Source organism: Rhipicephalus sanguineus, chromosome 3, assembly GCF_013339695.2.
Source record: "Rhipicephalus sanguineus isolate Rsan-2018 chromosome 3, BIME_Rsan_1.4, whole genome shotgun sequence".
NCBI classification, from domain to species: domain Eukaryota; kingdom Metazoa; phylum Arthropoda; class Arachnida; order Ixodida; family Ixodidae; genus Rhipicephalus; species Rhipicephalus sanguineus.
In genome coordinates, this window is record NC_051178.1 from 189,846,602 (window position 1) to 189,918,690 (window position 72,089).

Here is a 72,089-nt window from a genome sequence, read left to right on the forward strand (position 1 = left end):
TGGCACAAAACACTAAGTACTGACACTGAACACTGAACCCTCACACTGAACACTGACACTGAACACTGAATGCTCTTGACGTTCTCAGGTTACGCGTACCTAACCTGTGATTGGTTGGGTTTGATATTCTCATCACATGGCGCCGTGTTCAAGCTTGCGAGTCTGGGGGAGGCGCAGTGCCTGTGCGAGGCATTGGCTCACAGGCCGCCGGCTGGCGCACTGTTCTACTGCGCTCTGCAAGTCGCCTTGTTCACCTCTGTGCTCTGCTTTTTTATATTATGTTACATTCTCCTAAAGCTTCCTGAAATCCGGCGCCCGAGGCAGGAAACTTCTGGCTTACCTGGTAAGGCTGCATCCGCCTGGCACCATCACCTCCTTCCTACCTTCGTCTTTGTGGGAGGTGTTCCGCAACAGCGTTGCCTAGACGACTCGCGCGACACTGGAACGTTTCCGACAAGTTCCGGCGCAGACCAGGGCACAATATTTCGCCATATATATAAGCGCTGTCGTTCCCAGCTGCGGCCTGCCGTTAGTTAACGTTAGCAAACGTTGCTAACGGTAACAAACGACTAGATGAAGCTGTCCGCTCCGATAGACTCGGACAAAAACTATGATTTTGTAACTATGTTGTCCTCGTTCTATATAGCGTACTATTTACGACTAGCAGACATCTTCGTAAACCTAATCCTGTTAACAACGTCATACGATTCCTCTCTTTTTTTTCTCTTTCTTTTATCCCTATTGTCGTCTCATCTCGGAAGTGTTGCAGCCTTCACGCTGCAACGGGAAAATATTGCGCCGCAGAGAATAACGTGCTTATTATCTGAAAAACACACACGTGGGCGTACTAGTTTATGCTTGCCCATCCCTCATTTGCCGCTAAGAGAAAGCTGGTAGGCAACTGCGCCCGTAGACTCCTAAACGACGCGATATATTCTGTTAGAGGTCAGAACCTTCGTCCAGGTCAGCTCGTTTCCGCTTTCTTTCTAGGGGATTACCAAAGGCGGCCGCAGGAAATCGTACGAACGGAATAATACGAACCGCCGCATAACAAAAAAAGAGAACATTAATGACGCCCCGTTATGCTTTGGGAATGACTAAGGTCGCATATTGTTGGGGCTGAATCTATAAGAGCGCCACTCGCTAGCATCGTATAAACGATAAGAAGGGGAAACTCATAGCTACCCGTTTGTAGCGCGAAGCCACAAGTAAACTCATACGGATGTCTCAGAGAGAAAGCTTCTTAGTTGCCGAAAAATTCGCCCTGGTCCGGGGATCGAACCCGGAACCAACGCCATTCCGGGGCGGTCGCTTTACCCATTGAGCTATCCAGGAAGCTAGCAATGCGAAGCGCGCGGGCGAATTCATCGACGATTACAAGTGTCCATTGTGTCCTAGCTATGTGCTTCGAGACGCCATTTGTCTCGTGACGTAGAGATCGCGCAAGCGATGTTAACAGCTTTTGCAATTTGGACTCGCTATCGGACGGACGCGTGTCGTTCGCACGGAGAAACAATACCGGAATTTAAGGAGCGCCAACGCGCACAGACGCCCGACTTGGCGCGAAGACGTGAAGCCGCTGCCGCAGAACGTGCAGCCGCAACCGCTGGCTTAGCTGGCTTTCATTGTCATAGTAGTCGAAGGGTTCTGAATTGTTTCTTAATCACTGATTAGGGATACAATATGATGAAGCAGCTAGCAAAAGAATGAAGCGTGGTTGTGAGAAACGAGATTTGATAGTTTATCGATTTCTATAAGTCAAATGTTCTCGGATACAACGTCTTGTTCGTGCCAAGCTGAACTTGACTGACCAATCGAATGTTGGTTGGTGAATCTCAGCAAAACTTAAAAAAAAGGGAGATTGTTGAAGTGCGTATGTATACAGAAGCCCGAGCTAACTTTGATTACTTGTTTTCTTCTACAGAGGCGATATATCTTCTTTTTTTCTCCTCTTTCCCATTCACTTACGGTGGGGCATGCTACCGCTGCCGAGAGATCTCGCGTCAAGCATATCTCTTGCGATTCCCGACTTTGCCACGTGTCCCGACTTTTCATTCAGCTCGGTGGCTCGCGGCTCACCAGTCCTTTGTAAATGAGGCTCTCTTAGCATCCATCCATTCTAAACGTTGGTCCTGGAAGTCATAATCATCATCATCAGCCTGTTTTAGTCCACTGCAGGATGAAGGCCTCTCCGAATGATCTAGTCTACTCTATCCTGTGTGAGGTGATTCCGTTTTATCCTTGCGAACTTCTTAATTTCCGTCACTCCACATAACTGTCTGCCTTCTTCGACTGCGTTTCCCATCTCTTGGAAGTAGGTAAAGAAAAATTACGGGGGATGCTTAGAACTTTCCAAGAGTAGCAAGGCGAAATCTTAGATGGACCGATACCGATGTGAAATGAAGCCTCTCTCTCTCTCTCTCGTTCTGCCTCATAAATAAATTGCGGCAGCTACGCACTAGCGGTACGAATACTGAGGAAACAGAGGAGCTAGGGGCGCTCCCCTCCTCTCCTTTCCCTCCCCCTCACACTCACTTCCCTTTCACATCCCTTGCTGCACTAGACTATACAATATTCTGTAGTGGGACTGACAGGCGGGCCGTCCTCTTCTCTTGTGTGCCTTGTCAATTTTGTGCGCTGCGCAAAGATAGACTATTCGCCGCGAGATCAGGCTGCAGGTGGCAGCACTGTCGCCGCGCTAGAGTGGATACGCGGTTGTCGGCGCGTATACAAACGCACACAACAGCGCTTCGTTGTGAGCGATTTCACCCGATTTCCGGCAAATAAAATGCGTTGACTGCAGCTTTCTGGTAATGTGTGCGCTCTTCATTCCCGAATTAATGCACGAAGCACGCCGAACGTCACTATTACTTGTGAGAGAAGCGCATTCTGCCAACGAACGGGTTGCTCGCCTTCGGCAACAGTCGTCGTTTTCGCAATGGATGACGTTTTCTTATTGGTTGATTTGTACATGTTTAGCTTGTGTTCCACCTACTACGCACTGCTCTAGCGCGACTGAATTTATTTACTTGTTGTTCATCTGGATACCCCCAACAAAAAGAAAGCCCGTATTCCTGCCCGATGAGTTCAATTAGCACTATGTGCACTGCGTGCTCAAATATTCATCCGCATTTCTTATTCAGTTCTCCATGAAATGTAGGACATTTGATAGGTTTACTGAAGAAATGTACGTGGCTGACAGCGCTTTAGCGCTACGGAGACGTTTAACACGCACACGCTTGTTTTAACGTGACAGCGTTAAAGAGCTCGTATCGCAGAAATTCCGCCGTTGGCGTCGGTGTCGGCGCCGTTGGTTGTGAGCGAAAAATCATCATCTTGTCCGTGACCGAAAAATCGAAAAAGCTGCAAATAAAATAAATAATAAAAATGTTGGCTCCGAGTGAGAATCGAACCCAGGCCGTCTGCGTGGCAAGCAGGTGTTGTACCACCCAGCGACGCCTCTGCTTGGAGCTGCACTGAAAGTAACTTTCATGCTTCCCAAAAATACGCGTCCTGTATACAGGTGTCACAGTACGAGATGTAATATCGCAGTAATATTGCGTGGTACAAGCGTACATTGCCATCGGGCGTCACACCATGTCAATATCACAACGACTTGGTGGTTTAAAGACAGCCACCCATTACAAAAGGCACACACATTACTGCGCGTATTCCCTTAAGACCACGTAGTGGGTGCATCGCAACTTCGAAAACGTTTCCCGGGCATAATTGCTCCTGGTTGAAAGCGTGCTACCCATTACATAAGGCATACACCGTAGTGCGCGCATTCTCTTAAACACTCCTGGTGTTCGAAGTGAGCACTATAGGGCAGGATATCGCTATCGCGTTCAACTCTTAAAGGCGAAGCTTAAGTGTCCCCCAATTTTTTATTCCAGTAACAGTACACAAAGGTGACTGTACAGCACGGAAGTTTCTTAGATTGATTACTTGCACGACAGTAATGGAACAAAGGCCCGGTTATTTCACGGGACCAAAATACATTTTTTCATGCGAATAATGTCCGCTGCCTTGCATCAATCTACTAAAAAACGCAACACAAACGCTCAAGGTAATGTAAAGAAAAAAAGATGTGGCTTCGCGTGAAATAACTACGACATAAATGTAAAGTACGCCGTTTGGATTAACTTTGACCGTCAGGGCTCTTTAACGCGTACCTTAATCTAAGTAAACGGGTGTCTTTGTATACATTTCGCCACAAGTTATAATTGCGCAAGGCAACTCAGTTTTGTGATTTCCGGGTCATTCCCTTTTCTGTTCTTTTTGGAGGACAATTTAAGTACCGACGTGTCAGACGTGACTTGGCAGAAATATTTCTCTGTAGTGGGACCAGGACCGTACACAACTAAAGCTCGTCGAGTAACCTATAAACGACAGTCCCGAAGTTATACACCTAAGTACAACGCGCAGGTGCATGAGAGCCTTTCTTTTTTACCACCGAGCCGCTAAAAGGCTATATTCACATGAGATTTAATACTTCTCATCTTTAGGACAACACCAAGTGCACTTTGCAATGCGCTTGGACCACAGAGCGGCACCTGCACTGATATGACTCTCGTGAACGGAGGGTACGACGACCACACACTGCACTCTGGACAAGTGCACTCTCTGATCTTATTACAGTACATATACAGCCGATCAAGGCCAAATGCTTCTTTACATCGTGTTAGGCATACGTACGAGCGGTTAAAGTTGCAGTAACGCAACGGAACAAACCGCCTTTTGAGGACCTGCATCACGTACGCGCACATGCAAACACAAAGTGGCTAGCAGACGACGCATGGAGCAATCCACACTAAGCGCGGTTCAGTCAGAAGCCGCCAGGCGGCGACTCCGCTCGATCTCGCGGCCAATAGAACACTGCAGTGATTTTTCCTTTTCCCTCCACCTTTCCCTCCTCCTCACATTCGCATCGCTCCTCCTCCCCCGCACTTCCCACCCCTTGCTACGCCTTGCTAAGCACATCATACATGGTCATGCTATGTTTCACCCTCTTCCCTCCTCCTCTCCCTTCTTCTTAACCTCACTTTCCTTTCCATCCCCCTTGCTATAATATGCTAAACAAGGCTATGCTATGCGTTACTCTCTTCCTTCTTCTTTTCCCTTCTAGTGACCCTCACATCTCTCCTCCTTACCCTCATTTCCTTTCCCGCCCCCTTGCTATACTACACCATATACGGTATATGCTATGCTATGTTATGCTTCCTTTCTATCTCTTTCTTTGGCACTTTCTCTCTCTCTCTCTATTTTTTCTATTTGTTTCGATGTGTCCCTTTCTCTGTGTTTCGTTCTCTCTCTTTCTCGTTGTCTTTCTCTCTATCCTTTAGGGGCGAAGCTCCTAAAGCCGTGGGTCTGTCCTTCATCTGTGACCGGTTTGTAACCACCTAGTTGGGGCCACCTCTAGCTCGTGAGAAGCGCGCGTTCTGGTATGCAGTAGAAGAAGACGACGTTGACGAGTGAGACTCTCGTGCGTGTTCTCCTGTGTGGCATTCTTTCTTCTTTACTGCGTGCGTTCTGGTATGCAGTAGAAGAAGACGACGACGTTTCAGAAGTAACGCGCCATGTGGCTCCCTCTTGGCACGCTCTCTATTTAGCTCGGAGTCGCCAAATGGAATACAAGGCTGCGGAACGGAGGGCACGAAAGGCGGCGGCAGCGCGCGCCACCAGTACAAGAACCGCTCTCACTTCATTTCACGGACCATAAAGCCGTCATAATGAAGTGACCTCGCAATCCATCCAACAATGAAGAAATGAAAGAACAAACGAAGAAACGAAAGAACAAACGAACAAAATAAAAGAACAAAATAAAAGTTCATTTGTATATACGTACACAGTCTCACGTCTTTCTTAATGATGTAATGGGCGAACTTTCACGGGAGGGTTACGGTTTTACCGATGATCTCCCTCTCTCGAGCTTCGCCCACTTATCATCATTCATTCCGTGGATATGGCGTGATTTTTTTTCTCTCGCCCATAGCAACGCAATCATATGGTTCCCATACTATGCTTGTTCTGCTAGGGTGCCTGGATAGCCGTGGGGTGACGCCGCTCGCCCTCGGACCGTGGCCATGATGGTTCTAATCCCACTTGCCAAGAAATTTCATTTTGATTTATTTATTTCTGCTCCTCCTCCTCTCCACTTCTCTTCTCCTCTCCTCCTACTGTCATTCCTCCAACGCATTGCTGTGCCAAATGGTTGCTAGGCAACGCAGTGAAGTCACAGCTCGGCGCGGTGGTTTCAGCGTTACACCTGACGGATATGTCCCAGACTAAGCTGCTCCGCTGTTAAAAACTGCATTTTCCGTTCATACCTGTCGTATTTCAAGTTGAAACATCGAACGTTTGCTTTATAATATTTTCCTGCCATGCAGGAAAAACGCACAAAGGAGTAATAGCGCGAAAATATACAAACAGTTTCCTCAATGTAAAGTGGTGCGTCCCACTTGTTATTCTACCCTCCCTGTAAGAACCCTCAACAGAGGATTAACAGTATTAATAAATAAATGATAGCGCTTAAAAATGTGGAAGCAGCCATAATCCTTGACTTACGTGTCTGGTAGTGGTACTCGCACGTCAGCGTTCATCAGTCCTGGTGCACTCATTGGGTCAGCTTTGTGTTTCGCGCTGCCGAAGCCGATCTCAGAGCCCACACAGAAAGAATCGTGTGGTTGAGATCGGCTCCGCCAGGTGCCGCAACGATCCCAGCTGCTCACAAAAAAGCGTTTGCTCTTTAAATCAACTCATTCAATTTGTTCTCACTGATTATCGTGAGAGTTTGCCGTTATCTTAAGTAAAGTTACGCCCCGACATCACATGTATCCAATATAACTCAAGCTGAAGCAGAACCATCGATTTCGTGTCAGTTTCATTTTTTTAAAACACATAATCTTAATATTCGGAAAACCGCAAGTAAGTGCTTGACCGGGAGCGCTTAACCGGGAGTGCCTGACCGAGAGTCGCTCGTTACTCGTGACACTAAAATGTCGGTTTATGTGAGGGCGTATAAACTGCAGCTTGTGGATCTTGATAAATACCACAGTGGAGTGGCATATTTTTATGTGTGTGAGCACGTACTAGTGAAATAGGGTTACACCACCTAACATTACAATGTCTATAGCTCTAAGCAGTTTCATCCTCAATGTTTTTGAGCAGGTGTCAGCGGCAACACATTCCACGACATTAAGACGTTTCGTCGTACTTCTGGCAATGTGGGCATTGATTTGATAGAACAGGTCCGCGAATGGGTGTTTCCTAATAAGTTCTCGGCTGCGACACTCTACACTCGCCCATGGTAGATGATTGAGTGTGACGTGGTGCACTTTTTTTTCCTTCTTTATTTCTCTTCTACTGTCCGAGCCAGTGGACGTAGAGCTCCTTTTATAGGACACAAATGCCAGTCTTTTCTTTTCTTCCTATACTGTACCTTTGCTACGTTTTTTATATATAGCAACGCTACCAGTAATTCTTCGCATTAGCTCTCCGGCATTTTTCTATGACTATCATCGTCTACTTCCGCGGAACGTGTTCAGCGTGTGTGAGCTAGTGCGAGCTCTGTTGCTGTGACGTTCATTCGATTAGGACGAAATCCGCTTCTTTCCGAGCCTACAGAACGGACTAATGAGGTCAGGCAATACGCCGGTACAGGAGGCACGTGTAGCCTATATACAGTATAGTCTGTAGGCGGGGGTTGGTCGGAAAGATTGGGAGAGGAATTTCTGGTGCATCAGACTCGATTAGTCCCGGACGGTGGTGATTACAATACTTGCCCGATTCTTCTATGGCCGCACCGGCTGTCGCCGCTACCAAGAAGGACCGCACCAGGAAGCGGTTCGGGCTTCTCTCTGTACGCTACGCACTTCCGGTTCAGTCCATAGAATGCTTATTGTCGTGATATCGACAACGTTGGCAACGGTGATGTCGCTACCGACTGTATCAGCGATAAGATTTACGATCAATCAGAAGCCGAGTTTTGGAGGGTACTTTTTTCTGATAGTATCGTTTAATCTAGTCTATCTGTTATTATTACAGCCCCATTCTGTCAATTCTATCTAAATCCAACGACGCTATGCGTATGTACGCCATACACGTGGTCATGGTCAATCCACGTCTGTTAGAGTGGGCAGCGGTTTTTTTTCTAACAGGTGCAATATTTGCAGCACCTCCCCATTGGCTGCTTCTTCCTTTCTTTTCACGAGCTATCTGGTATCTATCCTGAGATGTGTGTGTGTGTGTGTGTGTGTGTGTGTGTGTGTGTGTGTGTGTGTGTGTGTGTGTGTGTGTGTGTGTGTGTGTGTGTGTGTGTGTGTGTGTGTGTGTGTGTGTGTGTGTGTGTGTGTGTGTGTGTGCGAGATAAAGAAAGAAACAAGAAAGGACGCGACAGTCAGGAAGATGTCCAAAGCCATCAGTATGAGCAAGCCGGCTGCAAAACGGAACTCGGTGGTTGCTAGGTGGGTGCCTGGGAAAGGGAAGCACAAACATATACACCAAGGAGGAAACATTGGTCGAATACAGAGGCATGCACATCACGCTTGCTTGCAGCCACCGGATGATCTGGGCTTGTTTGCAGAGCGGTCGTCGTTGCTGCGACTGGGAGCCAGTGTTGAAGCGCGTGGGCGGCGTTTGACTGGCTCTGTTAGCGCTCTCGGAAAGTCCAAGCCCGTTTGCGAAAGCCTCAACATGAGGAGTCTGAAGAGTCCGGGTGCAATCTTCCTGCAGGGCACGCTCCACACCGGCGGGCGCCCGCATGACAGGAATCGCGTCGATATGTATACGTACATACATGTGGGCATTCCGCTTGGTGTGTATATACACGAAGGAGAATTTCGCGAAAGGCAAGACTTGGACAGCAGGCCCAGCTGGCTTTTTCGGGTCAATACAGCGACGAGGGACAATCCGCTCGGCTGCCGACTCGCGTGGGCTTTCGTACACTGGCGGCGGAGGGCTTTAGTTGAAGGCAAATTTCTGTTTGTCACACAAAGAAAGAGGAAAAAGAGAAATACAAACAGAATATCCGAAATCTACGCACAACTTCCGAACGCCGACTTCCGCGACGCGTACAGGAGTGAAGATGCGTGAGACACATATCCATATGCGCCCGCTTTTTTATGTAGTAGCTGGTTCCAGCGGACGTAGTATAGTTCTGTTCTGCGGCATATCTTGCCCATCAGCGTGAATACATTTATATTATTATTATTATTATTATTATTATTATTATTATTATTATCATTATTATTATTATTATTATTATTATTGGTGTTGTTATCGTTGTTGTTGGCTAAACAGTTATCTTCTAAAACATTATTGCATTTCGCTTATTGCTAACTATTAACGCGATAGCGTTAAAGAGCTCGTTTCGCAGAAATTCTGGTGTCAGTGTCGTTGGTTGTCAGCGAAAAATCAGCTTTGTCTGTGAGCGAAAAATCGAAATAGATGGTGCATCATCCCTTTTCCTTTCTCGGTCTCCTTGATAAGAAAACGAGGTATAAACTTGGTGCGTGCTGTTCCCTCACTGTTCGCTCTTCGAATTTTCCTACTGTGCAGCGCGTAGCGACGCGGCAGTGTTCCGGAAACTGACGCATCATGCTTGCGCCCACGTTTGCTAGACACCGCATGTATTACCGTTGTTTTAAGCTTGCTGGAGAACAATATCGTGCGTTTAACTTTCCATTCCCACTGCGGTGGCTCTTTCAGCCGTCTGCGCAGCCGAATTCGCTGCATACGATTATGGTCGGAGCCCGAAATGTATTCAGAATAAAGAGCTTGTGTTGATGCTAGTTGGAACATCTAGTGGAATAAGCACCGCTGCACAGTAGTAAAATTAGAAGAGCGAACAGTGAGGTAACATGACGCACCATGTTGATACCTCGCTTTCTTATCAAGGAGATCAAGAAAGGGAGAGGGATGCATCCCCCCCCCCCCCATCCACGCATGCGCTCGACGCCTTCGTGCGCAGAAGGCGTGATTGCGATAGCAACGCCCCGATAGCAGCGAGCTGCTCCTCGGCAGGGTGTTGCGGTCTGGGAGCTTTTCACCACCCCTGTACGTGACTAAGATAACCAATTATTTTAACAATGTATACCTGCTTTTTCGGAGCTTGTAGCTTGCTGCGTCTGCTTGGTCGGTTTCTCAACCTTAAGGCGGAGTTCAGCAGTAGGTGCTTTTTTTTTTTTTTCACCAGGATCAGCCCCCTTCGCTTGCCCAGTCGAATAGGCGCTCCGCGATCCGGCAAAAGTATGTTCACATATGCGACAACATGTCGTCTTGTGGCAAATATTTTAATGCCGTTACTTTGACCCCGTGTATTCGCTGAACTATTTCGGCACCGACGCATGCGCTTCACATGTGGCTATGTGCGTTACGGTCGTGTTGCAAGGCATTGCGCAGTGTTTTGAACCGAAATGATGCTGCCGAACTTTAGCAGAGTCGATTGTCGCATGGTTCATTAGTGAATATACCTGGAATGTTCGCTAGGGGCAATTCACTACTCTCCCATAGCCGAGTACACAGTTCTATAAATCGCGAAATTTTTCTTTCTAAGTATTAACTGATGTGTTGATTTCAGAACGTAGTACTTTAAATAGTTCACCTTTTGTTGTAAGCACAGAACTACAATATTTTTGTGAGGGGTCACGTAGCGGGCGGCTCACCTTTCTCGCATGTTAGAGTACATGTAGTATTCTGAATCGTGAACACCCCCCCCCCCTTTTTTTTTAAACACAGAGCAGTAGATTAAGTACCGGTTCAGTCAGTCATATAGAGTGTCGGCGTTGCTGCAAACAGCGCTCCCACAGTAGAGTTCATAGTACCCGAACCGATCACCTTGTGTTCAAAGCACAGTACTCTGCTTTCCCGTAGGAGAGTACGTAGAAGATTGATCTGTGCCTTATTGCTAGGGGCAGCTTACCGGTCACCTATGGTGCATAGCCCTTTGAATGATCAAAACATTTTTAACAGCGGCGCTGTTTAAGCTCGGAGAAAGTCCACCAGCCGTGTACAACGTTATCATCAGCACGAACAAGCACGCGTCCTCTTCGTGCCCTTCTTCGCTCCCAGAACACGTGCGCGATTAATCCGGCGTAGGATGCAATAACTCCCATGGGTGAGAGCACGAGCACAGAGAGAGAAAGAAAGAAAGATAGAAAGAGAGGTAGAATGAAAGAGAAAGAGAGAAATAGAGAGAAAGAAAGTGAAGAAAGACAAAAAAAGATAGAAGGACACAGAAAGAAAATAGACAGAGAGAGAAAGACATAGAAATCAGCCGACACACAAAAGAGATAGAAAAAACAGAGAGCAAGGCACAAAAAGAAAGAAACAACGAAAGAGAGAGAACAAAAATAGAGAGAGTGAGAGTGAAATAAAGGGAAGAAAGAGCAGAAAAGATAGAAAAAGCGAGAAATTCAAAGAAATTGATAGAGAGATAGAGAAAGAAGGAAATAGAAAGAAACAGAGACAGAAAGGAGTTAGAAAAAACAGATAGAAAGAAAAAGAAGAATAAAGAAAGAGAGAAATAAAGAAAAAAAAGGAAGGCCGCCCAGCTCTGCCCTTCCCTCAGGCTTGGCACCACTATAGTGCAAAGCTGCCTTGATTTTTTTCACCACACACAGTATACTCAGGGGCCGAATTGCGAAAAGTTCTTTTTTGGTAAGTGCGCTTTCCCATTGGCCATCTGACTTCGCTGAGGGTGTGTACTGAATCGCGATTGACTTAAATATTCTCTTACTGCAATTTTTAGCTCAAGAAGTTGTTGTGATTGCGGGTCCTGAATCGTTTACCTGCGTCTTTTTTAAACACTAGAGTGTGTTTTTAGTATTCCATGTGTTACTTCTATACGATGATTTCACATATTTGTGTCCTTCGAGTTGCGTTGGAATATCTGTCGACACTTAAAGACCATAATTTTCTTCGTTCGTGGGGGACGGCCACCTTTGGCCTTGGGCGGCGGGTCAGATGGAACTAACTTGTTTCACTTTTTTAGTGCACAAACGAACAAGGACAAAAAGCGACGCGGGCACAGCGCAGTTCGTTTGTGCGCTAAATAATTACCAACATGCCCACTCATACCCCACGCATGCCCACGCATGAATTACCAACATGCCTACGCATACGCTCTTTGAAATGGAACTAACTACCACGGTAACATCGCGCTTGTTCTTATCACATGCTAGCCGCCTGTGTTTGGCCGTCATTAGCGGTTACGTAACCAAACCAGCAGTCCCTGTGCTGGCGTGATGAGTGATAAGTGGGATCGAGATTGCGCATACCTGCTGTAAACGTCGGTGCGACAGTAAAAGAAACGCGACCTGTTTTCCCAACAACTGCTTTCGCTATAGGGTTATCTGTTGGAGAAATGTTCAGCCAGTCATGAGGCTTGGCATATCATTAGGAGACGCCTGCTAACTAATGTCAACGTACGCCTACAGAGCTTTGTGAATTCAGCCTTTAGTTGGTCTATAGTGTGTATCAGCCCAATACTTTCTATCGTGGAAGCTTTGCGTCGAGTGGACGGTGTAGCAGCTCTCTGGAGAAAGAACTCATCACCTATAAATCAAACAAAGAGAGGGGCTCATAAAGACTACCTTTAGCTTTAACGCCACACACAAAAAAAGGGGAGGCCATTGATTGAGCGTCCAAGAAAGACAGACAGGAAGCTTATTGAGTTAAACGCATCCGTTAGGGGGTTTAGGAGAGACGCAAAAAGGGTTCATTGTCATCGACTAGGGGAACTTCGGATGAGCCCACTTCCGTAGCCACAGCGGGAGAGGTCGCCCCCATTCAGTGCGCTATGCATCCCGTTAATGAGACCCTCTAAACAAAGACAAAGGTCGCGGCGCTGCGCTTTCATTGTCTCTGGTCACGTATCGTCACCATTCTTTTCTTGGTCCCGGATGAACTTGGCGCCAGCTACAACGCCGTATCGATAGCCTGTCAGCGAAATCCACCGCCAAATCCTCCCACGGTACGCGGACACAGAGTGGGCTCAAAGCGTCGTTTCGCAAGCCAAGAACGATGGGCTCAGTTTTCGCCCGGTAAACACTTCGGAGGCCTAACCGCGCTTTACCACTGACAGTTCTATTTACCCATTTGTATAAATGTCTGCGATTACGGGTTACGCCTTTATCGTTTTCTCTACACTGTAATAATAATAAAAAAAGAGTCGTTCGACTCTTTGAAGAGCGCAGCTGTTATTGAGCTCGGAGAAACTCCGTTAGTCGCGAACAAAAATTATCGTCCTCACGAACCGGCACGCGCTCTCTTCGTTCTCTTTTTCATCTTCTGCTTCACTCCCAGAACACGTGCACCCATTTGCCCGGCGTGGGATGGAATAACTCTGAAGGGCGAGAGAACGAGTACAGAGAGGGAAAGAAGGAGAGAGAGAAAGAGATAGAAGGAAAGAGAGAAATAGAGAGAAATAAAGGGAAGAAAGGCAGAAAAGATAGAAAGACAGAGAAAGAAATAGACCGAGAGAGAAAGACAGAAACTGGCACAAAAAGAAAGAAAAGAAGACTGAGAGAGACAGAAAGAGATGGAAAGAAAGAGGGAGCGAAACATAGAGAGAGAGAGAGAAAGAAAGAAATGCAAATAAAGAGAGACAAAAAGAGGGGTAGAAAAAGCACAGAGAAAAGAGAAAGAAAAAGAAAGAGTGGAAGAAAGAAAGAGAAAAATAAAGAGAAACAAAGAAGGCCGCCCAGCACCGCGCTTCCTTCAGGGTCGGCACCATTAGTGGGAAGCGGCCTTAATTTTTCACTTATTTTTTTTTGTGTGTGAATCTTGACTTTCCGCGTGTACGACTCTCTTTAAAGATTAACTTGGAGTCACTCAAAGACCACTATACTCTCGTCACAGAGCCGTGGGACCCAGAACAGAGTTAACGTGTCCCTTTAAAGAGGGTCATATACCTGGCAAGGCAGGAATCACCGAAAGGAGTAACACGTATCTTATTTTCTGTTTTCTTAGAGTGTGCGTTGTAGCGGTTGAGATCTAGCTAGGACATCATTCCTGCCTTCCATAAATTGAGGGCGCCGCGCTCTGAAGACAATCGCGAGAACGCACCGCAGAAATCTTTTTTAGATGCGAAGCATCTCTTGCTCGGGGGTATGTCCCGCGGCCTGCTTGTCCGCACTCACACTACCCGCACCCTTTACTCTCTCTCAGCAATAATGTGATGGCGTCGGGCAACGAGATTCTGCAGACGCGTGATGAATCAACGCGTTGTATCCTAGTCAGAACGCTCTGGCACGCGCCAGCGCGCTCGGGCCTGTGTAAGGGGCTGGGTAAGACGCTGTGGCCTCTCCCCCTTACACTCTCTCAGCAATCACGGATCTTTAAGTCGACCCATGCGCTGCTTCGCATCCCCACATGGTTCCCTTTAGTGGGAGATGGTGTAATTTTTAGTAGAAGTTCAGGGGAAGATGAAAGCTTCAAATAAATGAAAAATTCGTGAACACAGGGTGCTCCAGCGACACACGGCTCCAGCCTCTTGTGCACGAATTTTTCATACTTTTTCGTAATAATAAAAGTAAATACATATGAACCGCTCACCAAAAGTGAAAATGTATGTGGCAGAATCGTCTACAGCGATTCTCCCGTTAGGCCTAGGAGTGCTCGAAATAGGAAGCGACCTCGAAAACTCAGCTGAGTTGGCCATAATACTTTTTCGTCGAAGCCGTCTGATGGTAAGCGAAGTCATTTTAAATATGCAAAAAATGAAGTGAATCCCTCAACATCAACGCTAAATTCTGTTCGAAGCGGGCGTCCGAAACCAACGTACTGTTTCATGTGCACAAGTTTAACCATGCAAGTACGGTAACGCTAAATCTGGACAATAGCGTGAGTGCGGTAAACGCTATGGGTCGCTTAGCGTATTGCGCATGCGCATTTCAAACGCCTGATTCCCTTAAGCCCCTCATTCCGCCAATGCCGCCAAACTAAAATTGACTACTTCTTGTAGCACTTGATAAGCGCTTCCTCTTGGGTGTGCTGGTATTCTGACGCGTTTTTCTTTTTTTTGCAAACACAGTGTGACGTCCTCGTGCGCAATTTCTGTGGTGTCTCCATGTCTTCATGCATCGAAGCTATACGTAAGCCTCGAAAGTGCAGACAAAATGATTTTTTCGTGCCTACATGAAGTGGCACGAACAAAAATATTTTGATAATTTGCACGCCTCGTCACAGGATGTGTGCAAGGTATCAAAATATTTCAATGAAGCAAGAGCCAGCCACGCAGCCTGCATCGGAGCTGTGAATATGGTTCACAGTCTTAAAATTATAAGGAGTTGTAGAACAAATGGTACATCGCGTAAGCATCGTTCCGACAGACAACTTGTCCGCCGTTTGTCTTTGTTTTTCGCTTTCAAATAACCCGACTTCACGTTGCACTACCGAATGTACCAGAGTGTTTGAATTTTCACGCTGTATCAGTGAGGCTCGCCCCAAGTAAAATAGCTATAATTGGCTCGTCGGTTACCAATCTTCTCTTCACAACCCTTATCTAGCGCAAGTATGATATTTGACGAGCTGTATGTTCTAAATCCCGCTAAAAGGGCGCAGATCAAAACATGTACACTAATACAGGGTGGCGTGGAGTCACACGCACATTTTTCAGCTAGTTATATATTATTTACGGAAGCAGGAAGAAGAGAAGTAAAGATGTCTATGAATGCGACCATGTATGCTCTTTATTTACTACCGATTACAACGTTATGTTTTTAAAGACTACAATAAATAAGGTGGCCTCCGCTAACAACAGTGCATTATTGCCAACGTTCCTTGAAGTTGTATGCATACGCCTCCTTAGGTCCTCACCACTAGCTGCAATTTCGTCATTAATGGCTTGCTTGAGTTATTGAATACTCATGACATGCATCTGGAACACACGATATTTTAGGAATCCTCGCACCAAGAAAGTCAATTGCACATTACGCCTGAGTGAGAAATAACATTTCCGAACGCTTTACGAAGTAAGCTTCGCCTTGACATACCGCGGCGGCGCACGTCGTAAAATGGCGCCTCCCTCCCCCCCCAACCTTTCCCCCGCCCGCCAGCCACTACAAGCTATTGGGGCGGCGCACTCTTCACATTTGTCAAACTGCGCTACGTTTACAATGTACACAGGGTTAGAAAAGACGCACGGAACGAGGACGACACCACAAGAGCGCAATGTGGCGTCCTCGTCCTCGTTCCGTGCGTCCTTTATAACCTATGAATGAAAGGAGGTAATTTTGGGGGCTCGTGTGTTTGTTTGACACAATCCTATGAAAACTAGCAGAGAATGAAGCCAAGGAAGCTATAGGGGACGTTAATTGTACTGTTTTAAGTGTATTGTAGTAATTGCGATATAGGTGTGAAGAAAGTAAGGCGGACGAAAAGACGACTTGCCGCCGGCAGGTACAGAACGTGCATAGCTACGAACCGCCGTCATGGCTACGAGTGGCGCTGACTAACGCTTCCAGGTTTGCGTGCACATAAATGCACCATAAGGTGCACGAGGGGACGAGCGCCGCCATCGCTGAATTGGTAGAGCATCGGACGCGTAATCTGAAGGTTGCAGGTTCGGTCCCTGCCGGCGGCAAGCTGTCTTTTCGTCCGCTTTGCTTTCTTCACATCTGTATCACAATTATTACAATACACTTAAAACAGTGCAATTAACGCCTCCTATACCTTCCTTGGCTTCATTGTCTGCTTGTTTTCATTAGTGTTGTTTCTAACCTAGTGTGCGTTGTAACTGTTTCGCAGTTCGACGAACATGCAAAACAAACTAGCCCATTACCTCGCCTTGCTTAAAGGGACACTAAAGAGAAACAGTGAACCAATTTATATCGATAAATTGTGCTCTGAGAACTCTAATGTCGTTAATTTCGCCATCATAGGTTTACTAATAGAGGATAAAATGAAGTTCAAAGTCTCACTTTTAAAATTCACGCCAAAATCTCCCCGCGTGACGTCACGGATTTCAATGCGTATTTATCGTACTTTGGCGCCATTGGCTCAACAAAATTACCCCAAACATGGTACGTTAAGTCTATGGCCCCCTCAAAGGACAATGTACATCGTTTTTATTGATTAGAAACTACGTAGTCCCCAGTAGGTGCCGTCAAAACATGTTACGTCACGGCGAATGGTGCGGAAACTTCAAGGTGGCGTCGCCACCCACATTTTGTTTTTGCGCGTTTTCTCGCTTACTATACGTATTCTCGTAGCAAGCGTGATGTTTTCGGTATCGTAAAAGAGTACTTTACTAACATGAGAAAAATCTTCTTGCTCTTTAGTGTCCGTTGAAGGCGCTATTCACATTTGAAATGTATATGTTCGCTCCGCGCCGCCCTGTATAACGTTCCGTATGTCCACTCCCGTAGTGGATGTCTCCTTCGTTTCTGCGTCTTAATGGCTGCGTTAGTCTAGTGGGCAATTACGTCTTACATCACTTCACAGTTCCTCGTACTGCCACCATCCATCCAGGCGCCTGCTGTAACTGCGCTGCAGTCGATCGGCGCAGACTGAACGTATCCCCTTCTTAGCTGCTCTTCGGAAACGATTCAAAAGCACACTTAGAGCTTTCCCGCTGCTGAGCAAGATCGATCGCGGAAGAGAGTAGCTTTAAACGCTGAGAGGACCATTAGGCGAAGAAAATGGAGTGCCCCGGTGTCCTTCAATAAAGCCTTGCCGGGCGGGGCCACTGTCGCGCACGGCTACTTGCCGCCTCATTAATTTCCCAATTAAGCCTTGACCTTCCATCCGCAAGGCTCGCGGAGTGTCTGACCAAAACGGCGTGTAGCAAGGTGGTTAAAAGTGCAGGAGAGCAGTTCCCTTTGCGTGCCTTAAACGTTTCTTTTTTTCAGTCACGTAAGCGGTAGGCAAATCATTTGCACCATAAGTCAAACTAAAACCTTGCATCATTGGAATTATATAGGTGATTAAAGGTTACCCCCCTACTAAGCATTCCTTTCTCCTCGAATTCTTAGCCGAGATGTCGAGGGTTAGATCTGTTTTCAACATCGTGTAGTGCGCTTCCGGGCCCTCAAAATCAGCATCCCCTGCTGGCTGGCCGTCGATCTCAAGCGAAAGCAGTTCAAGCAACCTGCGTTGGGAGCATTCCGTTTCACTAGTGTTTCGACTCTCGTTGTGTAATGCGCCTGGAGATTGAGCAGGGGTGGCGTCAGTTACGCGAAGAGATGGTTTCGATCCATATAGCCATAAGCTTTCAGAATCCTGCTCTCCAAGCTGACGATCGTATCAGCAACCGCAACCACGACAGTCGACGTATTCTCCTGAAGATGGCGAGGGCTTTAGCAGTTACGTTGTCGACGAAAATATTTACCAGCAGCGAAGTATAATACACTCGGTAACTCCAGTAATAGCTACGTACGTAGCCTGCGCGTTCCGCCTATACGTTTTGTCTTGGTCTGATTTGGCTGTGCGCCCCCATGCAACTGCCGCCGCGCAACCGGCCGCTCTATAAGGCCGGTTGTGCGGCGCTCTAGCCTGCGCACGTTTTCTGCTCCGGTAGCCGGATAATCCGCCAACACTAGCAAGTTTGAGGACTGTAACTAAAGCTTTCTTATTATGCCATTCGGCAAGCGTAAATAAGGAAGTTGTGGTGTTAATACTCCTGCATGAAGTGACGGCCGCAAATGCGCGGATACTGGCGTTGTTTGGATGCCCACAGTACCGATTCGCTTCATGCACTTCGGTTGTCTTCCACTAGTACACGATGTCTATCAGCTTGAGATGTCGCCACTTACTACATTTACAGCTCCCAACGCAGCAAGAGGTAATCATAGTGCTTCAGAAAAGAAACCTGGAGATCAGCACTCACTGCCCAGCCGACGCAAGTATATTGCAGACGTTGTAACTCAAGCAGACAATTAATACTGAGCTGTGCGCCGGAAGTTTTTGCGGGTAGTGGTAAATGGTAATTTTATATTTTCTTTGTCTTACTGCTTTTAAACACGACAAATTGCATTGCGTTTGGTTATCACAAACACTTGTTCACAATAAAGTTAGAAAAATTACCCGTGATATCAAGAAGACAGCCAATCAAATCGGTCGGCTGAGCGACGTTCCTTACCTTTGCCACGTCCCAATGTCAGGGTCAGCCGAAAACACGTTCTGGCGGCGTTTCTGAGGTGTGTAGCAATTCGTGTATTTAAAACTTTATATTAATGCTTACTTACTTTACGAATGCAGCTTAGATCGGTCTGTTTATGATCCAAGAGACTTACGTTACCGCCTCAGTTGGTTTCTACACAGTCGTCAAAACCGTTTCACGGTCCCTTTAAGTTTAAAATGTTAAAAGGGACTCTGAAGTAGTTCTTGACGCGATGAAAAGGCACCTACTCAATGATATGAAAACATGAAACACTCTATGTGGTTAATGAGAACTAACAGACAATAATGCCAAGGAAAGTATAGGAGATGTTATTTGTAATAATTGGGAAATAAGTGTGAAGAAAGTAAAGTGGACGAAAAGATAACTTGCCGCCGGCAGGGACCGAACCTGCGACCTTCGAATAACGCGTCCGATGCTCTACCAACTTAGCTACCGCGGCGGCCATCCCCCCGTCCACTTTATGGATATATATGTGCATTTAAACATAGGAGTGTTAGTAAGCGCCGATCGCAGCCATGGCGGCGAGTGTGTAACACTCTTTTTCTGCCTTTTTGGCGTCACGTAGCACGTGATCTTTTTTGCGAGCTGGCAGCTGACCAATAATCCCTCGCATACTATCTGAGGACTTCAAGTCTGCCAGAACGAGACCCTTGCTATGAATGAAGGAAAGAAGATGGCTTTTAAGGGCTCGTTTGTCTTTCTTAGACACAATAATAATGACACCTAACAGACAATAATGCCAAGGAAAGTATAGGAGATGTTATTTGTAATAATTGGGATATAGGTGTGAAGAAAGTAAAGTGGACGAAAAGATAACTTGCCGCCGGCAGGGACCGATCCTGCAAACTTCGAATACCGCGTCCGATGCTCTACTACTGAGCTACGGCGGCGGTGATCCCCCCGTCCACTTTATCGCAGGTTCGGTCCCTGCCGGCGGCAAGTTATCTTTTCGTCCACTTTACTTTCTTCACACCTATATCCCAATTATTACAAATAACATCTCCTGTACTTTCCTTGGCATTATTGTCTGTTAGTTCTCATTAATACTGTGTCTAACAAAGACAAACGAGCCCTTAAAAGCCATCTTCTTTCCTTCAGTCTATGTGGTTGTATTGCAGGTATTCAATTTTGAAAGCTGATTTGTGGATTGTTAGCGTGTCTGCGGGTAGGTCGGGTTAGTCCTGCTGAATGTGCAGCTTTTACTTTGTACTGTAACCGATGATCCTACATGAGGTCTTATACTGTTTGTTGCAGTACAAATTTTAAAGATGCCTAATTATGGTAAAATAAAGCTAGTTGAGCCTGCACGAGTGTAAACAATTGTGTTAGCTGACTGACCATGTTACGACGAAGTGTTATTAGGATGTGTTGAAAGAGCCGCCTTACATATCGTGAATATCCTGCCCTGAAAAAAAAAAAAAAGAAAGAACTATGGCAGCTTCGCAGTAGTGGTGCCAAGCCTGAAGGAAGAGCGCAGCTCGGTGGCCTTCCTGGTTTCTCTTTACGTTTTGTTTTATTTCTTTCTTCTCTGTCTTTCTGTTTCTCTCTGTTTCTTGTATCTCTTTTCTGTATCTGTTTCTTTCTATTTCTTTCTTTCTCCCTCTATCTATTTACCGTTCATTCTCGCTGTTTCTGTATTCCTTTCTCTTTCTTCCCTTTCTCTCTCTCTCTCTATTGATCCCTTCCTCTTTCTCTCTCTCTTTTTCTCTCGCTATGTTTTCGTTTTTCTGTCTTTTTATCTTTTTATGTCTTTATTCCCTTTATTTCTCTCTATTTTTCTCTTCCTCTTTCTTTACATCGCTTTCTTGCTCTCTGTCCTTCTCTCTATTTTCTATCTCTTTCTTTCTGTCTCTCTTTTCGCGTGTTCGTTTTCGTTTGACACTCGCGCCTGCTGTACACGGTAGTGGGGCTTGCACAGTTCCTGTGGCGTGCCTTTTCTGAGGTGTTTTGTACGACGAAGCTCAAGTTACGGACAGCTTAAACAACTGCGCTGTTAAAACAAAAATAAAGGGAGAAGTTGAGTTAGAGAGTGAGAACCCAGGGAGTATGCATGGCGATGCAATGTGGAAGGAAATATTTTACAATGGTTTAGAATTAATAATCCTTATGCGTGCCAAAGCTTTCTGCACCTAGCGTGGTTTCGCCCTGCCATCAGGATCGGAGGCACCTCACCTTGTTTTGCCCTGCCTCCGTGATCAGCCCACCTTTGATCAAGCTACGATGTCATCTGATGACGGTGTAGGCCTATGCCACGGGAGTGAAGGAACGAGTCGGCTGAACCAGAATCGACGCCAGCAGGGAACGCGAGCCGTGGCTTCGCGTGCCACTGCGAAGCACCGTCATTATTTTCTTCTCTTGAGGTCGCGCGCTCTCCGATTCTGTTCGCCGCCCAAAGGAGGGCGCTACAACGGCATTATGTGGCGTTACGTCACATGAAGTCACGCCAGAATTTGTGACATCATGATCACGCCACATAATTTTGCGATATGTGACGTCATGATGACGTCGTATGGTGACGTTATCGCGTCATGATGATTTTTTGCACCACTCGTCCCCGACGCCGCGGGACGCGAGACGCCGACGGTGAAATTTTGTGTTTAGGGAGGCATATAAGGCTTTCGCCTTAAAAACGCTTTCTGCGTACTTATACTGTTCTTACTTTCTATCACTTCCATATTTATGCGATCTCATGCGGGCACTGTACGAAATTACAGCTTTACTCTTATACTCATACACCATAATTTTAGTAATATTACACCACAGAAGGTAAACGTCTGTAATCGTGTTGTTGAATTAGTTCTGCGTAATACGCAGGGCAACTTTCACATCAAGGTGACGACGTCTCTTATTATACGAATGGAATCCTTCGAAAACGAGCCACAACGATTTCTGTCACGCGCCGGTGCCTCTCGGATTTACAAATTTCTCTCGGGGCGTTGCTTCCAACGAAAGACGAATAATTCTACCGAGAAGACTGCGTTTCCACGACTCCACTTATGACACGACGGTATGCGAAAGCCGCTCGAGGATTAACCGAGACGAGGGCGCAGCAAGGATGACGCAAGATGCCAGAAAATACATGCGCTCGTTGTAGCACCTCGCTGCGTTCCGTAACTGTGTGAGAGGCAATGCGCTCCGCCTTTTTCCTTCACGCCGGGTCGCGTATGGGAACGTGATAAGCTTAGCGTGAACGGATCTTCCTTCGTTACCCCTTGGCGCATTCATCGAGAAAAACGTGAACGTGCCGTAGAAGATTCCTTGCTTTCTTGCGTAAGCGTAACACTACAGCTCGAGCGTGGGTAGAGTGCTGCGTGGGCGTTATTGAGCAGGTAAGTCTGTTCTTTGTTTGATACAGCCATCAGTCACGCGAACGGCACTTTTCACGTCGTTTCTTTTCTGCAAGGCTTAAGCAATGGGTGGATTAAAGGGATTGATGAGGATTGTTAAAGATTTGTTCATCCGAAGGATAACGCGGTCGCTAAGAATAGATTTTTAAACTAGGAACAAATGAAATAACGAGTATACGCCAAGAGAGATAAGCTTGTCTGTATGGAGCAGAAGCTCATAGAAAAATATTTCGTTGCAACCGTTTTCTCTCGGTGCAGCTTGGTGCTCGTCTTCTCTCACGTGCTGTAGTGCAGTTCCGTTTCACACATAACATGGCTGCACGCCCACCAAGAAAATGGCTTAACGCGAAACTCCATACTTGAGCACTGGACCAAACCAGATGGGTAAATCAGGCATACGTGGGATTCAGAAACGAATTTCCGCACGCCCCATAAACTGAAGCGAAACATAACGATTCGCCGGGTTTTTCTGGGTGTCGCATTCACGAAACTTTGAACACACATTGTTGCCTGCAGTCACAGTGGTTCCCATTCAGTTACAAAGTTACACCTATCAAGTTACACCAAAGTTACACCTCAAAGTTACACCTATCATTTTCCTTTCCATCGCTCGCTGCGTCGTCCTCAAATTAAGTTGAACCGTCTTTGTAAGTCTCCAGGCTTCTGCTCCGTAGGTAAGTACCGCTAAGATGCAGCTGTTATATACCTTACTCTTGAGAGATAGTGGTAGACTACCATTCATGATTTGATAGTGCTTGCCGAATGAGCCCCATCCCATCCTTATTCTTCTAGTTATTTCACTCTCATGGTTCGACTCCGCGGAATACAACCAACCCCTATACATAGCCTTTATAGGTTACGAGAAGGCATTTGATTCGGTGGAGACATCAGCAGTCATGCAGGCACTGCGGAATCAGGGCATTGACGAAGCCTATATAAACATAATGGAAGAAATCTACAGCGGATCCACAGCCACTATAGTCCTCCATAAAGAAAGCGGCAGAATCCCAATAAAGAAGGGCGTACGGCAGGGAGATACGATCTCTCCAATGCTATTCACCACGTGTTTACAGGAGGTTTTCAGGGCGCTAGATTGACAAGAATTAGGGATAAGAGTTAATGGAGAGTATCTCAGTAACCTGCGATTCGCTGATGACATCGCATTGATGAGTAACGCGGGAGACGAATTACAGCTCATGATTACTGAACTGGATACGGGAAGTAGAAGAATAGGTCTGAAAATTAATATGTATAAAACTAAAGTAATGTGTAACAATCTTGGCAGAGAACAGCGCTTTGCGATAGGTGGCGAGACACTGGAAGTTGTAAAGGAGTACGTCTACTTAGGACAGGTAGTAAACACGGTTACTTTCACTCAAAACTCTACGGATAGTCTCTGTGGTTATGAAGGCAGCAGTACATGTCACGTACTTTTTCTAATATCTCAAACAAGAAACAGTCCAAAAGAACGAACAGAATTTTTATTGGGCAAAGTACTTTTTTATTTCTTCTTGGCCATGTTTTTTTTTATTTCTGTTTTGCTGTTTAACTCAAGTACAAGGCATATAATGATGTAGCGATGAGAGTAAAAATTTCGAGTATGTTCCCTTCCAGGATTATTCTGCCTCATTTCGTTAAATGTGTGCGGTCAGAAGCGACCGATTCAGTAATACCAACAGAAAGAAATTGTCAGCCAGCGGTTCGTAGCATGAAGGCACTCAGGTAATTCCCATGAAATTTAGAGAAATTATTAAAGCTTTTCAACTATGGCAAATTTCCTCCATTTCCGTGCTTCGAATGCCGTTTAATACAATTTTCTCTCCATTAATGAGCCTTGCGCTACCCTGTGGGCTCCTGTATAACTCGTCTTCCATGCCGTAATACGCCAACGTTTCCTGGAAACAATTCCTTTTCCCCGGCGTTGAATGAAGTAACATTCAGTCCATTAGGGAGGGTGATGACAAACAAGCGAGAAAAAAAGGCGTGCTCTTTCGCAAGTACATCAGAATAAGAAATTATATAGCTTTAGCATGGTGATACCAACTGTTATCGTCACCATTTCGGCTATCTGCCACCGTTGGTTAACACTTAGTGATCGTGGGTCACTTCGTCAAGATGATTGAGCGATTTGGACGAGCTGTCATGCGCAAGCTTCAGACGGCAGCAGTAACGATGTGTTATACCGTCGAGCTAGAAAGCTCTGTTATGCAAACTGTATGTAAACCTCACGTGGTGTGCGTGGTATGTTGCTCCGATTTTTCAACTGTGGTAGCTGTAATAGCCCTGCCGTTCATACCAGACTTCCTACCGAAGTCATCATTTCTGTATTCTCCTTGTGAGGGACCTACTCAGTTTTGCTATCGCAGGGTAATTGCAGTGATGCTCGTGATACAGGATCAAGTCAACATCACCTACTTTAAGTCATGTGACTATATGCCGCTTATAGTCCGTTTTGCGCAAGTGGCCGGAAACGCTGCAGAACGAACTCAAGTATTAAAGTCATAAGTTTGAACACCGGATGTATTGCAGCACGGTTGCGATTCAGTTGAGGCACTTGTTGAAGAATGTACTACTTCATATGTGCACTTGCAAGAACTTGAAGAAGCAAGTTTATGTTTTTTTTTACTTATTTCTTTACGGGATGATGTGTACTGCATTTTCTTGTGGTGAGGCTGCTGGTCTCTGGAACACTGCCACTCCACTCGTTTGCTGGTACGAACGCTCAGATTTCTGATGTCATCTGTGTACTCAATGCGCCATATTTCGTGGCATAGAAGTGTGAAACATAATTGCACATCCAAATAGCGATGCGCTGCCGGTGTTTTTCCCACGTGATGCACTATTTTGTCGCCGTGGATACGAACTGCGAGACAAGGCTTTTTGTAGCCTTCGCAGCGTTACGTGCTATCCATGAAATCTAGTACAGGAAGGGCAAACAACATAGAAACGATCGAAAAAGAATACCGGTGACGTTCTACACGTGCAACCATCTTCAAAACCCTTGCTTGAAACGATAGCGTATGACATTCCTAATGCCATGATTTTACATGCATGAAGAGGTATATGGAACCTGCCCATATATACTACATGTGTGGCAGAGGGTACTGCCTCCTCCCAGGTAAAGCACTTTTACCTCGGACCAACGTTTAGGATGTTGTGAAGAAACGCAAGAACATTATGCTGTCGGTGTTCGCGACGCATGGTTAGGTGACTACGTCCCATTCGTGGACTTCTCGGGATCGGCCGCGGAGCGCTATCTGGACAGAGTCTTCTCTGAGCACGATGCGGAGTCATAATTAGCCGTCGTTACTGTCCGTGAGTGCCTGCTCGAGTAGTTGACGGTCAGGTTGACCATCTGTTGGCTGCCGCCACGGTGCCTCGATGCGCCCCTGCGACCAAAGCAGGGCAGACCCTTGAGGAGAGTGCCCACGAAACCGTGCGAGTCTCGAAGCTGCCTCTTCTCGAAGTAGAGGAAGATGTACGGGTTGATGGCGCTGTTGGAGGCCGAGATGACGCCGAACAACGCTACCAGGTTGGCGTCTAGGATGCCGGGGTGTCCCAGAGCAAGGATGACCTCCTGGATCATGTACGGCACGTTGGTCACCAGGAAAGCACCGAACACCACCGCCGTCAACTTGAGCGTCTTGACCTGCGTGATGAATGCGCGGTGAGAATAAGCACGATAGTGGCCCAGAGAGTGAGAGAGAGAGAGAGAGGGGGGGAGACAGGGAAAAGAAAACAGGCAGGTTAGCCAACGAAGATCTGCTGTTCACTACCCTGTACTTGGGAAGGAAGGACGATGATATTAAACAAGGAAAGAGAAGAGGAGTCTACAAACGCCCCACAAATTCATTATGACAATGTCGATGTCAGTCTAACACGCACTAACAAACCACATCACGACCATTTAGTTTGGGCATCCTTAAGCTTGCAAGTTGAACGCTCCCGCCTCCCACTGCTCACTGGCCGCCGTTATAGTGTCATAGGGCACATGACAACCGACACCCCAAAACACTACTTCCATTTATACGTATCACAGGCGTACAGCATCGATGTAATTAAAAGGCTCTCAACAGTATGAATTAAGTCAGGTTTTCACCGCAGTAAAACAGGACGACAATATTCGATACTTCAGCTGTTAGGTGATATTGACATGTCCTTTCCAGTGAACCTTTAGACATGACCGTTTGGAACAATGAATGCCATGATGACGACGTCGTGTTCGTTCTTTGATATTGATACAGGACGCAGTGGTGATGTTTTTGACGGCACAATTATGTTATGCGTATGCGTTGGTCTTCTGTCTATATCTGCCAGTGCCGCCTCTCTAACTGTGGAAAAATTGAATTGGCCACCTCTGATTTCGACTGGACGTACAAGTACGGCATTTTCAGCATGAACAACAAGGAGCGTTATAGCCCTCCCGATGCCACTAGCACCCCAAGTGATCAGTATTATAAATGACTGCAGTGCAACCACGGTAACGGAAGGAGTCATCGGTATTGCAATTACGTTCTTTGCGAGCATTAGGCACACAGTCTGAAACAAAATTGCGTGCCGTAATAGTAATGACTGCATTACGTAATTGCATGCAGAAGCTTGAGCCTGTGACAAATTGGAAAACGCCGGCGAAACGCCTATTGGCCGCGAGATCGAGCGGAGTCGCCACCTGGCGGCTTCTGGCTGAACCGCGCCTAGTGTGGATTGCTCCATGCGTCGTCTGCTAGCCACGTTGTGTTCGCATGTGCACGTACGTCATGCAGGTCCTCAAAAGGCAGTTTGTTCCGTTGCGTTAGTGCAACTTTAACCGCTCGTACGTATGCCTAACAGGATGTAAAGAAACATTTGGCCTTGATTGGCTGTATATGTACTGTTATAAGATCAGTGAGTGCACTTGTCGAGAGTGCTGTGTGTGGTCGTCGTACCCTCCGTTCACGAGAGTCATATCAGTGTAGGTGCCGCTCTGTGGCTCAAGCGCATTGCAAAGTGCACTTGGCGTTGTCCTAAAGGTGAGAAGTATTAAATCTCATGTTAATATAGCCTTTTAGAGGCTCGGTGGTAAAAAAAAAAAGCTCTCATGCACTTGCGCGTTGTGGTTAGGTGTGTAACTTCGGGACTGTCGTTTATAGGTTACGCGACGAACTTTAGTTGTGTACAGTCCTGGTCCCACTACAGGTAATATTTCTGTCAAGTCACGTCTGACACTTCGGTACTTAAATTGTCCCCTAAACAGAACAGAAAATCGAAGGTCACGGAAATCGCAAAACTGAGTTTCCTTGCGCAATTATAACTTGCGGCGAAATGTATACAAGGACACCCGTGTACTTAGATCAAGGTACGCGTTAAAGAGCCCTGATGGTCAAAATTAACCCAAACGGCGTACTTTACAATTAGGTCGTAGTAATTTCACGCGAAGCCACATCTTTTTTTCTTTGTATTATCTTAGCGTTTGCGTTGCGTTTTTATAGTAGATTGACGGAAGGCAGCGGACATTATTCGCATGAAAAAACGTACTTTGGTCCCGTGAAATAACCGGGCTTTTTGTTCCATTACTGTCGTGCAAGTAATCTATCTAAGAAAGCTCCGTGCTGTAGAGTTACCTTTGTGTACTGTTACTGGAATAAAAACAAGCGTGTGCGTATTAAACGTCTCAGTAGCGCTTAAGCGCTCTCAGCCACGTAGCTTTCCTCAGTAAACCTATCAACTGTCCCACATTTCATGGAGAACTGAATGAGAAATTTGGATGAATATTTGAGCACGCAGTGCACATAGTGCTATTTGAACTCATCGTGTAGGAATACTGGCTTTCTTTTTATTGGGGGTTATCAAGACGAACAAAAAGTAAATACTTAATTCAGTCGCACTACAGCAGTGCGTACTAAGTGGAACACAAGCTAAACATGTACAAATAAAACAACAAGAAAATGTCATCCATTGCGAAAACGCCGACTGTTGCCGAAGGCAAGCAACCCGTTCGTTGGCAGAATGCGCTTCTCTCAGAAGTAATAGTAACGTTCGGCGCGCTTCGTGCATTAATTCGGAAATGAAGAGCGCACATTTACCAGAAAGCTGCAGTCAAGGCATTTTGTTTGCCGGAAATCGGGTCAAGTCGCTCACAACGAAGCGCTGTTGTGTTTGTTTGTATACGCGCCGACAACCGCCTATCCACACTAGCGCGGGACGGTGCTGCCACCTGTAGCCCGATCTCGCGGCGAATAGGTGTGACGACGCCGCTACCACTGGGTGAGAAATTAAGAAAAATTGCATCGCATTTTTCCCTCCTAGATTGCTATGCTCTATCATTTTTTAGACTTCAGCGCTGAACTGTTGTCACTTCCCCTTGAGCACTTTCAAATAAGCAGCAATAATTTCAAAGAAAAACCTCACGAACACTATCCTAACAGTGCCTGTTTTAATCTACTTACTGCGATAGCTACGATCGTTTGGAGTGGTCCATCGGATGAACAATTAAAAATTGCTTAGTTTGGAAAATTTACGCACTCTTTACCGCGTTCCCATTGAGCCTAGAGCCTTTTTTTGTACATGACGCTTTCTTGCGATATGGAAATTTTCGATAATACGTTAAGCGATTTAATTTGCTGGAAAGTGTTGTCGTCTCATGTCGTTGCCGGCCCATGTTCCAGCTCATACTTCCGTTCATCGTTAAATAAAGGGAGTCGAGGAAGGACGTTTTCCAGAATGTGGTTTCACACTACACGCTGCTGTTTGCAGTGATGGCCGGAGAACGCCATTAACTTCAAGGTAATAATTGTTAAGCAAACTGAGGCTACTCCCCATGCAAATTTGTGCGCGCTCGTCTGTAACGTGAAAGTAGAAAGGCCCATTTCGGAGACAGTATCAGCGATCTGGCAAGGAGATGACAACAGAAGTCTCACAAAGAATTTCATTTATGGCCGTAGTGCTTAAATTGTAGACTCTTGGTGACCGTAGGGCATTGACGCCTCTGGCCACTGCGTATGATCGATTTGCTACCCTTTACGCATAGCCAACATGGAGCACCACATTCTACACTGACTCGCTTTCTATCCTCATCAGAAGAACAAAAGTGTTTTTTTGCATCCCAATCTACAAGCTTTGCACAACGACCCGAACATATCTTCATCACTTTCCCAGATTAGCCCACATTGGAGTCGATAACAGCTTGGCGCGCATGGGTTACTGTTTTCTTACTTATCCTCCTTATCTCTCTGTTTCCCAAATAGGCGTCCTCCGTCCTTAAAGACTGAATAGACAGTTTAGTTGCGGCAACAAGTCACTTGGCGTTCGCCTCAGCGAAGTGTCATGGCCCTGCTGCAGTAGGACGTAATAATAATAATAATAATATCTGGGGTTTAACGTCCCAAAACCACTATATGATTATGGGAGACGCCGTAGTGGAGGGCTCCGGAAATTTCGACCACCTGGGGTTCTTTAACGTGCACCTAAATCTAAATACACGGGCCTCAAACATTTTCGCCTCCACCGAAAATGCAGCCGCCGCAGCCGGGATTCGATCCCGCGACCTTCGGGTCAGCAGTCGAGCGCCATAACCACTAGACCACCGTGGCGGGGCTGCTGCAGTAGGACGTAGAACACTGTGAGAAACCGGAGACGGTGAGACTGCGCAGTGCTCACACAGAAGCAACAGGCGGAGAGGTGTCTACAGAAGAAGCGCGTATACAGCTTCGCTGGTAATCCATCCCCATGCGAATATTCCTTGGGACATGGGCTGTCGCTGGAGCCATCGTTTCTACAAGCGGACTTGTCTTGTTCAAGGCTTCAAGATTACATCTTCATCTGAGCTTGCACCTTATTTGGATCCCCATGTAAATGTTGCAGAGTCACGAATTTTAGCGCGATAGCGTTAAAAAGCCCGTGTCGCAGCAATCGTGGTGTCGGCGTCGGCGGCGTTGGCTCTGAGCGAAAGATCGGCGCTGTCCGTGAGCAACGAGTAATATTTGATGCATATAATAAAAACTGGGGGTTGGAGCCGGAATCGAGCCGAGGAATTTTGCATGGCAGGCAGGTGTGCTACCACAGAGCCACCCCTGTTCCTGAAAGTGTTTGGAAAGAGGAAAGTGTTTGGAAAGAAAAGTTGGGTGAACGCACGTAATATAACGTGGCAGAAGTGCAGATTCGCACAGGGCGTCAAACCATGTGAATTGTGCAACGAGTTGGTGGATTAAAGGCCCACGCTTCACGAAGCGCTCAGGCGTAATTGATCATCATCATCATCATCAGCCACAGCATCATCAAAGTGCTCAGCTGCGTCAGTGCGCGTATCGTCTTGCAGACGCGTAGTGGGTACTTCGTTATTTCACGATATGATGAAATATGGCGTGGTGGGCACTTCGCAACTGTACTTGCAGTGGACATTTTGAAAGAGTTGAAGACGACAAATGTTAGTCGCACAGACGTTCTTTTCCTCGCGGGGTGGTTGAGGTGGCCGCCGAGAATTAAAGCGCGGCAAGCGAATGACAAGACGATGCGAACGGGGCTCGACTGCGCTATCGCGTTCCACTCTTGGAGGTGATCGAAGCTCAAGCCTCCTTAAAATTTATCCCCGCTCTTCTCGTTGCATCTTCTTCTTGTTATTTTTTAAAAAATAAGTAAGCATTGTAGGGCTACTTCCCACCCTAAAGAACACCGTGCATCCGCAAGCTATATCGCTGCTGTCCACAGGCTTTCATTGGGTCTTACGTTGGGTATATATTGCCACGCGTGCTTATTTGCTTATTCCTTTATTTTTGACGTGATCAAGTTTCACCCACAAAAACTGTTAGCACCACTCGTCGTAGGCTGGGCCGCAATGTGTAGAAACTTCGCGATTGTTTCAGGCTGTTCAGCTAAGCGTAGGCGCAGAACACAAGTAACCGAGTTTATTCTAGATCCAACGCGAGCACCAAAGATAACGCTGGAACGTTCGATAAGGCATATGTAAAAGCCGCCGCATTTCACAGATGAGCGGATCACCGACGGCTGACAAATCTGATCGCCGCTATCAGTGTACAGCGTGTATTGCTTTACGGTGACTTTTCTGGGCATAAGTTCGCTCAGCGAAGAGTTTCGTCCTTAATATCCCGGCCGCCGCCTTCTTCGCCGTCAGGACCACGTTACAATATAACAAGCCTGCTTTACTGCAAAAGGAATGCAGGACTACACAGTTGCTGCTTCAAGTAACCATACCATGGAAGCTATAGTGTAGCACAAAGGATGACTAATATTGTTTTGTGTCGCCTAAGTGAAGAGTAATGTCGTCTAGTCTGGGATAATGTAGGTGACAGTGCTTTTAGGGGCACTCACTACGGCGCCTTTTCAACGAATGTGCTATACTGAAGGCGCAACCGTTATCAAACACGTGTGGAATCAGAACGGTAGGTTCGGCGCACGTAACATACGGTTCGACCACCTCCCGCACGTGTAGACATAACTCTCTTTCTCATTCATTCATTCATTCATACATTACTATGACTATCAGTTTCTTCGGTGGAAGCTAATCCGTGCTTGGTGAGGTATTCGTAGCAGGCAAATAAACAGCACGATTCCGGACATTTTCGTTACCTTGCAGTCGTTTAGTGAATGGATGAAAAGTAAGCATCGTTTCTTTTGTTCCTGTATTTTCTAATGTGTAGGTTCTTAGTAAAGCTATTTGTATAGGCAGCAAAACTCGTCAATATAACTAGATCGAGCACGGAGGCTTTAAAGAATGACTTAGGCTAGATGCGCTTTGGTAAACCAGGCTTCATTAAAAGTTGACTGAAGGGTATGACTTTCGCATTCTCGCCGGGAAGGAGGGCCGACATAGTAGCTCTCCCATACTCGTCTGTATAATACCACAAAGAGAGAGAGAGAGATGATGGATTTTGCCTTCGAGTCGTCTTATGCGAATTCATAATGGATCCTTGTGAGTTTCTTAGTTGCTCAAAGAAACACAAAAAGAACAAGTTCGTGAGGGTTGAATTGATCCACTATGCTACTTACTTTGTTGTTTACTGAATATCATTAACGCTAATTAATTACTAGTTAAGGAATAGAACCCCCATGGTATAAGTCTGAACGAGATGGAAATTCAGTCCATGATGAAGGCATAGGTAAAAAAAGAAATCGTCGAACAAAGGGTGTCGCTGGAATGGTGTGGAACGTGCAATGCCTCCATAAACTAGCACTTATTGCGTTCATATATTGAGTGATAAAGGCAGCGCTGCTAAATTCCGAGGACAGAAAACAGGGACGACACAGACGAAGTGCTCCAACTAGCCCCTACACTAGCTCTTCTGCATATATTGACGTTTAGTGCTAAGGAACGACGCAGGATTGCCGAAAACACAAGGACACAGCACTATAGGCTTCCCAAGCAACGCTTAGCGGCGCTGCTGCTCTTGACAGGCAGCGCCATCTCTGGCAGAAAAAGAGAAACTGGGGCGTGATCAGCGAGCGTTTTCCCTTCTCGCCACCGCGTTGCCGCTCGCTTCCGTGCACGTGCAGAGCTCTCGCGGTGCACTTGCGGCGTCTCACAATGTACCGCGTGCAGTGCGGCTTCAAAAGGATCTTCAAGCTTGACTGGCACTTCCGCAAAGCGAACTTGATAAAATGAGGAAGGCTCGTCAATCACGTTAACGGTGAAGAGCAGACGATCGACGACAACCACGCCAGACTCAAAGCGAAATGCATTTCCCAAGCCGCGATTACACCGTGTAGGACGTATACCTCGAGGTAAGTCTCATTCTGTCACGTTAAAGATGAATAATGGTCCACATGCACTCCGAAATGAAGCCGTACACGCTATCGATGTTCTGCGGCGTGGACTACGAATCATATGATTGTTGTTTTGATATGGCATGCTTACAGTAGCAGCCGTGTACTTTCGTGAACAAACGTTTGCGGCGTGCGAAAAAAAGATTATACGGCCATGGCACTGCTTCCTGAGAAGGTTAGAGTCAAGTCCTCCGTGCCGCTGGAGAATCACCCGCCGATTAAGACGCGAGGCAGATAGCTGAGCTTCAACCACTGTGAAGCAAGATGAACTGCTCGCCTCGTTTTTTCGGCTCTCGCGTCATGCTTGCAGTCACTTTTTATGATACCGACTTGACAGGCGTATAAAACCTGTTGCGTGAACGCGGCTAGAAAATCGCACAAAGTCAGAAGGTGGTTAATTCAAGGTTGCAATTGCAAAGCATGTATGAAGTGCCAGTTATATTTAGCGGCTTAAATATATATCACCCCAATATAGTGACAAAAACAAAGCAAACCTGCAGAACGATGTCAAAGCTTGCTGAAAATGCACAGGCGTCCGTTCCGGCGTGATAACGCAGCCTTCCCGACGCGTGAAATGCAGGCGCCGAACTTCTGACAATGTGCGGAGTTCAGTTGAATTCAACCAACCGCGCAACGCTAACGGTATAACGCGAATGTGAACGTTCAACAACGACGGGTAGGTCTCACGAGCACGGGGAATCAAAACACAAAGTTGCTTCACCTACAACCGTAACTGGACTTTAACAATGCGAGAAGACAGCGAGTAATCATTACTGTAGTCGCTGCGTGCATGCGCCCCGTTACTTACCGATTCAGGTAGTCGGAACGAACGAAAGCGATGAACTCAGACAGCCAAAATAGAAGGCGAGACAGCGCTGTCAGCTATCCACGCTTGCCGCCTTTATTTCTCGTGCGACACGCCCGGGAACCGATACAGTTTAACACGTGAATCGTGTGCCTTGTCTGCACTGTTGTGGCTGGCCACTAAACCGCAATACTTCGGACCACGCTTGCGCTTCCGCGGGGTCGCTTCTGCCATCGTGGAAATGCACAGCTTCGCACAGCAAGCCTCTCGGTTCAACGTGCCGAGCTGACGGCCCCACAGTTACCCGCACTGCGAGAAGAACGCGAGCGCACGTGCGCTACCGCTACCGTGAAAGGGGCTGAGTCGGCCGCGCGACGGTTCAGAGTTTTCCGACAGAGCCGCAGCGCGGCTGGCGCGGCGCTGTCGTCGCGCCGCAAACTTGAGCTTGGGTTCCCTATAGCGTACACGTCTTTTCCGTATTCATCGGTCCGTACTGCGGTATACTGCGGTAAATCGCGAGCTATGCAGTACCAACGAGCCCACCAGTCTGTTTTGTGGAACTTGTTGAGTGAAGTACTTCAGAACTGAACAAGAAACGCGAAAAAAAAAATGACGCAAGTGAAACGCGATGTTAAATAAAATCTGCAAAGACATTCCGATATGTAATGCAAATAAAGGATAAGTTACAGGTTCTGGTTTTTCGAACCACATGCTCTTTTCTACAGACCGAAGGAATGTCAATTGGCTGAGATGTTTCATTCGGCATGGCATCGTTTTTTGGGTGATAAACAATACCACCGACTCTTACAACAAGCTTCATTGCCCTTTCATCAATATGGTTCGTGCCAAGGAATGATCGTGTCCAAAGAAAAAAAAATTGGCCGCTTATCTGCGTGCTTCGCTGCAAATGTCTAAAGACGATAGAAGAGGCGCTGCGTGAGATATGGACGCCATCTGGCAATACGTCGGGAAACATGAGTGCTGTGTTGCGGGCTGGTAGTCCCGGCGCAGCAGCAGGCGAAGACCGGCAGTGACCAACGCGACCGGCGGGGACGCCAGCCAGCCCGAACGCGCGGTTTGGTGCGAAGCGCCGAAGCAGAAGAAACGTCCGCACTCAACGAGTACTCTCCACACACTCTTTTATTTACACGTCACCTGGGTAAAACAGGAATGCCCGAGCGGCGCCCCATGGCATTCGTACAGTGCAATACTGAACCGAAACCGAAACACAACAATGAGTTCGTGCAGAGGGCACGGAGGAACCCAGGTAGCACAAAACGGATAATTGGCGTTTTATAAACGTTTATCCGAGACGATAAAAACGTTTAGAAAACGTCACGGAATAGAAGCTAAAGGTCTAGAAAACGTTTTATATCTCGTCTAATGTCCGGCTAGAATCCGTTTTTAAGACAATCTAGAAAACGTTTTAAATACGATCTAAAAAACGTTTTTAAGACGTTCTAGAAAACGTTTTGAAAACGTCGCAAAAAATCCCATTTTTAAAACAGATAAAAATATCCCATTCCATCGTCTTTGAAAAGACGTTTTCTAAACGTTTTTAAGACGATCTAGAAAACGTTTTAAAAACGTCGCAAAAAATCCTATTTTAAAAATAAAAAGATCCCATTGCATCGTCTTTGAAAAGACGCTTTCTAAAGGTTTTTAAGACGTCATGCAGGATCTCTTTTCTTTTAGCTGTTTTGTTTTTGCGCATGCAATTATAATAGTGCACGTTTTTAGGAAGGCCCCTCTGTTATAGTAATTACAGTTACTTTATTCCGTAATTACTATAACAGAGTGAGAGCTCAGTAGATTCACAGACAAAAGTGGTAATGTCATAATTTATTATGTAAAACAGCAACGATTCCTGTACAGCATAGAAACATAAAAACCACGAAATGAGCTATAGCATGCGACTATATAATATTATTCAGAAGCGGCAAAAGAATGCAAAATATCGCGGTAATTAAAATGCAGCTATATAGTATCCAACCTTCAAGAACACTTTTTGTTGCACGATTCATCATTCGCAAAATTGTTGTCAAACAACTAACAGTGCATTATGACAAAATTTAGGATCTGGCACAGCCATTCTGCAATATGTAAGCGTCGACTCATTAGCTTTACTTAATCAAACGCAAAGATGAAGTGAAGAGAAGCTGTCGAAAAGGGAATGTCGCTGAAGCGAACGACTCGACAAGGGGACTAGTTTCCGTCAGGCAGGGGCGTAGCCAGAAATTTTTTTCGGGGTGGGGGAGGGGGGGGGGTTCAACCATGCTTTATGTTCGTGCGTGCGTTTGTATGTGTGCGTGTATATAAACGCGAGCAAAATTGAAAATTTTCGGGGGGGGGGGGTTGAACCTCCCGTCAGTGCCCTGACGAAGACAAGCATTCACGATGAAACGTTTCCTCAGCGCTTCATCTTCCGCTGAACTTTTTTCTTGTAGGAAGGAGAGAGAGAGATAAGGAAGGAACAGAGGATAGGTAGGGAGCTTAACTAGCGTCCAGTTTGCTACCCTACTCATGGGAGGAGAATGAGGGAGTAAAAATAGAGAGAAAGAGACATATTTCACAACACACACCCAAAGGAGTGTATCACAGGTGGTCACTCAATTTGGTGCCTTGAAGTACTGCAGGAGGGCTCGTGTGGTTTTCTGGGCTGATGTGCTATGAAGACAGACTCCCAAGATCTTTCCTACGAGAAAAGGACGACCGTCAAGTCTCCTGAAGGCACACTGGAGAGTCCGGCGATGTGTTTGAAATAGCATACAGCGGCACAAATGATGATCGATAGTCTCTATGCAGTTGCAGTTATCGCACATTGATGAATCTGCCCTACCAATCCGATAGGTGAATCAGTTAGAAGACGCTACACCGAGCCAAAGCCAACACAGCAGCACAACAAAAAGGCGTGGACAGTAGAAGTGGACAGGACAGAACTTGCTCCTGTCCACTTCTACTGTCCACGTTTTTTTTTCAGTGTGCTTCAACCTAATTTTCCAAACATGAACGTAAACCAACAGGCCCCACTCGCCATCTTGCTCCAACACGGCATTCTAAGCAGGAAAGGAGGCATGCATCAAGCACCTGTTGTGTGTCTCCCTTCGTTTCAAAACAATCGTTCAGTAGTGCTACTTAAGACCACAGTTAGTGGAAATCGACTCCAATGTGTTGAAATCACTAATAACAAAACAAAACTGCAAAATAATATTTGGCCCACCCAGCCAAGAATGCGCAATGAAAAAAGAACGTAAATTGCTTGCAAAATCACTGTTGCTGAAATGTATTGCTCACAAAATGAAACTTTTAGGAACGTTCTTACAACATGCCTCTGTTGGAACATTTCTCACTGAAAAAAATGTTGGAAAAAAGCTCTGGCATCATTACAGAAGTAAGATAGACGTTGGGAGCAAAAGGCGCCATTTTAGACGTTAGCTAAAAATATTTGTGGATGCAGCATACGTGTTTCAAACGGCGCCCACTAAAGAAGTAACGGTTTCAGGCTTCGAAATGCAGCGTACAAAACTTATCACAGAAATTATGGCCTGACATCCCTAGAGAGCACACAGTTAAGCTTAAATGTGCCATGGCTAGCAGAAAATATGAACACTGTAAATTACAGCGACATATAACAAAAAGTACAACTAAACCAACTGTAGCACGAAAACAAAATGTATGAACAGAAAACTAATCGAAACGACCACAAAAATTACAATGAATGAGCAACTTACTAAAATGAATGAATAAAAATTAGGAATATGAAAAGTCCAGCCTGATAAAAAAAAACATCTTTCTTTTATCATGCCCAGTATTAGAAAATGTCAGGCTAAAAGAACAAATTAGTATTATGATAAGACACATCAGCTAAAGAAATTGGGACTCTTCCCCATTTTTTACTCAATAAGCACACAGCTGTAAACTCAGGATTGTCAGAAGCAGATCAGGGTATTGCACTTAGTACATCACATTGCTCAGTGTCAAAATATCACAATGTGTGGCAAGTCAGTCTGAACACATGGCTTCATGACAGGTACTTGATGGAAATCACTAGGCACATCCGGAAGTCTGCAAAGAACACTACAAATAGCATACACACGAAAGTTGTTGTACCATTAGCAGCATGGGGCAGCGTTCCACGTAAAATATATTTTAGCACAATAGCCCTAGTGCGGTTTCTTGAAGATGCCGACAAACAAAGACGCTCAAAAAAGTTAACTGCTTTACAAACTGTGACCTTTTGTTTTTGAAAGTTTCCAAGGAAAAGAGGAAAATGTCAATCTCTTGACATCTATCTTTTTTTCATACTAAAACCTGTCAGTCAGCCCACCAAAAAGAAGAAAGTAATAATTTAGTTGGTGTAGCCTTTGTTTCTAAACATCTAGGGCAAGTACCATCTGCAATAAATGGGAGAAAAGATCATTTCATTATTTGTTATTATACCTATAGGGCGGTGTGAAAAGTTGAAAAATCGATAACACCGTACGGCGACAGAGAGCGAGCCTGCTATATTTAAAGAGGCACAAAAGACGCGCAAGAGAACCTCTTGGTTCTGCTAATAGCTGCAGGCTTTACCGAGAAAGGAGGAGGTTAACAGAGTAGGGGAAACATAAATCACAAGTCCGAAAACGCATCGAGATAGTCAAGGCTGCACTCAGAAAAAATGCCGAATTCCTCCCCGTGAAACGCGTCTTTGACTATCATGCCCTCAGAAATTCGCAACTAACGGAAAAGCATGACCAGCCTCTCGTTACATGCAGCTAGTACTGTGGAAAAAACTATGAACCACTACGCTGTCGCTGCAAAGATTCACTCATCCACAAACTTCAGTGACACAATAAAACAGGTGACACATGCCGCAACTTCCAACAATGCAGTTTTAAAATTGGGTGCGCGAATCTTTGCGTTCGTTCATCGCCATTGCGCATGCATTATACGCTACGTACGCAACAAACGCTATCTGCGTATCCCATTGTAAAACTGGCTACTCCGCATGCGTCGTACGCCATCCTCTTGCGTACTCACGTTAAGTGGCGGAAATAGCATATGCGCCCAACGAACGCTATCTAATTTCCGTACCCTATTCTAAAACTGCTTCTTACGCGGCACACGTAGCTTAAGCTAATGCGTATCTTGAAACTACCTCATCAAGCGGCCAAGAAAAGACAGTCATTTTACTGAAATTAGGTTAACAAATATAAATATGGTTTTCGCTCATGTTCGTTCGAGCATGAACGGAAACCATGACGCGCATTTACGTTTAGACAGCTTTATCATGGATGCTGAATAAATTCCAAAGTAACGTACTGCTGAAACATGTCGCAATGCAGCCCGTGATGCAATGGAACACGCTTTTCATTTGCCATAGTTCTCAAATACTGAGCGTAAATGCAGTAAAAATGAACTTACCTTCAAAAATGACAGAAGCCTGTGGTTTACAGTATCCGCAAATCCACGGAAAGCTAATCGCACAACAAAGTAACCACGCCCGTCCCTCGAGCATAGAAGAAAGGAAGTTGCGAGAGCTTCCCGCGCGCAAGCTGATGAGTGAAGTTTTCCGCAGAAAATTTTACGGGGCTCTAACCGTCAGTCAGCGTAACAGTCGCTCCACGCAGACATACTTGCATTCGGGTCCGCAAGTTTAACACGCAGCGAAGTATAGTTTCTTCACAGCTGCGTTTATAGCCTCCACGAACCACGACACAAGCACGAAATATAGCAAAAGAGTGTATGACCGGTGAGCTCGACCGCCCATGCGAAATCGGCGAGTTTAACTGGCATTGCAGAAGCAACGGCCGCGCGGATGGATACAGTTAGCGCTAAGGCCTTTGTGCGGAAGTTAGACGGTTATCGCTGCGAGTAAATTACAGTAAATTACGTAAAGTTTACTGGTTAACGAACTTTGAAGTCTTCATTATTGCTGATGCAATGTAGACACCATAGGCCTTTATCCTTTTGCGCGTTACTTTCTTTATCGCAATGACAGATGGCGTGCGCAGGCTCGAGTTCAAATTTCAATTCGCGGTGGTTCATGCATGCCCATGCATGCATGGGCCATGTGGCGCGCAGTCCGCTGCTGGGCGACAAAACGTCTTATAAAGTGCGTCTTCTAGACGTCACGAACAAGACGTTTTTAAAACGTCGAAATTGGTTTAGGATTGAACAAACGTCTTGAAATATACGTTCCATACCAAAATGGTCTCAAAAAATGCCTTTTCTAGACGTTATCAAAAACGGATATAATACGGATTTTCTGTGACGTTTTTCAAACGTCGAAATTGGTTTAGAATCGAACAAACGTCTTGAAATATACGTTCCAGACCAAAATGTTCTTAAAAAATACGTTTTCTAGACGTTATCAAAAACGGATATAATACGGATTCTCTGTGACGTTTTTAAAACGTCGAAATTGGTTTAGAATCGAACAAACGTCTTGAAATATACATTGCAAACCAAAATGGTGTTAAAAAATGCGTTTTCAAGACGTTATCAAAAACGGATATAATACGGATTTTCTGTGACGTTTTTAAAACGTAGAAATTGGTTTAGAATCGAAAAAACGTCATGAAATATACGTTTCAGACCAAAATGGTCTTATAAAATGCGTTTTCTAGACGTTATCAAAAACTGATATAATACGGATTTTCTGTGACGTTTTTAAAACGTAGAAATTGGTTTAGAATCCGTTTTATCCCATCTATCCCTTAAAAAAACGTTTTCTAGACCATGTGTGCTACCTGGGAAGGCAAGTTTCAGCGCAGTCGCATTTTCAGCGCAACTTAAGAAACTAGGGTCTCTAGAATTACGTATCTATGTATTTTCTATTAAAGGAACACACCACCTAATACTTATAGTGATGTTGCGCCTCAGATATGCATAATGTTTGCTTTGTGATCAACAATGTACACAAGTATGAATACTTAGTTTCTACAGCGCGACTGGACGCGGACGGAGAAGGAACACGCAAACACACACACAGCGCTGACTTTCAACTGGAATGTTTATTTTTCATATGCACGTGACGCTTATATAGACACACGCGAGCAGATGCACACAAAACAAGAAGCAAAAGCAGGACCCAAACGCGCATGCTCTGCCGCAATCACAACCAGTTGCCACCAACCTAGAGTGACGGATCCAGATATCTCTTTTCCTTATCTCTTAGTGACAAGGATGGCATGCTGACACATGTATCATTCATTTTATCTATTTCATGCGCTTCAATAATTTCTCTAGTCAATCGGTCGCTTGCCCTGTTGAGAATACTAGTTTTATCAAAAATGGGAAAACAGCCACATCTTTGGCAGTGAATGGCAAGGTGTCCGGAAATAACTTTCGTGAAATTGTACTTATGTTCGCGCAACCTTTGATTCACACAACGGCCGGTCTCGCCAATGTACACACGGGAACATGACAGCGGGACGGAATAAATAACGTCTTTAACGCAGGCAACAAACTTCTCGCTATGTTTAGTGGAACACGAAGCATTTTCTTTTTCCCTTTCGGCGTTCACTCGCCTGCAAAGTCCCTGCAGTCGCACGGGCGCGGAAAAAACAACGTCCACACCGGACCTTCTCGCAATCCTTTTCAGGTTGTGAGATACGGTGTGGATGTAGGGCACTACTGCGAGCTTTTTCCTTCGAGTGTCACTCTGATGCTCACTCGGATTAGACCTGTACTTTTTGTTCAGGCGCTCCGCCACCGCTGATAACAGTCTCATGGGGTAACCGGAGTCGCACAGACGCTTGGCCTGGCGCCACAAACATTCCTCAATCTTATGCTCACAAGACTTGGACAAAGAATTGTGGAAACAGGACTGAATCACGGCACATTTGACTAACTTGGAGTGCGCCGATGCAAATGGCAACACCGGCTTGTTACCTCTAGGCTCGTAGCTCCAGCAAACACCTCTTGGATGGCAATACAACCCTATGTCCAAAGATCTTATGAAATTGTCCTTCGGGACTCATGCGTCAGTAAAAGAGGGGACAACACGTCAGTAAAAATGCTCAGGGTTCTAGCGACCCCTGCGTCAAAGTTGTTAGAGTCAAGGCGTGAAACAATTAGGTAGTCGTCTACGAATCTGAAGACGCCAACGACGTCCGTACTGGTCAAACGATCGCGAAGGAGCTTGTTGCGGTGAGCCAGAAATAGGTCGCTCAAACAGGGAGCGATAGAAGACCCAATACATATGCGATTTTTTTGTTTCACAATGTGTTCGTCCCAAGTTGCGTAGGTTGAGTTTACATAAAAGTGAAGGAGCTCTAAAAACTGATCACAGGACAAGCCGAAAGCGTTCTGGAAATTGACACTTCCCAACCTGTCAATGCTATCTGCAACACATGTCATCAATTCCGCCTGGGGAAGTGAATAAAACAAATCTTGTGATTTTGTCGTGTGATTTTGTCCGAAAACGACACATGGCAGAAGTGTTTGGCATTGTTCTTACAGAAGCACTTGAAGATGCTTCCAGTTGACGATCCTTATTTGGTAGTTAAGTCGGAGCAAGTTGTTGAATTCTTTAAGGTTAGGCAGGACCAGAACCTAGCCGTCTTTTCGATCGACGTTAAAGATTTGTTTTATTCACTTCCCCAGGCGGAATTGATGACATGTGTTGCAGATAGCATTGACAGGTTGGGAAGTGTCAATTTCCAGAACGCTTTCGGCTTGTCCTGTGATCAGTTTTTAGAGCTCCTTCACTTTTATGTAAACTCAACCTACGCAACTTGGGACGAACACATTGTGAAACAAAAAAATGGCATATGTATTGGGTCTTCTATCGCTCCCTGTTTGAGCGACCTATTTCTGGCTCACCGCAACAAGCTCCTTCGCGATCGTTTGACCAGTACGGACGTCGTTGGCGTCTTCAGATTCGTAGACGACTACCTAATTGTTTCACGCCTTGACTCTAACAACTTTGACGCAGGGGTCGCTAGAACCCTGAGCATTTTTACTGACGTGTTGTCCCCTCTTTTACTGACGCATGAAGACCCGAAGGACAATTTCATAAGATTTTTGGACATAGGGTTGTATTGCCATCCAAGAGGTGTTTGCTGGAGCTACGAGCCTAGAGGTAACAAGCCGGTGTTGCCATTTGCATCGGCGCACTCCAAGTTAGTCAAATGTGCCGTGATTCAGTCCTGTTTCCACAATTCTTTGTCCAAGTCTTGTGAGCATAAGATTGAGGAAAGTTTGTGGCGCCAGGCCAAGCGTCTGTGCGACTCCGGTTACCCCATGAGACTGTTGTCAGCGGTGGCGGAGCGCCTGAACAAAAAGTACAGGTCTAATCCGAGTGAGCATTAGAGTGACACTCGAAGGAAAAAGCTCGCAGTAGTGCCCTACATCCACACCGTATCTCACAACCTGAAAAGGATTGCGAGAAGGTCCGGTGTGGACGTTGTTTTTTCCGCGCCCGTGCGACTGCAGGGACTTTGCAGGCGAGTGAACGCCGAAAGAGAAAAAGAAAATGCTTCGTGTTCCACTAAACATAGCGAGAAGTTTGTTGCCTGCGTTAAAGACGTTATTTATTCCGTCCCGCTGTCATGTTCCCGTGTGTACATTGGCGAGACCGGCCGTTGTGTGAATCAAAGGTTGCGCGAACATAAGTACAATGTCACGAAAGTTATTTCCGGACACCTTGCCATTCACTGCCAAAGATGTGGCTGTTTTCCCATTTTTGATAAAACTAGTATTCTCAACAGGGCAAGAGACCGATTGACTAGAGAAATTATTGAAGCGCATGAAATAGATAAAATGAATGATACATGTGTCAGCATGCCATCCTTGTCACTAAGAGATAAGGAAAAGAGATATCTGGATCCGTCACTCTAGGTTGGTGGCAACTGGTTGTGATTGCAGCAGAACATGCGCGTTTGGGTCCTGCTTTTGCTTCTTGTTTTGTGTGCATCTGCTCGCGTGTGTCTATATAAGCGTCACGTGCATATGAAAAATAAACATTCCAGTTGAAAGTCAGCGCTGTGTGTGTGTTTGCGTGTTCCTTCTCCGTCCGCGTCCAGTCGCGCTGTAGAAACTAAGCATGAACAACCAACTAGCCCGCCAACGCACTTTAGACAAGTATGAACCTAGTCAGCCGTTCAAGGTGGCTAGCCTTTGGGCAAGTGGTCAACTTTGGCAGGGTGGCTGAATCGAGTGACGTGCCGACAAACAGAAAGACAGAAATACAGACCAAAATTTCTGCGTTTAAGTTCCCCAAGAAAGACTATCGTCTTTAATAAACGTGGCAGCAAACCAACCGGCTACTTGGGTGGTTCCATAATTACCACGTGAGAATATTCGCTATGATGCCGCAGCTGTTGCTGCGATCGGCAACTTCATTGTTATGCGTATAGCTGGGCGCACTGGAAGGGAGGCGGAAAGCTCGACATGAATTTACTTTTATTGCGATAGCAATTATATGGACAGTCTCGGCAGATTTTTGCCGTCGCCGGCCGCCGTCATTCACCGTGTATATATATATATATATATATATATATATATATAAGCCACAAAGAGAAATAATTCAGAAAAACTTTCCGACGCGCGGAATCGAACGGGCGACCTCTCGCTTTCCAGCGAGCGGCGTTAGACGGTTACGCCACGAACAGTACCGTCTTTCAGCCTGCTAACGGCGAGCTATTTATATATACCATTTCCTTCAGCATGCTTTCTTCTTCGCCACATAGATGGCGCGATGTGCGCGGCGCTTTAAAGATCATGGCCCCACTCCTGCGAACGCCGTTGGTCTTCGCCCTACAGGGCGTGGGCGCCTTCGCGCGCTTATCTCGAGGAAAGAAGGGGGCGGCCGGGGAGGGGGGGGGGGTGGAGCGGGCGGTTGTATTGGTTGTATGGCTTGTGCTTTCCCCGCGATGTCCGCGCTGAAGCCACAGAGCGTACGAAGGTCACTTCGCAGCGGCCGCGTTTAGCGCGCTGTTCAAACAGAAATAAGTAACAACTGTGACAGTTCGCGCTCGTCCTGCGTGTACCTGTTCGTTCGTTTCGTGCGTCCTGCTTTATGTTTGTGCAGTGCGCTTCAAGTGCCAAGCTTTGACGCATGATAGTTCGCGCTCGTCCTGTGTGCGTTCTTTTCGTGCGTCTTTTGGGCTCCAGCGACGCGCTGGCAATTTCGAGCTGCTTTCCGTTCTTCACGTTACATTTCAATTTATTGCGATCGCATTCATTGCTTCGCCGTTGCGACGAAACTAATAATAATATCTGGGGTTTAACGTCCCAAAACCACGATATGATTATGAGAGACGCCGTAGTGGAGGGCTCCGGAAATTTCGACCACCTGGGGTTCTTTAACGTGCACCTAAAGCTAAGTACACGAGCCTCAAACATTTTCGCCTCCATCGAAAATGCAGCCGCCGCGGCCGGGATTCGATCCCGCGACCTTCGGGTCAGCAGTCGAGCGCCATAACCACTAGACCACCGTGGCGGGGTTGCGGCGAAACTGTGACTTTTTTCAACATGTCAGTTTTATTTTTTTCAAGAAGCAGATGAAAGCTCACATGTCTCAGTTGAAATGATCACAACAAGCCCTCAAACCGCTCTGCGCATAACTGTAGACTAATTGATTCTTCTTTAGAATCCTCAGCCTTCTTTGGCACCGGAACGCATGTTCGCCTAATCTGCACCATTAGAAGCAGTGATCCACCTTACGATTTAGATCGCTGCTATATAGGCCTACTTTGCATTTGGCTCTTTTGGAAGCGAATAGCGTGGGATAAAAAAAGAAGAAAAAACGCCAGGCCTGCGCTGAAACCGCAGCACAGTCACAGCGAAAGCTGGAAGAGCGGCGTTTCTAGAGCCCGTTAAGCTCTCTTGGGGCTACAATACAAGTACACTAGGAAGGTACCCACTACGCCATAAATCACAATTTTTGTGAAGTTGGGAACCACCTACTAAGCCATTATTCGTCATTCTGCGGAGAAGCGAGCCACGAGCTACACGTCTGTAAGGCATTATGTGCACTTTGTTGACGCGACGACTGATGACGATGAAGAATTATGGCTCAGCCCTTTGTAATGGGTTGGAATCTTTAAAAGGCTCACCAGTTATGTAATTTGCATTGGGTGACGCCCGGTCACTATTTCCCTCTCCCGTCATGCTGTATAACATACGTTGACGTGGGAGAGAGACGGGGGGGGGGGGGGGGTGGCGAATAACTTTACTGAGACCCCGAGGAAATGGATCATGCGCTTATGGGCTTCCTTGGCAACCAATACAAGTGCACTTGCGAGGAACCCACTACGCTATAAGTCATTGTAGTTTTTGAGAAGTAGGGCAGCAGGCACTGTGCCATTTTTCGTCATTCTACGGAGAGCGTTGGTACCTGCTAAACGCATGTAAGGCATTATACGCACTTTGTTGATGCTGTGCCTGATGACGTTGAAAAATTATGGCAGAGGCCTTTGTAAGCGTAATTTTTGGGAAGTTGGGAAGCACCCAGCACGACACTTTCCTTGTTCTGCGGAGAAGCGAGGTACCATATGTAAGCGATTATGTGCAGTTTGTTGATGCGGCGGTTGATGACGATGAATAATATGGTTGCGCCCTTTGTAATGGGTTGGAAGCTTTAAGCGACCCACTAGTTACGTAATGCATATTGTGTGACGTCCGGTCGTTATTTAACTGTCCCACCACGCTTTATAACACACTTTAACCAGAGAAACGTAGAGCGAGCGAGAGAGAGAATTGACTTTATTGAGACCCTGAGGAAATGGATCATGGGAGCCTTATGGGCTTCCTTGGCAACCAACAGAAGTGGACTTGCGAGGAACCCACTACGCTATAAATCATTGTAATTTTTGAGAAGTAGGGCAGTAGGCACTGTGCCATTTTTCGTCATTCTACAGACAGCCGTGGTACCTGCTAAACGCATGTAAGGCATTATGCGCACTTTGTTGATGCTGTGCGTGATGACGATGAAGAATTATGGAAGAGCTCTTTGTAATGGGTTGGAAGCATTCAACAACCTACTCGTTGCGCAATTGGCATTGTGTGACGCCTGGTTACAGAATTCGCGTTGTGCGACGCTTGGTGCTTATTCTACTCTTTTACCACGCTATATTGCATATGCTAATGTGGTTCCTTCCCGACATGAAGCCTGTATAGGACCTTTTTGCAAAGCAGTTTCAAGCACCGGCATGGCTCAGAGGTTGAATACTGGGCTCCCACGCAGAGGGCCCAGGTTCGAACCTCGTTCCATCCTGGAATTTTTTTCTTATTTAGTTTTTTTTCTTATTTCGAGCGATACTGGTTACGGACACCGGCGGCGGCGGCGGCGGCGGCGGCGGCGGCGGCGGCGGCGGCAGCGGCGGCGGCGGCGGCGGCGGCGGCGGACAACTACGGCACCAAAAACGGCCGGTGAAATGATCTCATAACAGCTTTCGCTGTAAAAAACATGTCTAAATCGTATACACAAAGTAAGAAACGTACATGTTGGTCGCTTTTCGTGAAATGGTGTGACCGTATGTACAAGGAAGTTATACAGGCTATTTCAAGAAATGTGTCCAAAATCCTCAAAAATTAGGGAAATGCGATATTTGTTCGATGCCTTCACAGTTACTGCTTCTGTAGCTGCAGTCAATGAGGATGGCTAAACATATCATTTGGGACAGTAATTAACAAAGTTAAATTAATCAACTTTTTAAGTAGTGAAGTTAGGCGGTTATGTCAAACGGGAGAATTGAAGTCCTTCATGCGAAAGATCCATTGCGGTTTTGAGATTGCAAAAATGCGGCTCTGGTAATAACTGATATGTAATGAAATTCTACCAAATTCCGCGGCGAAACCGAAGTCAAAACGTGGAAGACTGGCGAAGCAATTATAGCGACAGCAGCAGACTGGAATACTATAGACTAGCAGCCTTGAGGGCGATGCGCCTCCATTTTGTGCTCCCGAACTGCGGGACGCTGTCGACAAGCCTCCGGCGTTCAGCTGCAGCATGCCTCCCGCGCAGTTGCATGTTGTGCCTACTTGCTGACTCGCATTTCGCTGAAGCTTCTTGGCGCCGCGACGTCGCGACAGTACGCCATGTGTTTGGAAAGAAGCACGTGATCAAGGCGCACGTACGCTGGACAGACGTCGGCGCGAACTCATCGGCATCATCGGCGAGATATTTGCGCCATCTCGCGGACTATGAAAGAATTTTCTGCGGTGCTGACGCACCTCAGAGGCGATTGCATGACCTTGGCTGAGCTTGAAAGTCATATTCACTGAACCAGGCGTTTTCTGGGTTTGCACCTTGCAGAGTAGAGCTACCGCTCTAAATAAGAGTCGGCCCCGTTCTACCGGCAAAATTATACGGCAGCACAGTCACCCAAGTGCCCATCGACTAAAAGTTACCCCGCACCAAACAGTTTTTAATAAGGTGTGGACCGATATTATGAGGGAACACACGCAGGAAAGGTTTTCCTAGGGAGTTCGCTCGCCACGGCTGACTACGAGAGAGATGTGATTCCTCTTTATTATTCTTGGTATAGGTAGAGAGGAAAAGGAGGGAAAATGGGGGAAGAGTGCTCGATAACTGTCTCTGTGTAGGACACCTCAACCAAAACACTCGTGGGGGGGGGGGGGGGGGGATGAAGGCGGTAGAAAGAGAGAAGAGGATGAGGTCATAATGCACGCGCAGTGAGGTGGAAGAGAGAGAAGCTCCTTGACTCCGACGGCTGCGTCATCACTTGGGACTCGAGAAAGCAGTCGACACTGGGGTGTCGCTCTCACTCTCCCACCATGCACTCGCCTCCGCATCAGGGTCGTGGCTCATGCTGAGCATTCTAATACGACTGCAGAATATTCGCGTCACTCCTGTCACTTTATGTAAATCTATCAATCGAAATGCTTTAATCGGTCATGTTGATTAAATGAAAGGCGGGCATCGGTGACCGTTGATCGTTTCGAGGGACACTTTTCATCGATTCATTGATATTGCCATCTCCAGTGGCTGAATGAGGACTAAAGACAGATAGTGTTGGCTCCACTCATGGCTGTTATTGGCTAGTGTTAGCTAAATGGCAGATAATGTCGGTTTGTGTTGTCATATGTTACTCAAGCGATGTAATTAGGGTTAATAATTCTTACGCAGTGTGTGACCATTCCAGAACATACGGATCGTCTACTAACGTTTTAAATCCTTTTACAGCGTTTTGATTGCCATTTCTGCAGAAAAAAAGGAACGTAATATCCGGTGAATTCGAGCGCGCGCATCTCCTACCTTCGGAATGCGCACATTCGCATCAGATGTTTTTAACGTAACAAACCTTTAAAACTGTAAACGTGCGTCGACAAACACTTAGACACTCAAACTGCGTGTCCGCAGTAGTAACTGCGACACTGATGAGCATTTTCAGAACACTTCGCTGCAACTCGACTAAAGAAAAGCCTCAAATTAGGGGTGTGCGAATATTCGAAGGTTTCGAATATTCGTCGAATATTACATTCGATATATTCGTATTCGATTCGAAAATCGTGTATTCGAAAAGGTTCGATTATTCGATAACCTCGAATATTCGAAAAATTCGAATATGCGATTCGATTATCATGCATAAAATAACTCGTCCACATTTCTGCTGCGTTCGTATCGCTAAAAACGTCGCCGAGAGGAGCGATAAACATCGTAAGTACACGGAGGCACGATATCTGCCTGCGACGAGCGCCCCAATACGTATGATTTATTGCCGGTGCATCTCCGACGTGCAGCGCTGTTGGCGATCATGTAACCGTGCATTTTCAATATTATGCCGCACTACCACTCGACTGGATTCCAAGAGATGGCAAACGCGTGAGGGGGAGACAGAAAATTAGGTGGGTAGATGAGATTAAGAAGTTTGCAGGTATTACGTGGCAGCAGAAAGCACAGGACCGGGTTGATTGGCGGAACATGGGAGAGGCCTTTGCCCTGCAGTGGGCGTAGACAGGCTGATGATGATGACCACTCGTTCACTATGCGGGACCACTTCTGAAGAAAGACAGTGACCCACGTGACTGGTGGCGGACTGTAGGCACCTTCAGATACCCCAGTCTGGCAAAGCTTTGCCCCATGTAACTTCCTATACCAGCCACTTATGTTCCAAGCGAGCGTGCCTTTTCAGTGGCAGGGGGGGGGGGGGGCTGTCTCTGTTACCAGGGAGCGCGTGCTGCCTGATCATGTGGAGCAACTCATATTTCTTCATGATAACATGTAGTCATTACTTTCATTGTGCCGTGATATTTGCTTGTGTTGTAATGTGCATTGTGCTAGCCTGGACATTGTGTTCTGGAGATAGCAATGTATGTTGTGTTGCCAGTCAGGCTTTTAATGTTTTTTTTTTCAAATAGCTACATGTTAAATAAAATATTGTTACTGTGGAGGCATTTTTCCTTCGATATTTGATATTCGATTCGATATTCGAAAGTGAATATTCGTATTGGATTCGTATTCGAAAAATTTGATATTCGCACACCCCTACCTCAAATGCATTTCAGTGGTTGCGCGCATCACGCGGAAGCCTGGTCGCAGACCTAACCATGAAAACGGCACTTTGAATGTACGTATAAAAGATCGACACATAAAACATATAAACGGTTTTCTCGCAGATGGCGCACCATCAGCGACCAGCGGAAAGTCATGATGCGATAAAAAAATAAATGTTACAGTCTAAGGCCGAGGTATACGCGAGCGTCAGCGAAGACGGCGAATCGACTCGACCTTCGTTGCTCCAACCGGCGCGCCCCAATTTCTCGCCCAGTGATGTCCTCGATCACTGTTTCATAATTTGCGGCCGCTAAAAAAAAAAACGTTTTGCGCGGTATCACGGTTGACGAGTCAGGAGATCTAGCAGTGGGCTGTGCGTTCCAGCGTTCCTACGGAGTGCTACAGGTTTGAGCTGTCGAAAGCGCTTGATCACTGGCCTTGGCGTCAATCTAAACAAAATTTTGTACGTAGGGGAAGACTCGCAGCCCTTCTCAGCATTTTTTTGCCTCGCATATTGACGACACAGCGAGACGTTCGAGTCATTTCTTCGGCAGAGCGAAACTTTACCGACTGCGTTCCCACCCGAGGGTATACGCAAAACAAAGCACGGCTAAAAACTTCTCGCCAGTGGAAGTCGTCTTCCTACTGTCTTAGCTCGTAACTCACTTTCTTATCGGGTGTGTACGTCACCGCTATCGATCCATATGCGGGCGTGCATGCGGATATCGTAGTGCGCGGGCAAATAAGGCTGTTTCAACGACGACGACGGGCGGCGGTTATGAGGAAGGCGGTGGTGCTGAAATGCCACCGAGCTTCCGTGTGTAGGAAAGCCATGGTCTCCTCTTCAAGATTGCGGCGTGACGTTTACTATAGGATCGGATTATCGATTCCGTCAACTCGATATACGCAAAAAGTGCCCGGGCGCTTCCGGCACGAAAGAACTCTTGAGCTTTCGCAGCAGCTAGATTTACCGCAGCTCTCCAGCAATAAGTAGAAACACGTGGTCATTGCGAACATGCGTGCACGCGCACGTGCCTCGTATTTAAAATGTCGCTCCGGGTAAGCAAATTGGGCCAGCATTTTCAGAGAAGCCATCTTCGACAGAGATCTGCATTAGAGGCGTACGGCTTTTTAAACCCGAGTCAAGCTTAGACTCACTAGTCAGTCTGAGTCGGTGTGATTCTTAGTGATTGGACCAATGAACGAGTTTGCCGAGCTATACCCGGTGTGTACATTTTGCGAGTAGGCTACAAACGCTACTATGGAAGACAGTTGATGCCTCAGAAAAGAAGCAGTAGTTCTACTGATGTCCTTATTTTACACATTTTCACACGCCAAGTAAATCTATTTTCACATTTTGATATCCTTGTTTCAGTTTTAGACATGTCATGCACTGAAAGAAGAAGAAGATGTTTAATTACAAGAAGGAGGAGAGGTCGGCCTGGAAGACTTTGCTTGAAAGCTGGGCGACTCACCTTGGCTCGGGGCAACGCAGAGGTAGTCTGCTGGCCCACTTTTCCGCTGGCCGAGCTGTGCTTCCAGATGGCCCACAGTATTCCCGCGTAGAATGTCACCAGAAGCACGAGAGGCGCGATGAACACCATGATGAACACGAACGCCATGTATATTTGACGGTGGTAGAGCGGTGTGCCACGCTCGTAGAAGATGGATGCGCAGAAGCACTGTCCGGGCGCCGCCTCGACGGTGTGGAACACGTAAACGTTCGGCAACGACGGCATGCACGAAACTACCCACGTGATGGCTGCTAGCTTCCACGGGTCAGGGCTGGGAGCCAGCGGTGTCGTAACGGCAATGTGCCTGTCCACCGCGATCGTCACCAGCATGTACGTCGAGGAGACGAGAGCGAACGTCTGCAGGAATTTGAAGAAGCGGCAGAAGGCGTCGCCTGCGATCCACAGCCGGCCCATCACTTCCCACACCACCTGTGACGTCATCGTGACGCAAGCAACGAGAAGGTCCGCTATTGCGAGGTTCAGGAACAGCACTCGCGCTTTCGAGATTCGCCGGTGGCGTCGCTGCACGACGAGCTTCCAACAGACGACGCTGTTGCCTACGACGGATGTTACGATCATGATGATGATGATTGCTATGCGGACACGCTTGTGGTAGCGGGGACCCATGATGTCGTCTTCGAATCCTTCGTCATCGACGATGTCTGTGATGTTCTTGCCGTTGAGTAGTATGCAGGAATGGTTATGGAAATCGTCTTGGCTACCAATGCTGTCAATCGATGATGCTGCCATAGTAGTGCAGCGTAGGCCCCGTGGCAGCGTGTCTTCATATTCCTGGTGGTCTGTTCATTCTGACATTTGCAGCCTGTGTGCAAGGGCTGCCATTTTCCTTGGCGTGCTTGAAAAAACACCTTTGCTCCTTTGTTATTTGCAGCCTTTAAGTAAAGCGTCGGCTATCGTATCCACTTCAGATTCCTTTGCTGCGATTCTGTAAGACAAGAAGCAAGACTCTAAGTGTTTCGTGCCACGTTCAAACACGGGTTTGCTTGAGAGGAGATAATAATTCGGGTAACAGTAAGCTATAGCTGTCCCCTTTTACGTCCTGCATATTATGCCATTCAGATTTTACTGCGTTGCTGTTTGTGTTTTACAGTAAGCGGTAACAGTGAAGGACGACTTCTTATTGATTTAGAAATGTATTCGCAAGACTTTGCTCTTACGTTAGACCTAGCAGTTCGGACAAATGTCGAGCGACGTTGGTGCAGCTGGTGATAAAAAATTATTGATCTAGAATTGGTGGTGGTTGGGGCGCTGCCACAGGCGGGGTTCGCCTGGAGGCCCTGGCCTGCGACTGCTCCGCCTGAGCGACTCTTTCTATGCAGTGTATATGTGTCACCATATATCGCTTAAGCAGGTCTCTGGCAGAAAACGTAAAAAAATACTTGCCACTTCTTTGCGAATCATCCGCGCATCTTCCGGAAACACAGCCTCTTCACTTCAATCGAGGGGAAACCCTCTTTTCTTTCTTTTAATGCGATAGCAATTATATGGACAGTCTCGACGGGTTTTTGCCGTCGCCGTCATGTCCCTCCCGTACGAAGTTCAAATTGGTAAGATTCCCCCGCGCATCGTATAATCTACCACTGGTAGAAGCGCGCGAGCGGGGTCGACGAATGCGGACGAAGCAGAGATCAAACGAGCCGGCCCATTTCCGTCGCTCGCAGGGTGCATGCGATAACATCACCCCGCTCGGGAGGCCTGCCATTAAAGCAGACAGTAAACTCCTCGCCCGTCTTTAACGAGCATGAAAAGACGCGAAGACGCTACGGGGGGGGGGGGTCACGCGAGCACCAACATTGAACTTTGAATCTAAAGGCGTGGTCGCGATCGCTGGCGCGCGCGCTATCTCGACAGCCATCACAGCGGGCAGCTCGTATACCCTTCTACGTGCTGCGCTCTCAACGCGAAGTGACTATGCGGAGAGCATCTCTCCCTGGAGCGGCCGTATTCTCTTACACCAGCGTTTTGTAGTTACGCGAGATCGGATACAAAACAGTTAGCTGTCAGCTTCACTTCGTATAACAATACAATTTGTTGCTATCGCGTTCATTGCTTCGCCCTTGCGGTGAAACTGTGACTTTTTGTTCATGAGTCTCTCCCTTTCAGGGCAAAAGCGCTTTCAGGACCGGATGTAGTGGTCTATCTCCCCAGTTTCATTGCACTGAGCACACAAGGGAGAACGAGCGCGGCTTAGTTTAAACAACCATGCAGGAGTACAGGCCAACCGAGTTTTTACTCTATACAGTAGCGTTGACTCGTCGCAACTAAGTCCTCTTGTGACGCAGAGCTGTGGCAAATTTCATAAAGAGCGAAAATGGCATCACGAGCATCACTTAAATAAGACGTACAATACGGAGTGTTTTGTTTTCGTTTCTTTTTTTTTGTTTTGCGTTCCCGTAGAGCGAGTGCGATTTTCTTAAAGCTTTGGCGAACGTTGGCAGAAACTACTCCCACGCGCGGCTCACAAACCGCAAGCGCAATGCCCACGACGCACAATTTCTAAACTTCATTGTCCCAGTTTCACAAATTGATAAATAAAGCATTGCGTCCTAACTTGTCCTACACTATATTGGGACTTCCATGCAGCTTTGACCCTTACACTTTGCACATCCAGCAGTTCATCTGGCGCAGACACAGCGAAAGCTCATGCCATTGAAATGGGACAAAAGAGATCATAGGTTACCGTGGACTGCTTGTGCTAGGACGACATTGTTTTATATTTTTTTTTTTTGCGTTACCTAAAGCTGCATGGGCTCACGCAAATGACCCTTAAACGTCAAGAAAACCGTGGCGATAAAATAAATAAGACATATCGATGGTTTAAACGGCTTTACGAAATAAAGGCTCATCCGCTCTAAACCACGACACTTGATCCTTCAAGAAGGATGCGAATGTCACGGTGAAGCATGCACGAGAGCCATCCGTAGTGACCCCTACATTGTCGTACGGCGGGTGATTTTATGTGGTACAATTTCTTGTAGCTGCTTGCGCGCTTTCATTTCTCTTTTTTTTTAAGAGCGGAGCTCTTTAAGATTTTCGTTGCGCCAGGTAGTGCGAGCAGGAATGATCATCACAATGAACGGGTACGCGCTCGATTCGTTCTGTTAAATTTCTGATTCAGTCCCACGACACGCGACACGTACGCCGATTTGTCCAGCGTGGAATTCCATAACTATGATGGGTGAGTTTGTTACGTGACAAAAATCACGTACGATCACGTAACAACTAGTCACGAGACTACACATCACGTAACGTCCGCCTCGGTGGTAATGTGGCTACGGTGCTCGGCAGTGCTGACCCGTAGGTCGGAGGTTGGATCCCGGCCGCGGCGGTCGCATTTCGATGGAGGCCAAATGGTAGAGGCCCGTGTACTTAGATTTAGGTGCACGTTAAAGAACACCAGATGGTCAAAATTTCCGGAGCAATCCACTACGGCGTCCCTCATAATCATATCGTGGTTTTGGGACGTAAAACTCCAGATATTATATTACATGTAATGTCACTGGTCGTTACGTGATGTGCACATCACGTAACAACCAGTGACATGACTCAGGGCCGTTTGGTTCCCATAAAATAAATATTCGATAGTAAAAATTTTTCTTGGTTTCCTGGCAGGCTTATAAGATCGCGTAGTATCATGGGACTAAAATCACGTGAAATCACGTAACATCTAGTCATATGACTAAAATTAAGTAACATCACGTGACTAGTCACGCCACAGAAATCCCTGTAACATTACGTAACAGCTAGCCGTGAGACTAAAAATCACGTCACATCGCGTAACAGATAGTCACGAGGCATATTCCCGCCATAGACCACGTAACAACTTGTCACGCTGCTAAAATCACGTAACTCACTTAATAACTAGTCACGGGACATGCTCCCGCCAAAACCATGTAGCAGCTAGTCACGTGACTAACATCACGTAAGAACTAGTCACGTGTCTCAAAATGAAATAATGTCACGTAACAACTTGTCATGTGACTGAAATCACTTAACATCACGTAACTAGCCACGTGACATGTTCCCGCCAAAACCACGTGACACGTGCGTACTGTGGGGAACCGACCGAAACCGTAAAAAAAAAAGCTTAATCTAGCCACACTTGGTACTACTGGCAAAAAATCAGCATCTCTAGCACAAGCTTGGCATTACTAGCAAAAGTTAGCTAGGTCCAACACTAGCTACGCTGTTGGTTGCAGCCTTGCGCCACTAGTGCAAGCTGCGCATGTTTTTTCCGCTCTAAAAACTGACCACTCCACAGACCACTCCCCACAAACAGTGCTCAGCACCGTTTGTGAGGAGTGGTCTCGGGTAATTGCGTGTGTGAATGTGTGCGTGAATAAGGTAGTGCTAGGTTGAGCCCAATTACTCCTCTATGGCGTCTTACCAACTAGCCCACCAGCAAGTTCGACTAAACAGTTAGGCAAATAAATACGGTAGGCTTAACGCAAGCTATACAACTTTCGCCGGAGTACACTTCTCAGCGTTAACGGATTTCTAATGTGACAAGAAACTTTGAAGCTATAAAACATGAAGATAAGGTAAGCTAGTGTGGCAGGCCCGTAGCCAGGGGGGGCCCTATGGGCCCGCCCCCCCCCCCCCCCGCTTCCAAAATTTTGGTGAAGTACGTGTTTTTACCAAAAATAAATAATGAAAATAGGTGCTTTTATCAAATAGTCAAGGTTTTCAGCAAGTGCCCCCCTGAAAAAAAATTCCTGGCTACGGGCCTGTAGTGTGGTAAATGTCATTTCAATATATAGTATCGAAACGAAGCACTATAGTTCACTGGTAAAACCCTATATGGTAGCTCCGAACTGAACAAGCCCATCGTGTCTGGGGGGGGGGGGGGGGGGGGGGCGTGTGCACGCTTGCGCACGGCCACCTGCTCGCGCGTGCGTGTGTGCGTATGTAGTTACACACTCGCGTCCGAGAACACACGTTCGATATCTGACGCATTTGTACCGTCTCTGCCGACCTAAGCACGTTGTGCCGATTCAGTATACGATCTTGGCGTAAATCAAGATTCAAAGTCTCCCGCTTACTACCTGTCGGTAATAAGAAGCCCCACTTGCTGCATCGTAATGTGAAGCGCTAAAAATGGATGCCGGTGGCAGTGCCAGGGCCGCCTACGGTACGCACCTGGTTCCATCTTGCACTTGTAAGACGAGATCAACATCATTTGCAATGCAAAGCGAAACTTCGTGTCGCATACACGCACGAACCGGGAAAAAAATGTACAAAAAGCTTGCCGTGACGCAGGTGCCAGTTCGACGCAGTTTTCTCCATGGCAACAACCATGTGTTTGCTGCCGTATCCGTACGTTGTCATAGGGAGTAGTAATTTTCTATTTTTTATTGAAAGACAGAAACTTTTATTATTCTTAAGAAATCTCGCTAAAAATTGGCTCCTTCCAAGCAAAAAGGAAATGCTTCGTAAAGGTGTCTTAACGCGCAATGCTTAACCCCCACGACAAAAATTATTTTATTTAGGTTCACGAACACGTTTTACGTGCTACACAAACACTCAAACGCATACACATACAGACAGAGACGTAGGCACAGACACACGCACGCACAAAACACACACAAACAAAATATTCACTGTGAGCACAGCGACCATGGATAAAAATTGTCGCAGCGCTTCGGAGCGGGAACTCGTTAGCACACATCTGCTTGGATGGCCATATCGTCCTGCTTAGGGCGGTTAATATAGGTTCGAGGGCGTTATGCAAACCTGCTGTACTGCCGTTCAAGGCGGTACCGGCTTCAGCTCGCGTAGCAGCAGCTCGCGCATTATTTGCGCTTCTTAGCGTTGTTAGCGCTTACGTGCGCTAAGACGCTAAGAGGCGCACGACGTCCAGGCACAAGTCGCCGCGAGTAAGCAGCTGCAGGCGAATACGTAATCATTATTACTTTTGTAATTCTCATACCCGATCACCCTCTGCCACATACAGCAAGACATAAAAAATTTGCGCGAGCTCTCGAGCTGTCTTCAAAGCAGACATGGCACGGTTTGTAATCCTAAGACGATTCGATGGTTTTTGAAAGGGGCCTCCAAAATCTACAATACTTGAGAGCAAAATGTTTGGAACGCCAGGAAGAATTTCGATGCAGCAGTTAGGTGTTTGAAGCTGGGTTTACCTAGTACACTGGGAACCCGTTACGCTGGCGGTGGCGGCTGTCGTCAACATTATCGCTTCGTCGCCTTCACTACCGACGGATAAAGCTTTGAAAAAAAATCTTCTCTGGACCAGATGAATGTTAATACATCATCATCATATACTTATCGCGCATATAACTTAAAAAATGAAAGGCACATCTGCCAGATGTTTTTCAACGTGCACGGCACGGATCCTAAATTTTTGTGCAAAGGTTACTGGTAGAAAGTATTGCACTGAAGTTGGTTATTCGGTCATCATATGAGTCCTGACTGCATGACAGCCCGCCCAATTTTGCGTCGTTTGATTTACCTTCCGGTTTTCATCCTTATTTCTTGCTCTGCGATTAGATGCGTTAGCCTGCCACCATCGCGACACTTGTTAAAGAGCAGCTAAGCGTCTGATGGTAGCTGAATGCAGCTGTATTGGCTCTCTTTTAACTCATAGATAAATCACAATATTGTACTTAACCTGCACCTTTAATTGGACGTTTTAAAGTTGTTATTTGCTGTGAATTATTATTATATATTATTATTATTATTATTATTATTATTATTATTATTATTATTATTAGTAGTAGTAGTAGTAGTAGTAGTAGTAGTAGTAGTAGTAGTAGTAGTAGTAGTAGTAGTAGTATAGTGGAATGAGGAGGAGGAGTAAAGCGGTAGCTCGATAAACCTTTCTGCTGTCCTGGAAACCAACCCATAGTACTTCCATTACAACCTAGTTTGGCCAATTAGTACAACCCTTTGTTGCCACTTACCGTGTTGGTCTGCATCGAATACAGAAGCTTATGGAGACCGGTGCAGACACGGCTGCCTTTATTCCACTCATCACTGAATCTCTCAGACAAGTGCTTCTGCACGCTTGCTCTGGCGAGGGATAAGGGGATGGCAGCGTGTGCTTTGGGGAGGTGCGCGTGGTAAATTTACCGAGAGCTAAAGGACGGCGATCGTACTCGAAGTAGAGACCACGAAGAAAAATCGCGCTATATTCCATTCGCGCGATCGTGCGACGGCGAATGGTTTCGAAACAAGAGGTTATACAATCTCGGCACCTCGTTACCGTGATTCTTTCGATGCGGTTTAAACGCGCGCGATCATGACGTTGTCACGGCGTGAAGAGCGCTCTCAGTACGACAAAATCATATTAGGGCAGATTGCCAATTACGCCGTCAGTATAGCGTAGTGGTCGCTTGAGCAACACTCAACCACGGCGGTTTTCTCTTCCGCCTTCGCTTTGCTTTCAAGCGAGAGAGGCGCAGTGGCTGAAGCACCGGCTAAATCTATGTTATTACCTCGGGCTATGTAACACATTTACGTCCCACTTCCGCACGTTTCCCTTACGAGCACTTGGCGTGTCGAAGCTCCACTCTGTCCTGCAGGAAAGACAAACCCCGCAATTTGGCGCAAATATGCACCGTGTATTCTGCGTGGGCATTTCGCGCATTTCCATAACGTCCCGCGGGAACGCTCAAATTGTATTACGCTCTCCCCTGCACATTGCGACATTTTTTGTGACGCTCGATCACTGTTACCGCGAGAGGCTTTTGTTTTTCTAATTTTTTTGTTTCTGATTTTTTTTTTTTCGTGACGGTGGAATACAGCGCCGACGTCTAATGGAGGTAATACATGTGCGCTTGGACACTTGTGTTGCATGCGTGCTAATGTCGGGTGTTCAATGAACGTGTAGGTGTGGTGCTGAGCTGGGAGAAAGGGAGAAAGTGGGAGGGAACACAACGGCTTTTTTTTTTCTAGTTTCATTTGGCACAAAGGAGCAGGCAGACACGATGGTATAGACGGAATTTCACGGACGTTTGGCACGCAACTACCCCTTACCCGAATCGTAGTGTGCAAAAGAAAAAAAAAAAAAGAGAGAAGAGTTGTATCTCAGACTTCGGCATCCACCGAGCGGACCCTTTCAAGATGTACGCACAACCTCTATCGTTTTCTGTTGCCCAGGCTGCTTTGTACGAAGCAAGCACCCGCACATGTATATGCTGACCATTGTCCTCGACATCTCCTAGCTCTTGATTATAGTGTGGCTTCATGAGCGCCTAGGTTTTTGTTTCCCGCCTCTGTGCTTCACCACAACTTAACGAAACCAACGGCTGGTGTCATTACGTTGTGTCTAACAAAGAAATGAGCCGTTGATCTATTCCCCTTCTTTCGACTATGCTTTGCAGAACATTTTACGTAAATGCGTATGTTACATGAATGCTCTGTACGCTTGTCACAGAAACATTTCACATGGCCTTTGTTGTTGTTGTTGTAAGAGCATGTTTGATTGCGACAGGTCATCTGAAAGTCAGCATTTGCTTGTGTTGTATACAACTCTCTGTTTTAATACGATTAGCATTCTTAAGGTACCTCACGCACTTCTACATTGTCTATCATTGCCACTAGCCAGCCAAGCAGCCAGACTAGCCAGTCAATCCATATATGTTGGTAAATCCAGTGGGTCTGTCAGGCGGTTAGTCAAACTGCTTCTCCACGTAAAAACACCGATTGGTGTCCTCGTGAGCAATCTAACAGCCTACGAATAAAATAATATGGTGGTGGTTGTGGTGGTGGTGGCGGTGGTGATTTTACCACAGGCGTGGTTAGTCTGGCAGACCTGGCCGGCAATTTCTCCGCCTGAGCGACTCTTTCCACACAGTATGTCTCGTCATACTTCACTTAAACCTGTTTCTCGCAAAATATGTAAAAGAATAGCAGCGACTTCTTGCGAATCATCCGCACACCTGCCGGAAACATGTTTCACAGCATCCGTGGGAAAGCCTCTTTTAAGACGAAAGCCTTAGATGCCTCATCAAACGCGAAAATTGGCCGTCGGCGTCCCGCGGCGTCGGGCATAGCACGAGCGATGCAAAAAGCCATCATCACGTTATTACATCACCATGTGACGTCATCATGACGTCACAGATCGGGAAAAAGTGTGGCGTCATCATGACGTCACAAATTATGGCGTCACGTCACGTGACATAACGTCACATGATGCCGTCATCATATGACATCGTAGCTTGGTCAAAGGTGGACCGATCACGGAGGCAATGCAAAATCAGGTGAGGTGCCTCCGTTCCTGGAGACACCGTGAAACCACGCTAGGTGCACAAAGCTTTCGGAGGCCGGCTGGGCAGGATCAACACATCGACTGAGAACATAGGCGTGCGCATGGTTCACCATCAGGGGGGGCGAAGGCTCATCTCAGCGCCTCCCCCCCCCCCTTGTAAGTCAATGTATGAGGCAGATTTTGCCCCCCCCCCCCCCTCTTAGGTGACTAGGGGGGTCATGTACGAGGCAGATTTTGCGCCCCCCCCTCTTAGGTTATTAGGGAGGGTGGCCGCCCCCCCTGCCCCCCCTGTGCGCACGCCTATGACTGAGAAGGAAAAAATAATACTCTCTGTATCTCATTTCAAAAGAAAATAGTACATATATCAGGCCTACCAGCGCCACGTAGGGCTTGAGCCCTATGGGGCTGACAGCAGCGGAAAACAGCAGTAGTTTGAAGTTATGCATTTTCATATAAAAACAAACAGCACAGGAGCGAGAGCAAGCAACTTTCTTAAGGGGATAAATAAATAACTCGTCTGAGACCTTTTTTGTCTTATGTATTGTCCGAGTGCGCAGTACACTTGGGGACAAATTATTAAAATAAAGAGAAACGTAGCAGCCACGTATTCTTTTTCCATACCTTGTGTGACGCTTGGGCACTAGGAATGGATCCTTAAGACGCACACAATGTGCAGGAACATACTTGATTTTGAAGCTATTGTTCCTAAAGTACCTAATCACTACACTTTCCGTTAGTGAGTAAAGTCCGGCATACATAATGTTTAGAAAACATCATTTTTGGCATTGAGGTTGAGATCATAGCTGACGTTTTTTAACATATGACGAAGAATGCAGTTTGCCCTCATTTTCCGGCGCGTTGCACAATGACCTGTTATGTCGTACCTTACTACACTGTAACCCAACGAATGTATAACAAGTTTTCGAACAGAGAGGGGCATATAACGTCTCAAACTGTAGGACATACATGACACAGCACGAAGACGTTTTCCTACGTGGGCTAGATGAGATTTCCAGGAAATATCCCTGTCAAAATATAGGCCAAGGTACTTTACAGTAGCCACGTAGTTTGCGGGTTTACACAAACACGGAGAAAATTTAGGATCGTGTAGTACAAACGAATAATTGATGTCTAATTTTTTCTAAGGGTCGTGAAAACAAATCAGTTTTGCCTTAGACGTATTAATTTTAATTAAATTAGCGGAAAACCAGTGTATAGCTCTAGTTGCCACTGCCTGTAATGAAGTAATGGCATGCGTAAAGTTGGTTGACTGAGCTATAATGACAGTGTCATCTGCATATTGATGTAAACCAATCGGGACCACATCAGCCAGGTCCTTCACAAAAATATTGTATACCAACGGACTAAGGACAGAGCCTTGCGGCACACCGGATTTTATTAAAAGGAAATCGCTCTTTGCCTGCCCGAGTGAAACTAGCTGGCGTCTATCGTGCAAAAAATCTTGCAGGAGCTGCAAGAACGCGCCACGAAACCCTAATAAGGAGAGCTTGGTTAACAAAATGCCATGGCTCACGCTATCGAATGTTTTGCTCACAACAAGAAGGAGTGCGCACATAAACTGATTACGGTCGAATGATGAGCTCAACACGTCTGATAAATTTTTGAGAAGCGCTTGCGTACCTTTTCTTGGAATGAACCCATACTGGGAAGGGGATAGTATTCCGTGCCTGTCTAAAAATCTTATAGTCAGCAGTAAATGCTTTCCTAACACCTGAGATAGGCGACACAGCACAAAAATCAGGCGGTAGTTTTGTGTTCTGTTATGTGCCTCTCCCTTAAAAAGAGGAATTACTACCGCAGTTTTCATATTCATAGGAATTGTACCAGTAGAAATAATATTGTTGAATAGCTACAGCAAAACATCTTTGATAACATGAAAAATGGCCCGGAGGTGATTTACACGAATTCCATGAACACTCTAAGAAAAAAAAAGAGTCAAAAAAGGGTCATGGCCGCGTGACTCTCTTCGGGTGTCCATTTGACCTCTTTTGGAAGGTAGATGAAGAGAAAGAGAGTTAGCATTTCGGCAGGAGTTACTGGACTTTCCTGAAACGCGTTTCGATTAGCTTCCGTGATGAAGGCACCATCGTATTCGCAATGCCCAAAGAATGACGCGCGGCCAAGCGGAATTCAGGAGCGTCCTCTCGAGGAGGGTTAGTAGACGACAAAATGGCGGCACTACGCAGTCGCTCCCTTGTTCGGCAGTGCTAGCCTCAGTGTTAACGCGTTGGCAAGAAAGGAACACTACGACTTTGAATGTTCCCTGCATCAGTGAACAAACCGGGCCCTCCGTGACACGAGAAATCTGATTCGTTCTTGCGAGACGCGAAGGTTTCGTGAAAATACATGGCAACTCGCGCTTTCAATGCTAGCCCACAGTGTACACATACTATCAGCTTCGCGAGGCTTTCTGTAGCCACGTAGGTTAGTTAAATGTTATCGTCTGACATATTCAGTTGAAGCTCACCCTGTTTTACTTGCATATAGCATTGGTCAGTGTTTCTTGTAGTGCATGAGTCCCATAACACTGTACGCGGGAGGTCGCGCGGGTTCGCGATGTGCTCTTGTGTTACTGAGCGATCTCAAGGTGGCGATACATTAAAATAGGGCCTCTATCCGTTGTCAGCAAAGCGATGTTACGAATCGTGCGAGCGATGTTTCAATCATTCGAGGATGCGTCTGTTCGACGCCTTTCGTGGAGCGAACGCTTTCCACGCCGTCCTTTGTCAGTGTGTTGGTTTCATAGCCAGCGCTGCGCCGCTTGTTTTTGTACGTTTGTTGATAGGTGGCAGCACACTGCAAGCAATTTGCTTGTTGACCGGTCTGAGAGCAAAATGTTCTCCGCGCCCAGGCGTGTCTCTAATTGTAAACCTGGTGACGCGGAGTGGTCGAAGTCGTTCGGCGGAGGAAATTCTTCAGATTGCTTTCAGCAGTGATGTTGAAAGAAACCATCTTGACGACGAGGATTTTTCACTGGACGTAGAAGACTGTGAAAGCACCGAGAGTGACAGCGACGATGAACGATCAGCTGCTAACTCACGAGGGGCGAGTTGGACATCACGTCCCCTCGTGCGTTAATGTTCTTTCACGCTCGTAAGTCACTTTGATTGTATTTGATGCATAATATCCTTGAGCGAGATCAAAATAAAAGCATAGTTCCTCTTGTGCATTGCATGTATCACAATTATTGTGGATATTATGGAGCGCCGCATGCCGCCAACACGCTCGAGCTCGACCAGCGAAGCGAAGTGGTTAGAGCGATGGAACGTGCAGTCACGGCCACAATCCACGCCTCTCGGCTAACTTCTTCGACGTTGCGAAATACATACGTGTGCATTCTTTTCGACATTCATGTTTGGATCGTGCTGATCGAACCTGCAACATGCGAGTGAAGTGAATTGCACACGGCTAGAGTCTCAGCATGGCTGTGACACAAGCGCTACTGAATGGGATGTGAAATGCTTGTGTTCCGTTGAAGCTTTCTCGACTGCGTTCTCGACTCCGCGTTCTCGAAGCGTTCTCGACTCCGCGTTCTCGACTGCGCAAATAATGACGACGGGGTATTATGTTTGCAAACCGTCACCGCGCGCAGCCGCGATGGCGCTACTCGCTGGCGCCCTACTATTGCGGCAAATTCGTCAGGCAGGCTCGGTATACGTACTACCTCGGAATGCCGTTCAGCTCATACGTCAATTCTAGTTCATGCAGTTTTATGTAGCACGCACAGGATTTCGCAAAGCATCGTTATGCACGGTAACGGAGCTGAAATATAACCTTTCGCACCGCAGCAAATAATTAGGTGGCGAGTACTTACCACTTAAATTTCCACGGTTTGGGAAAGTCTTTTAGTCTCATATCCATTTCAGCGCAGCTCATGACTTCATCCGGTGAAAGTGGCCTATCTGTTCCTATGCTAACAACCGGGTTGACCCTCCTCCTGGCGCCATCTTGAAAAGCACGGCGCGCCACCTATAGTTCGTGGGCATTTCGAATACGCCATGCATATCGCGCGTTTGCCGTTTGGCGCCGTTCTGGCGCGGTGGCTCGCGTCGCTTGCCGACGGATCCAGCGGGCTGGCGCCGCGCCTCCGCCTCCTCTCTCAGTCTGCTTGGTCTTTTGGAATGCGTTGCGTCGGTTGCACGGGTTGCGTCAGTTGCCTGTCGTGCAGTTTTGCGTTCGAACAAAAATGCGCATCTTCGGTGGCGTTGACGCCATCCTCCGTGCTCGAAGTCACGCTTAGCTGCGGACACGGACAGCGTGCGTCCGTTAACGGTGAGTGTACTGCTTTCGTAGGTACTAATTATACAGATTTAGCTGGGCGTCTGCAGCAGCTATGCGGAAGTTATCTGCCAGCCATTTCCAACAGCAGCCTGCGTCCACGGGGCTGTTGCGGATGCCCAACTAAACCTGTCAGTTAACGAGTTGACACCGTTATGCGCGTTGCTGTACAAGCTCCCATAAAATGAGCGATGCAAACAATGATCAAGGGTCATTTTTTGCTGATTTCACATTGTGTCTGCACTGCTGAAGGTGCAAGATGTCGTTTTGAGATGCGCTCTAGTCTACTTCATAACAACGTTTCCGTCAACCTTGAGTGTGCAGCGTGCTTCCGCGCGTGGGAACGTGAAAAAAAAAGCCCGTCTACAGAAAGCTTAGACGCACTATATATAATGGTTTTTCTTGGTTTAAAGACGGTAGTTTGAGGTGCAGATATAGTACGATGCTTCCAGCACGTACGCGTTAGTCATTTAAGTTGGGGACGCCTCGCCGGTAAGGCGAAAAAGCTCGAGACTTTCGACGGCTCGCGTTGTGGCGGCCGCCACCGTGCACTCTTTTCCTTCGTTTCTGTTTGCTGTTTTCATGGTTTGCCAACATCTGCGATGACGTTATAACAGAATCGAGTGAGTGTACGTGATTGTGCGAGGTATGTGCGCTAATTCTAGCATATGCCATGTCTGATCTCGACGTAGACGGCGTCCACGCGCCCTGGGTGGCGTTCGGGCGCTCGTACTGGAATGTGTTTAAGGATCGGTTACGTTTGTAAAACATGCGGTCAGTAACCGCTCACGGCGTGCCCCTGACTGCCGGAGGTTGTGCTTGAGTTTCGGAATATGCTGGCGTTAAGCCGTGCTTATTCTGAAACCATATTTTGAAGCGATTTCTGAGAAAAAAAAAGTGCTTAATTCGTGCATAGCCAATGTCTATTGCGAAACGAGGTTACCGCTGCCTTTTACGTGAAAATTTGTTTTCGTTGGGAAATTATTTCGAACGAAACGCTCCTGTCAGATGTGTGTACAGTAACGGTGTGTTGAACAAAGGGTGGTTTTAAATACAAATAAGCAGTGTGTATGTTTTGGTTATTCCCAGAATGCAGGATCACTTCTCCCGCCTCCTCACTCCAGTTGGCAGCCACACTCGAGGAAACGAAGGTGTCGCTTGATGTGGCGTCTGACCACTCGTGATGGGAAAATCAACAGTGGCGTTCGCCCTGTCAACCGAACGAGGCAGTCGGTCCTACATTTCCTTTGGTTGGACAAGACGACGTAGGAAAAGAGGTGAGTGGCACCCACGCAAAGGAGCTTAAACCAATTTCGTTTGGTGTTTAAAAGACGCTCACATGATCTTGTGCTGCAAGTTTGTCGCCAAGTGACGTGTTATAAAAGCTACTATTTGCAAGTTGTGTTTTACACAATAACGGCAAAAAACTTGGTTCCCTACCATGCCTGTTGGCATTTGTTGTTTTGTTGTGAGCCTTCATTATGTCCGTGTGAACTACTGTTTTGTTGTGGGCCTTCATTATGTCCGTGTGAACTATTTATTGTGTAGATTTTGCAAACCTTTACTGCAATTTCATTTTCTCATCTTAATATCGCGTTCTGCTTTTCAGATACCGTTTTTATTGTACTCACGCTGAACAGGAGCAACAGCCTAGCAAGTGACAAGTCTGATGCCTCCAGCCCTCACCACTTTTTGATTTATTCATAGTCTTAAGGAATAAATATGCAAACATGATGCCGATTTCTGCAGTTTATTTTGCACCATATGACACTATGCACATCAGTCACAAATTTTAGCTGACTACACTCATACAAGCATGTAAATGAGGAATACCTAAACTTCTTAATCCGCAATCACAGACCATCTTTTCGCGCTTTCTATATTACTTTCAGGAAAAGGTGTCTTGTTTTGACGAGTTTTATTAAAATAATGCTAAAATTGAACAATTCTTTTTTTGCAGTCGCTGGGCTGAACGGCAAGTATTATTGGACTTGCTTAAAATGTATAGTTCACTATTTTCAACAGTAGTCACGCAAAAGTAGAGCAAGAGCCAAATGAGTAGCTTAAAATAGTTGTGGAGTCGCTTGACGCTTCGGTGTGCGTCACTTGACCCCCGCAGGAGTGTTACCGGCAAGAGTCGTCTGACTCCCTCATAAGTGGTAACGTGATCCTTCGGATAAGAGTCCTTCTACTATTCCTAGAGGGTCACGGTACTCTCCTAGAGCGCGCCGACTCTGACCCACCAAGAGAGTCACCGTGACTATTTAAAGAGAGTCCTATACGTGGCAAGTCAGAACTCTCCGAAAAGAGTCACCTATACTCTTTTTTTTTTTCTGAGAGTGAATACCTGCTGATTTGTTACGCTTTAGACTGAAAATAAGGGATTTGAGTTCGTGTTCAGTAAGCAAAGGTAAGTGAGCAGACTCTAATGTACTATTTTGCAAAGTCCACATCAGTGAAAAGAAGATGGCTTTCGCCTTCGAGTCGTCTTAGGTGAAGCACAAGGGACCCCGTGAGTTTTTTCTTCATATTGTCAACTATAGTCTCACCCATTTGGAGCAATACACTTGCAGGACCAGATGCAAGTCACATAACTTGCACTGCGTCGTCCACAGGGATCCTCGCGGATGATGGCGACAAAGGCCTTGCTCAAGTTCTTGAAGACTGCAGACTTGCACTGGTGGTTGTAGACCAATGACGATATTGTGACTATGAGGAGTGGGAATTTGTGCGTGTGTGCTCACCCTCCCCCTGTTTCTCTCTCCTTCTCTTTACCTTTAACTTTCAAGCTCCCTTGCCCCTATCCCCAGTGTACGGTGCATACCAGCTTTCCTAGGCTGGTTAACATCGCTGCCTTTCCTCTCTCTCTCCTGTTCCTTCCTTCCTTGCACTGCTTATACAGAGTTACAAGTAATGTATATCTCTTGAATCACAGCCCTGGAACTACTGAAGTTAGAATGAATAAAGTACAAGACAAAGTACACTGCTAAATGCAGCAGCCCCAAGGTGAGATAAAACATTTATTCGCAGCTTCGTGCGATCGACCGACCTTTCTGAACGATTGTAATCAGGACTTTCCTGTGTGTGTTCTTTTTTCTCCTGTGTGCGCGTGTGTGCATTTTTTTCTGTTTTCTTTTTAGCACGAAAGCATTTTATGCCGGGGCCCACCACGGCTCCACTGACGTATTTCTGTCACGGGTATTACGTTGTAAAATATACGCTAACAGATGGCAAAGAAAAAATAATAGAAGAAAATTTTCCGTCGCCGGGAGTCGAACCTACGATCGCTCCGTATAGCGCGGCGCGAACCGACTCGGCCAGAGACAGCACGTTATTCAGCATACTGACGGCGAGCTATTTATACACATCATTTTGCGTTGGCGGTACTCAGAGATCGGTGGCACTTCAGCGTGTTTTCTATCACTAGCGAGATGCGCGAATGGCTCGAAGGGCGCGCTTTAAAGGTCGTCGCCCCGCGCGTTGCGATGCGCGCGCGCCTCCACAGGGCGTGGTCGCTTGTGCGCGCTCTTATCTCGTGATGGGGGGTGGTTTGCACGTCTTGTGCTCTCACCGCAAATTTGCGTTGAAGTTACAGAGATCACGAAGGTCACTTCGCTCACTGCAGCAGCCGCTTTTGCGAAAGGAGCGCGCTGCTCAAACACACATACGTTACAACTGTGACAGTTTGCGCTCATTCTGTGTATGTTCTTTCCGTGCGTCTTTCTGCTCGAGCAACGCGTTGCGAGTTTCGAGCTGCTGGCCGTTCTCCGCGTGGCATTACAATTTGTTGTTATAGCATTCTGCCTGGTGCCGAAACAATGCACAACAAACACTCAACCACGTCTATGAAGACACGTTTACTTTCGTGTTATACCAATTCCTATGACAGAGGGATCAACCATGTTTTTTTTCCTCTCGCTCTACAACCTCTTCCCGGCCCCTATTTCTCCATCCTTAGTGCAGGGTAGCAAACCGGATGCTAATATGTGGTTAACCTCCCGGCCGTCCCCTTCATCTCTCTCTCTCTGTCTTTGTCGCATCCTCATGTAAGGCGCATTGCCCTCGAGAAGAAATTTCACTTACGCGGTCACGGGGAAGCTATCTGCTCCTGAAATACCCTTCAGCGCTCTTTCCAATACAAAACAAAACAAAAAAGAGAGAAAGAGTTCAGGAAGTAAAAGGGCTTCATTCAGCTGCAGCTGACAACAATTTGTCAAGAGGAAACAACGCGTCCATATTATTCCTTTGGACATCCGGGTGAGTCTAGCTATGTTATTATTTTTGTGTTCAAGAACAGGGGCCTCCTGCGTGCACAGAAACGAGGGGAAGACGCAAACGGGACGTCAGGAGCGGCGCTTACGTACAGCCGTGCGTAGTAATCCCCCTCGCTGGCAGCATCAACGACCCGTTACAAGATGAACCCACGGCACGTCACAATTTTCGGCTTGTCGCGAGGTCATGCGCTTGTATGTCATGTTCGCATAAAGAAAACAAAAATAAAAACCGAGAAAACGCATTAAGGGTACCAACACACAAGACTATCGACTTTACGCGCACACCTCAAAGCAGCGAGCGAGCATTATCGGCACTCTACTTGGCTGGATCACATTCCTGTTTATATGTTATGATCCTGCGTCAGGGTGATGGCACTCCCTGCCTTTTGTTTTATTGGCTAGACACCGAAGGGTGCGGTAGGCGACGACCTTGCGAATGGCAGCACCCACCTCGATCACGTGACTACTATACATTGGCCCACTCACTTGTCAACACTGCACCCTAACCGCACCAAACGGACGCAGCATACACCATTTATTTCGCGGTGTATAGCAAATATAGCGTGTGGTTAGGCGATGGCGCTCACGCTATCGAGCTCATAAAGCTTATTGCGGTAGAGACTATACTGACAGTCGAGTTGCACTCCCGGCTGTTGTTGATGGCGGCACCGTGACGTCACGGCATCCACAAGCATACACGGCCCGCGCGTGCAAGACCGAGGCTTTCCCAGAGACGCGTACTGTGTGTGTGGCTGAAAAACTGAGGAAGATCCACAAGTTCGCACACAATTTTGCTCTGCTAGGTTAACTCTGCAATCCAACAAACAGCAGCATCTACACCAGCACTATAGGTGGCAGGGCTATAGGCACTCATCACTTCAACATTGCGAGGCGCCTATTAGCTGTATGCCACGTGACCTGTTCTCTTGCGCATCAGAATGCAGTTTGTTCGCGCGCTGTGCCGCGCATTTTGCGAATACAGTCTGAGGATCTTCAACGCAACAGTTCATTTCACTGTAACGGCAGCACTACGTTGCGGCATCGCCTTCAAAGCATGGCCCTTCGGGCCACCCGATGCCGCCGAATTTCTATATATATGTATAGCTCACTTAAAAGACAGTGTTAATCGTTCAGGTGAGTTCAGTGAAACTGTACAAAGCACGGGGACCTTTCATGCTTCTGGTCTGCATGCAATTGGCAGCTCCACTTTTTTGTTTCCTCATCTTATAAAGAGACGTAAATAAGCTGTATTCTAATATAGTCGCATGGTACCCACATGACACTTTTAGTGGGTGCATTTACCCGCTGCGAGTGTCACACCGACGACGCGATGCATGCTGCTCGGGAAACAAAGTGCCACTTTAATTGACGACAGTGTATATGAGCCAGCATTTTACATAATGCTTTTATGTCATACCACAATATATGCCATAGGACAGTAGGGTGCAAAACTGGGCTGGTTGGCATGTTTGCATACTTATGATGAACAGGGTGAAAAAAAAAACGAGAGCGCAGAGGAAGAATAGCGCTTGCTCCGTGTTTTCCATTTCGGCTCTCGTTTTTTTTTTCGCGCTCTTCATCAAGTACACTATAGAACATGAACAATAATCACGAGCGCAGGCAGTACACCCTGCACCTACACTCTTAAAAAAAAAGAGAGTCAAAAGGGAGTCACGTCTGCTTGACTCTCTTTGTGGCAGCCGATGACCACCTTTTTTTCTAAGGGGAGTCACAATGCTCTGGTCGACGCTCCTGAATGAAATAGATGACTCCCTTGCTCCAAGGGAGTCAGTGATGGTTCTGCATATACAGGGTGGGTTTTTTTAAAAAATAAAGCTTCACTGGCTGCGACCAAGATACAGTTCGCTGCTTTGGCTTGTGGTATACCGAAAAATTTTGGTTGAGAATATATAACATGGGATCGTAAAATGTGGAATTACGCACGTATTGTGTTATGGCTTCAGTTACGATATTGCTGAAACGGCGCTTCGAAAACGTCTACAAGTAAACAGGGTTCTTAAAAAATCTTGCCCCCAAGCGAAACATTGAGAGTTATGACAACGTTTAACAATGGCAGCGCTGACAAATTTGCGAATCTTCGCACGTTTGCAAGCGAGGTTAGTAGATTCCTACGACAGCATGTATGGCTGAAAACATACATTTATTAGTGAAATGGACGTGCATGGTGTTGAACGCACTGGCGATCGGGAACACATCTAACTCGACGGCCGTAAAAACATGTGCCGCAAAGCTGGCATGATAACCGCGCAGA

General features: G+C 46.6%; 1 protein-coding gene across 1 annotated transcript; it reads right to left on the reverse strand.

The window, feature by feature from the left end:
- Nucleotides 1–25,218: 25,218 nt before the first annotated feature.
- On the reverse strand, nt 25,219–52,776 carry LOC119386206 (vasopressin V1a receptor). Its single transcript, XM_037653541.2, has 2 exons — nt 51,956–52,776; nt 25,219–26,119 (listed from the first exon to the last, which is right to left on the reverse strand). The coding sequence occupies exons 1-2, from the start codon at nt 52,742–52,744 to the stop codon at nt 25,724–25,726; spliced, it is 1,185 nt and encodes a 394-aa protein (XP_037509469.1). The 5' UTR covers nt 52,745–52,776; the 3' UTR covers nt 25,219–25,723.
- Nucleotides 52,777–72,089: the final 19,313 nt, after the last annotated feature.

Bases quoted from the DNA above. Each gene is read 5' to 3' on its own strand.
- LOC119386206 (XM_037653541.2), bottom strand. From the start codon at position 52,744: ATGGCAGCATCATCGATTGACAGCATTGGTAGCCAAGACGATTTCCAT. The intron at 26,120-51,955 runs GTGAGTCGCCCA...TTCATCACGCAG, and splicing joins CTGCGTTGCCCCGAGCCAAG to GTCAAGACGCTCAAGTTGAC.